A 72,089-nucleotide genomic window follows, 5' to 3' on the forward strand; every position below is an offset into this window, starting at 1 on the left:
TTTAAATAAAGCTTATCATCAGATGCATCCTTTACCAAGCAGAAACAAGAGGAACAAGGATTCTTTTCCGACACTTGAAAATTCATTCTCCTATGTTCAGACCATACTTCAAACAGTATTCCCATCTTGAATAACTCTGGATATTGTTACCAGAAGCAGGACCTCACTGAAACATTACAATGTAGATATAATTATATATATATACATATATACATATATATACTCCTTATCCTTTGTTTATTGATTACATAGTCCAGTAAATTTTTCTAGTAAAATGAAACAGAACCAATGAGATAAGAATTTACTTGCATACATACATGTATTATACACACGCACACATTAATTATTGATCCTGTTTGCAAATAAATAACTTGGAATAAATATGTATTTTTTCTACCTAGCTACAGAATCATGGATTTATTATTAAATTACTAAGTTGGGTATTTATAGTCAATGGTGCCTGTAAAGCAGTATTGCTCTTCAGTAAGAATTTCTCATTGCATGCAATGAAACAGACTGATTTGTGGTTATTTTGAGGTAGAGGGAATTAGATCTACCAGTAGGAATGCTCATTAAAAATACAAGTGTTCTCATTTTGTTATGTAAGTATTGATAAGATTTTTCCTTCCTCATCTCAGACTTTTCAATAGTGTCTCATTCCTATGAACTGCCCATGTTGCTTTGAGGCTGCTAAACATAGAAATTATTAGAAATACTTTAAAAAAAAATCTTTGCATTTCTATTTCTCTTTTTCATGAGTCATTAAATCCTTCATTGTTGAAATGCAGCCTATGTCATCTATGACATATTATGTTTCTTTTAATACATTCGGACTTCTTACTTTGTCTGGTAAAAATCCAGTGTGTATTCTGACTCCTAACGGACAATATTGAAAAAGGGAATGAAAATGGTTTTTAGTGTTCATCTAATGCCAAATGCTTGGCATTACAAATTGTTGTGTGTCTTCACAGAGCTGTCTTACTAAGGGGCCACATGCTAATGGTGGCACTAATTAAAATATTGCACAAAAATGTCTTTTGAAATGACAGACTATTTCACTATGGCCTTTGTCATTATTCTTCATGAATCTCTATAATATTTGCCATCTTACCAGCTTTTTGCAGTTTTATTTTTTTTTATGTTCTGTACATAATTTTCTCTCTTGGTTCCGGTAGCTCTCTTTCAATCTCAGAAAGGGGAACAATGTTGTAAGTGTTAGTTATCAGGATTTTTCCCCAAATGGTTTAACATGCAACTGCATATGGATATGTAATATTACAAATATTTCAGCAATGCTGTTGCAATTATATTAATATTCATTGGGCTTATCTCTAAGAAGAATGGTAGTATATCTATGTATTTATTTGAAAACCAACCTGTGAAAAACTCATATACTTTTTTATGAATCTCCAATTATGTTCAAAGCTGCTTTATATAGAAGGCTTTGTTTTATTACCTGTGGGAGCATATATTTCTTGGCTGCTCTCAGATGGAAAAGTATAAACTGCTAGTCATTAAAATGTATTCCTTTTTCTTATCTCTAAGGTTTTTTCATGATCGGCATCTGCCAAATTTCCACATGAAACATTTCTTCTGGCAGTAAATTTCCTTTTGTTTTTTGTTTGGTTTTTTGGGGTTTTTTTGTAAGGAAATAAACAGGGTTTACCTTACCGAGCTCTTTCAGCACAATTAAGAATCAACTTTTCTATAACAGCACAACACAAATTATTTTATAAAAATTTTTCCAAAACAAATAGAAGTTCCATATTTGCATGGGAAGCTGGATCACAACCGCATCTCCTGCCAGTTCCTAGAAGAGACTTTTCTGTAGCCTGAGGAGGACAGAATTGCAGCCATCTGCCCAAATCCAATGGAGTGATGCTGAAGCAGAAGTGATGCAGACAGACATTCCTCTTGTTTGAATTGCTTTCATTGCTGGATCTGGTCTATGTGGCATTGGATCTGTCAGGCATGTGCAGGATTACAGACATGTCTGTGGGATTTCCAGGCATTGGCAATTCATCAGGTCTTTACTTATATGGAATTACTATTGGCTTAGCCTATAAATGATAATTCTAAAAGAGAATGAAGAGCTAATTATGGAAGAGGGCCTGTTGAAAATTTGACTTCTTAACTGGATAAATAAATATTGAATGTAATTTAATTAACAGAATTAATTAAACAGAAATTTAATTTATTTTTAAATATGAAATACATGAAAGGGTGGATACAAGGTCTCAAACTGTAGATGGAATGTAAGAACAGTGTGGTGCACTAAGTTCACGGTATTTTGTAGTGAAGGTAACTGAGTGTTTATTTTACTTTAAAGACCTATAAAGAGTAAAATCACTGAGAAATGTTTATAATTTTAAGAAAGATAACTTACTGGTGATAGAAAACTTTCTAATAATGAAAGGAATTATCTGCTAGCCTTTAGCACTGAGTCTTATTGAATTTTCCATTTTTCACTTTTGGCTTTTCTGTGTTTTGCCTCTTTTAAACTGCAAGAATTTATGACATTGAATGGATGATGGTGATGGCGTTGTATTTTGTTCTGACAGATGTATCTGGGTACAAAATATCTGTCTCTGGTTGGGGTGGATTAACTGAATGGATAAGGAAATTCAAATAATGATGTAATAACAGCTACAAAGACTACATATGATTTAATTTCTCTGAATTGGTTATAACCCTCAGCCCAGTGAAACTGACTTCCAAAAATTCTTTGGTTCTGAAACTCATGTGAAAGCAGAAAAAAATTTTTGAAGTGAAATCTGAGAGTCAGGGAATCCTAGATATTTCTTACAGTTACATCCAAAATAAAGGCAACTCTGCATTTAGGTTGACTATTCCAGTGAAAATTCTATCTTACAATAAATATGCTCCCTGGCTTTTGGGTTGTTTCTGGATTACTTTCTGCAGGTACTCTGTTCATGCAAGAATTTTGAAAACAAAAAGAGGCCGGAGAGGATGTTAATGAGAAGAAAACCTTGAAACAAAAGTGAAAATCTATTCCTATTTACTACATATCAGTGTGTAAATAAAAAGCTAAGCTTCCTTATTTAAAAATTAGAATTAACCTTCTGTGATAGATCCTGAGTTGGTTGCTGCAGCTGGCAAATCAGAGACTTTGTCAATAAGTTTAGTCAGTTTTTTCTTCATCTTGGATTACTTTGTTTACTTAGAGTCATTCCAGTGATGCCTTTTTGCTTTTTAATGAAGTGTGCCAAAGTCTTTACATGAAAAAAAAAAGCCTGGTCTATAAACATGTTTAAAAAAGGACATCAACTAGACCTCAGCTCACACAGTCTGGTGTCTAGTGTCCACAAACTAATTTTTGAAGTTTTATATATACATTAATTCACTTATACACAGTACATCTTGTAGCTGTGCTTGTCAGAACACAAAGAGAAACTTGCTGTACACAAAATAATCTCACAGTCTGACAGCATTTCTACTCACCAAACTTACTGAAATATGTACAGGCCTTATGTGCTTGTTGGAGAGATTAGAAATTGCCCATGTCACTTAGTTAAAAACAAAGAAAAAAAGCAATACACTCTTGTTTTTTCCTTCAGTTAAAAAATTTGTGTTAAGTCATCTGGAGAGGAGCTATCATATTTCCTTTAACTGCTCCCACTGGTTACATCCAGAGAAAGAGACTTTACGCTGTGTTCAGACATGAGTTGGCAGAACTCCCAATGATTCTTCTTTAGGCTGGGACAGGAATGTCTATGCAAGCATATTAAATGAAAACCTTCCTCAAAAATACATTCTGCAATATAGTAATGCTATCAGAGAACAGCATCTCATATGGATGCAGCTCCATTGAGTGAACTCTAACTGTTTCCAGGGTTGCCTTTCTTCTACTTACTAATATTGTGACTAGTAAGGAGACCACAAGTAAACACAATAAGAAATAAGATTGGTAAAATGCAAATGCTCAATAACTTTTGTAATATATATTTTCTATTTCCCCCACTTTAATATCTCTCTAGATTCTTTTGGTACAAAGTATTGTTCTTCTAATATGTTTTTCTGTTATGTGTGAGTGTATTGACTTCTTTTCATAACAGACAGAAATGTGTAAGAAATAAAAAATTACAACAACTTGTGGATGTACAATCCACTTGACACAGACCCTGGGTTTTTTATGGTATTTGAAGGGCATCCCCTGTAACTGCTTTCATACCTGTTGCATCTTCTTTTGTCTTTGGGCATTGTGGAGATGAGTCTGTCTCCCTGTTCTTTACTACCCTCCACTAGATGTTTGTATGCATTAAAAGGATTCCCTGATCCTCCTCCTCTTAAGGATGGCTTCCCATCCATTTGCTGTACTCAAATTTCTCTTTTGTGCAAGTTGGGTACATTGTATATGTAAGTCAAGGATTTATTATTAATCTGGCTGAAATCTTAGCAGTTCTAATCAAAACATTACTATTAATCCAGTTGTGGTGTTGCTAGGACTTAAAATTTTAAGGAAGTACAGTTAAAATTAAAATACACAAACTTCTGCAGAGTATGCACCTCTTTCTTTTGTAGTTACTTTCCTTCCACCCATCTCCCAAGCCCTGAGATTGATGGCTTTGGGCTACCAGTGGAAAAGTCAGCAGCATACTGTCACAGACATCTTTTTATGAAGTCCTTTCCTTAGGATTTTTCCTCCTGAGAAGCTGAGAGGCCTCAGGAACAAAATGCAAACAATGATTATCTGCTGCTGTGGAATGCAACAGGCGGATCTGTGATTGGTCTCATAGAGCTGTTTCTAATTATTGGCCAATCACAGTCAGCTGGCTTGGACTCTCTGTCCAGGACAGAAGCTTTTGTTGTCATTCTTTTCTATTCTTAGCTTAGCTAGCCTTCTGATGAAACCTTTTCTTCTATTCTTTTAGTATAGTTTTAATGTAATATATATAATAAAATAATAAATCAAGCCTTCTGAAACATGGAGTCAGATCCTCATCTCTTCCCTCAACATAAGACCCTTGTGAACATGGTCACAGCATACCAAGTTCTTTGCCAGGAGTATGGTGTTGATAATTTCCTCATCCCCATGTGATAGCCCAGTGGAAGTTGTTTCCAGCATGTTGCTAGCATGCTCCATGCCTTTTTTGTCTTTCTTCCCTGGTTCACGGCTCCACGATGGATCCACATTTGCCATCCATGAAATGTGTTCCATACATTCTTCTCTTTGCTGTCCCAAACTCTGCTTTTGCTCATTTCCCAGAGCTGCATTTCTTTGCTAACCAGGGAATTAGCACTGGTGAGTTTATAGCTCTGATGCCTCTTGTAGCCTCCTATGGTGTTCCAAGGCTCCTGCTACAATTGTGTGTCTGTTCTGCTGCTGTCAGGAACAGCTATTCTACACAAAACAACTAATTGTTATTGCTAGCCATCTCCTCAAACCCCAGGTATAGCAGCAGGTGTTGTGCCACACACCTCTCAAGCTAAAGCCACCAGCATCATTGCTCCTCCAGCCAAATCCCACTCCAGACAGGCCAACACACTCCCAAAGTCAGACACGGCCTGAGGCCAGTGCTGTTAGTTCAACAAGACTACAGCCAGATACAATTGGTATTTACTAGGCTGCAAGGACCCAAATACTTCTGAAAAATCATTTCTGAAACACTCATAGCTGTAAAAGAGGAAAATATATAGTGGGTCGCTATTTTCCTTGCTTTCTGTGGTCTTGTCCTAAAGTTACATTAATAAAACCAGTTCTTTCCTAATAATGAGGTTTATAATAAAGTGGAAAAAACCTTTCACAACAGAAAGTGACATTACTTATTGCTTGAATTTCGACCTTGGCAGAAATCTGACGGACATGTTGTGAATATCCCAGTCATGACTTCATTTGTGTTGCCATCTCACTGTTTTTAAGCATGTTTTATGTATAAAACCAGGCCCTTATTTAAAGCTGCAAAATGCAAATGGGAGCAGTTCTTCTTCCATCTGTGCTGCATCATCCTTGAATTGTTAAGTGATAATTCCTTGAGTCTAGCTATGATATGTCTTCACTTTTTTAGTTGTTCCTCTGTGGTTTGCACATTTTGTCTATTTCTACAGCTGTGGTAGGCTAAGTTAATAAATAAATGAATATACTATTTTTCCACTTCTAAAAACTAAAATGCCTATGAAAAGTCCTTTGCAATTTATAGTGTTATGAGTAATTTTCCCTTGGGACTCTGTCTTGCATGTTCTAAGGAATTAATGATGCCTGGAAATTAAACAAAACTGTCTGGTTTAGATAATCAAGGAAGATAGCCATCCTATAGGAAGTATTTTTTCATCTCCTTTAGTTTTTTCCTCAGGGCCAATGAAGTTTCTTCATAACTTGAAGATGGAAGGTTTTATTAGATGGGGAGAGCAAATGAACACTGACGTCGAGCACCAGAATGTGTAATGGTGTGAAGTTTCCTTGGTACAATGAAGCTAACAAAAAGTGACTATACCCATTGAAATGGGCTAAAACACAAGAAAAATCAATTCTTTATTCTGCCTTTAAAATTGTGCCAGAGAACCAACATTTTGAGAACCTTTAAAAATCAACAGAGCATTAACTTCCAAGTGGATTCATGGACATTTCAACCTATTATTTATTCACTGATCTTTTTTGAATACATAATGTAGGTGACAAAAGCAATGGTAAGCACCATGCCTTCTTACACCTTTAGAAGACTCTGCATAAGGTGTAAAATTAGCTAGTGGAAAGGCATGAGTTAGGCACTTGGATTCTGGCTGTGCAATTAAATCAGAAATTAGTTTCATGTTTTTTCAGCCTCCTGTGCAGAGTAGCTAAATGACTATCCTAGATATCATTAATCAAGCTTCGATAATTCCCTCTAAAACACTCTGCCTTCTGGATCATATTTATTAAAATGCTTCTCTGAAGAAAATTGGAATATTTTAATGTAAGGTAGTATCACAAATGTTTTGTATAGTATTCACTCTGATTTGGGGATGTTGACCATAACACTGTCTATTTAACATAAATTTTGGACAAGTATGTTTTTTTAGTTTATTTTTTAACATAATTTACATTTAAATCACAGGATGATCAAGGTATGCAGCGTTATAAATGTTTAGAAGGCTTTGCCTTTGGGTCTGCTGCCATGAAACCCAGTTATTAACATAGCATTTATTTCAAGTGATGTTTTTCTTCTTTGTTGCCATTTCAAAGAGTCCCATTAATCACTGAGCATAAAAATGAAGAGAGGCTATATTGTGTATATGGATAGCAATCTTTCTTCTGTACCTGAAGCCTTGCTACTTGCCTTTAATAATCTGTCCTGGTTTTGCATTAATTAAAATTTTTTGTGAACAGAAATAAATCACCCATCACGTAACCTATATAAAATTTATTTTTCTTTAATAGCTTATATCTCTCTTTCATTTGTGTCTACATAAATTTGGAATTTCTTCTGTATAAAAACTAAATTTTTTTCCTAACTTTTTGTATAGGAGAAAGCTTTTCTCCATCTACTTCCTCATCTTGCTGAAAAATTTATAGCTGTTTTTATCTTATTGTATCAGAATGAAATTTGTTTTCTCTCCTTTTCTGCTATTTCCAAGGATAAATTTGTTTAATCCTGCAGAGTTATAGGGAATGTTTTGACTAGGAAGTATTTTATTAGTCTTAAAAAAAGACTAATAAATGAAGTCTATTTAAATGAATAGACTTTAAAATGAAGCAATTCTCTGGAAGACACAGTATGGTTCTCTGAGAGAGCTGTGTCTGCTGCAGAGCTGCTGTGTTGTTCGAGGTTTTCGCCTACAAGGCTGTTTCAACTTTACCTATACCAAAATTTTCATTTGTATGATTTCCCCATCTGATAGCAGAGAAATTTCCTGTGAATAACACTTTCTCCTCTGGGTGTCAGACACTGTGTGACCTTCATTGAAACTAATCTGCAGAGAAAGGGTTGTAAAAATGTAGAGAATAAATGGGGAAATAACAGATGTGCGAGAATTGGTTTCCTGAAAGTCAAAAAAACTCCCCATGGCTTCTAGTGGGAAATTGTAAGGCACATCTTAATTTTGTATTTATTGCCCTTTTATATGGAAATTCTTGATCAATTACTTTAAAGTGCTTGTGCTACAGTGACATTAATCTAGTATTTTCAGGTAGGAAACAATTATTTCCCATGTGGGAAGATACATGTTTTCCATTTCTGTTCTTAAGGCAGAAAGATCACAGGGAGAAGGAGTGAGAGAATCTCCTCACTTTTGCATCAAAGTTCAGAAATAAACCAATGAGAAACAGATTTTGTGTCTGTGCACAAGTTATACTATGCTTGATTTCTATGCCTAGTTGAAATAATCATTTGAGAAGACATTGGGCTTAGACATTAATTAATTTCAATGCTGATAAATATAATTTAATTTGGGATAAAACTGCATGAAATCTTACAGCTAAATGGTCTGGTAAAAATTACTGTATGTTCAATGTAGAATCAGATACTTTTGGTCTTCTTTTATCCTCCTAAATTTTTCAGAGAAATAAATACTATTCTGTATAAAGGAAACCTGAAGTGATGCCAGAGGACAGAGTAACATTGTACCCCATGTATGGGGCAGCTTCTGTACATCTGAACCAGGCAATTTAGCTGTTTTTTCTCTCTCATTGGGCTGATGTTACACAGATAGGCTGAATAGACTCTATTTAAAGCCAGAGCAGGTATCAAAGGAATGGTCTTATGGGGATATTTGTCTTTTTTGCTATTCAAGCAGTTCAAATAGTTCCACAATGTAGGTTCACATTACTCTGGATGCTTTAGGAAGCAGCATTTTATTTTCAGGTCAAGAAGAGGATCTAGGGAAAGCATTCCAATTTTGCATTCATCCTGATACATTTAATGTCTGTTGTTAGACTGCTGCCCTGTTAACCCCATGTGCTTGCAACAGAGTCCTCCATAGTATCCACTTTGATTTATGATAATCCCTTCTAATATTGCAAGGAGATATTTCATGAGTTGTCTCACAATTAAGTATTCAAGTGTGCATAATTTTTATTTGGAATGTTGTTGAGTTGATTAATAATTATATTATGGAAAAATATGTGCGGACTCAGAAAAAAAAAGAGAAATAAAACACTTCTATTGGTCCATCCATATGCCAAATTTTTTTCTAAAATAAACTTAAAACTAGGAAGACATGTTGATATTTTTCACTATCTGAATAAACTCATATTACATAGCAATGCCATTTTAATACCAGTAACTGAACATATGTTTTGGTAAAAATACCAGTTTCAAATATGAAAGATGACAGAATTATAGCTCTACCTCCATATTGAACTATAATTTTGATGAGTCGTAAATGGAAAATGGAAGATTTACTATTTGCTAATTGTAAGTGAATATTTACAAGACATGTTTCTAGCTAGCAGAAAAAAAGTGTTTTCTGTCCTGAATTCTCAAGGAGAAGAAGTTAAGCTCCACTGACATGTGATGGGCCTGAGCAGGGATGACATGGAATAGACACAGGCCCATCAGCCAACCTCCTGCTCACACCACAAAGTTTCTAAGTAAGAAATTATTTATGAAGAAGCAGACCATGAAGGAGAACAGGATGGTTAGTTGCAGAGGCATGCATTATTATAGTCACTGAATTGCTCTGCCCTCAGTCAAAAATGCCATTTGGTATTGGGTGAAACTACTGAGGCAGAGTGATGGTCCTTTTACTCATGTGTTGTGCTGGGCAAATCAGCTAAAAAACTTTGGGTTTGATGCAACCAACAGAAATTTATAAAAACACTGAACGACACTGACAGATTCAAATCTCATACCCAGTCTTGTGCCTACCTAAGAAGGTTTTATTACATCAGAAACTGACTTACAATGACAGGAACAGTGCACGCAATGATTGAATCAAAAGCAGTTTGGAGGAATTTTATATAGTCACTCTTACTGCATTGGACATTTAAAATCCTTGTGGTCTAAATGTAATACAAAACATATGTATAGATTTTTAATATACTTTTCTTGGAAGCAGAATTTTTCCACCAGGTAGTACAGAGAAGAAGAAGGAAAATATGTCCTGTTTCACTAGTCGGTAGATTGCTTGGTGACCCATGGCTTTCTTGAAATAATGCTGTTGTATTTGTTGTTGTGATTTAGAAAAGTACTAGGGCCTCAAAGAGAAGGATCCTCTAATGGAAACCCAGCAAAACATGCAATTAAAACATGAATTTTAAAAATTGTATTTTGTGTGAATGGGAACTTTCTGAGTGTTGTTTACAATGTTAAATATTCAAGGCAGGTGCTAGGGAATGGATTTCCATGTAAGGGTTTTTTTGTTTGTTTTTGTATCATATTTCAATCATTTTGAATGTGGCTTTTGTTTTTCAACGAAACTGAAAAAGACTTCATGAGTTTTATATTCATGAAGAACCCGAAGCTTATGGGCATTTTGAATTTCATCCAAGATGTTAATATACAATAACCTCTTAGGCAACATTAGATCCTTACAATTAAAGTGCATTTCCGCACTGTTACAAAGCTGAAACAACTATTGTCAAAGGTGTACCTACTTTTTCTGACTCGTACTATATGTCTATAGGATGTAAAAATTTTACTTATTTCATGAAGTTTTATATGCTTTTTGTACTATTAAATAAAGAAGATTTAATATTTCAGAGCAATTCATGATGTCTTTTTTCAATTCTATTACCTGAATTGCGGGTCACTTGCAGCTCAGCTGTGATGAAGGTAATTTTCTCTTCTAAACACTTTATGTTTCCTAAAATGTAATTCAGGTTACATTGAAATTTGCTGCATTTTGATAAAGGGTTTGTGAATGAATGCTATTTATTAACTGACTAAAGAGTTATATAGGTGTGTAATGGCTGGCTTCTCTGTCTTCCTCAGGAGCAAAGTACAAACACACCTTTCTTTGAGTTTTGCATACTGCATTTCAGTTCTAACACTTGTGGCTTGAACTGTAGCTTTATTCCAGTTCTGAATAGCTTTCACCACAGGGCACTGGCTGAGCTGGTACCTGCACCCCACCCACAACACACCAGGGCTCATCTGAAAAGAGATTTCACTGAAGTCACGCTGGAGTGGCCTGAATTAACCTCACTTGTTGTCAAGGTGGGTGACATAGGGTTAAAAAGTAACTTTAAAGGGCAGCTGCTGTGACCTTTTTAGCATTGTTTTGTGCAGATTTATTTTTTTAAAAAACAAAAACTTTAAAAACTTCAAAAGGTAATTGACTATTTTCTTCATGAACTAAATCTAAATAATATGAATATTGAATGATGCACTGAAGAGAGAAGAATTGTGGAGATAAAAGATGTCTAGAAGAGAAATAAATGGTGAGCATGGTTGGGGAGAACTGCATCAGGTCAGAAAAACTGGAGAAGTCTGGAGAATATTAGAGAAGTCCATGTAATTAGATCTGAGCAGAAGCATGCAGGGCACCCAGAAAAATATCAGCACTGATAGTCAAGTAGAATTGTCTTTATTTAACAATCCACAATGAAAGATCTTAGCTTCTGTCTTTGCAATGCACATTCTATATACCCTGTGTCCCTGTGTACTTTCACACAGAATCACACCGACCCTGGAACTGCTGAGAGAGGTATTGAATGTGCAGCATGAAACAGCAATAAATCAAAATCTGCAGCAGTGAAGGCTCAGCCATTCATGATCCAAGAGGAGACTGCAAGTCAACTCACTAAACATAATCAATCTAAAGGTAGGCTTTACTCAATCCAGAGCAGGATGCCTCTGGGTTTGCCTAGTCATAACACAATTTTTGCTTTCCTTATAAACTCTGCCATTCCAATGCCTTAGCTGATCTTCATTTGAGGTGACAAGCATCAGTGTTACTTCAGGTCACTGTGGTTTAGATTTTGTGGATCTTTGAAAATCTGAGTCTCAATTCAGTCAACAGTGTTTGACTTCTGTTCGTCCCTAATGAAATCAAAATTGAGTTGACTTGACATAGACTGACTCTAAATGAATAAGAAGCACAAATGTTTGTAGCAAGACATAATTATTGCCAAAAATGGATGGGAAATCTCACTTTTCATCCTATCTGTATGCATTTTTGTAGAGCCAAATGTTCATGAAACAGCAAATGTGGGCTTTTGAGGTAATTAATGGGTCAGTAGTTGTTCTACTGTTACTGACATAGTTCATCAAATTAGCAAGACCAACATTGCACAGTGACTGTAAATTTTTTTAATTAGTCTGTGGTTTTCAAAGACATGATGCATGGCATCAATTCCAAAGTGTGTTTATGAACATCAATAAGTATCTCATCTATTTTAAAAGTGAGACTGTCATAAAATAATAAATTAAATTATTGTCATTAAATGAGTTAACTTATAAAATACTGAAATGTTCTAATTCTCCAACAACTGATTTAAATATCTAACCCTTAAATGTACAATAAAAGCAAGAAGGGAAGTCTTATTGGTAACATGGGAGTTGAAAGAGGATAAATTCATGCTTCCTGAATGAAAGAAAAAGGGCTTTTTTGTTTTTGGCACTGAATTGGCTCTCTTTTTGCACAGATGGGCGATTAATTGAATTGATAGATGCAAAAGCATATAGGAAATTCAGTTACAATAAAGTATGACTTCTAAAAGACATAGTGAAACATTCTCAAATGTCAGATTTTGCTAACGTTTTAATAACAAGGAAAATGCAAGTGAAAAATTTTTAAAGTAGAATTACCATTTTGATAGGGTGCAAACAAATAAAATTGGTTTATTTTTGCCCGCACAAGATTCTGCTCTGGAAAAATCAGTGTAAATTTTCTCAAGAACTAGATTTAAACAAATGTGAGTGGAAAAGTTTAGATAACAAGCTCCAAGGGTACTGTTTTCTGTTTTGAGTAATAAGTCTTTGATGGATATAAGTTTTGTTGTATAGAGTAGGTTCATATAAAGGTGAGTTCTTCTGCATCAAACTCTTTCAAACTGGAGAATTCATAATGTTAGTAGTAGCTGTATGCAGAGCTATCATGTGCAAACGTAGCCTGAGTATATTAAGATAATTAACTGTTTCTGATGAGAAATTGTAAAAATCTTAATGCCTCTTATATTTTTCCATCTTTCAGTTTGTTAATTCTCTCAAGTGGCTTTGGTTTTGAAAGTTTTTCGTGTTTTATGAAGTTTACTCAGAAAGTTTCCTTGTCACTCTTTCCTTGTTCTGTGTGTTAAGTTATATTTTAATATCACATCGTTGGAGTCTGTGGATTGTTGAAGACCTAATGACTTAATTTATTTTCTTCTGGCCGGCATACAGACCCTGAGCTCTTGGAAAGGGGAGCTGACTTATGCCCTCGTTGCAATGACTTTCTCTAATCTTAGCAATATGGAAAGGAAGTAATGTGAATTGTCACATGAATAGCGTTGTTACAGAGCACATGCTAGAATTGGTGTTACAATGGTAAAAGTCACACACAGATTTTGGCCCCTCAGTAAAGAGAAATGTACACGACAGAGAATTTGAACAGGAAAAAATAGTCACAGGAGAGTTGTGGGAACATTCAAATACTCAGAGGCCCTGCTTCAGATAGAGGAGGGAGTAGAGAGCTGTCCAACAGATGAGCTACAAAGAAATAGCCAGTGGTCCCAGGGATGCACTTGTCAGCTTGATTGAATAGCATACCTGATTGTGTGGATTCAGAGCTTTTCCCTTACATAAACAGAGATTAAGGGAAATTTTTATCATCACCTATGTAAGTAAAGCTGAAAGGGTTTTTATCTAATTAGGACTAACATCTGGGGGTTTTAAATTATTTATATTTGGGATGGTGTTTGATTCCCTGAAGCCATGTCTTGGTAGGCAGGTAAACTAGATTATGTGCATATGTCTCCTCCAGACTTAATTATGCAGTGATACAGAAATTCATTTATTTGTCATAAATAATCTGAAAATTTGACTTTTTTCAAATTTCTAACTATCTTTTCCTAAATAGTTTCATTTATCTGTGCTGACCTTCATGTTCATAAAAGTTGTTTGGGAAAAAAGGCAAGGTGTTATCATTGTGTCTTCAATGCTTTTCAAGGTTTTTGATAATTAGAACAAACTGGATTAAAACAGTTTCACAGTACCAAAAATAATATGTTTCCAAATTAAACTTCACAAAAAATGAATATTGCTTAAAGATCTTTTCTTTACATTCTGAATTATATTTCATTGGTTTATATATTCATTATTTTAGACAAAATTAGTGACATTGCAGACCATTAAATACTTTAAGTACGTCTTTCACCATTCAACTTGAGCAAATTTTCGTTACTCTCACACAAAAGTCAGAATTTAATTAAAAAAAATAACCAGCCCAATTTCTAAGGTTCTGATTCTTTCTGGTGAAAAGGACTGGGTTCCTGTAGTGAGGAGCATGGTTGTTATGACAGATTTGAGACAGCTGTAGCTTGTTTTCTTGTTTGGGGAAGAGTTTTTTTTTATATTTGTATAAAAAAAAACATGACAACTCAAGTAAAAACATTTGCTATTACAAGTGGTGTAGAGTCCTGAAGCTTGATAGCTTTCCAGAGGGCAACCTAAGTAGGACTAGAATGTAAGGTTTTTTTGTGCCCAATTGTGTGACGACTCTCTTGATCCCCTTTGTAATAATGCTTGACTATATTGCCCTGTTTCCAGTAGACTACACCTGAATTAAAAAGTTTTAAAGAGTGACATTGTTGCAGGCAGAACTAATTTTATAATTGAAGTGGATTCTCCTGTAGAATTTCAAGGACAAGATGTGAAGATTTCAGTTATTCAGTTATAAACCCACTTTACATATACATGTATGTATACTGTACAGGTGTTTGATTTCCAGAATATTACTTCCATTTTCTTTTGTCAATCACTGCTTTGATTAAGAAAATAATCTACTCCTTCTTTCAAAAGTGACTCAATTATTTGTTTCTCAAAGATATTATTTGCAACTTTGGTGCCCAACAATGACTCAATTCTTAATGTATTTCAAAGGCTCAGTTTTCAAATTTCAGTTCTTTCAACAAAATTATCTGCTGTGTTTCATAAGATCATTCAACAGAGCCCATATTTTCTTAAAATACTGTATTACTCTTGGGATCAAGTATATTAATAATTTTGTTTTCAGATGTATTGACCTTTTTCTATTAACTCATTACAATGAATAACTTCAGAAAAGAAAATTTTTTATTAAAAAGGGAAGAGATACTGGTCAACTAAAGACTGAAAATTAAATTCTCTCAAATGGTGTATTTGAGCTTTAAAATCAAACCATAATAAAATATTCTAATGTATTATTCTTGTACAGCTAAATTTTTACTTGCTAAGGATTTCAGTTTCTCAGAGATCACAATCCACATTCTGAATTTCCACTAGATCTATTACAGGCTTTAAAAATGCTCAGACATAATCATAGAATCTTGTACATCAAGGACTCTCATCTTTTAAATATAGACAAGGAAGTGTGCACCTTATTCATGCTTTGAATTCTGAAACATGTTTCATTACTGTTTACTGTAGCTTCAGCATTGAAGAAAGGGAATAGTTTTGCCTTGAAGACACACGAAACAGACCTGGACTCTAATTGCAGCCTGTATTTATTTCTTTCTGGTGACTCTACCATAACAGACTTTTTGACTCAAACTGCTACAATAGTATAAAGGGGAAGAAAAAAAAATAATGCTGATTTATGAAATAGTTCTTTGTGACAGAATAGTTAAATTTTGGTAACACAAGCGTATCATGGTGTTTTGTAACATAACATAACATCAACATCTGTCGGTTTGTAGAGAAAAACTTCTCTCCTGGTGTTTCCAGTACACCAACTTAGCATAATGTGAGTGAGTAGGGTAGATCATAAATCATGAGAGTTAGTGCAGAACTAGATAATCCTATTAAACAGAATCTGTATAATAAGCAACACATTGCAGAAATTGACCGGTGTTATACATTGCAAATCTATCCTAAAAAGGAATTATCTTGCTTCCTAGAAATGTTGTTAAACAATACATGCAAAACATTTTTTGACTTTTTGACTTTGACACATTTAACGAAAGTATTGAAAACCACTGTAATATTAAACATTGTGATTTGGTGCCCATTATTGCTCAAAAATGAGCATGTCCAGAGAAGGCGACAAAGTTGGTGACAGGGCTGGCTGGCATGTCCTGGGGGGAGGAACTAAGGACCCTGAGTCCACCCAGCCTGGAGAGAAGGAGTCTGAGGGGTGACCTCACTGCTCTCTGCAGCTTCCTGAGGAGGAAAAGCGGCAAGGGAGGTGCTGAGCACTTCTCTCAGGTATCCACTGGTAGGACATGTGGGAATGGTTCAAGTCTGTGTCAGGGGAGGTTTATACCGGCCGATAAAAACCATTTCTTTACTGAGAGGGTGGTCAAATTCTGGAATGTTTCTAGAGAGGTGGTTTATGAGTCTGTCAGTGTTTTGGAGGTGTTTGGACAAAGATCTTAATAATTGTTATTAATTTTTGGTCAGCCCTGAAGTGCTCAGGCAGTCAGACTGGATGATTTTTGGAGGTCCCTTCCAAATGAAATATTATTTTTGATTGTATTCTATTCTGTAGCCACACTTTTGAAAAGCTGCACACTAATTGATGTCAATAGGATTTAAAGTGTTAGATAGCAGGCTGTGGACTCATAAATGTTGTCTAGCAAAACATTTGAGAGGTTACAGATGGAATGTTCATAAACCATGAAGTCAAATGTATCCACATAAAAAGTCAAGAGAAATAATTCCAATGTAAAAATAAAATGTAACCAGAAAATATCCAAATACTTTATCACTGTCATTTACTGAAGCATTGAAGTGTTATGTGAAATGAAAATATATTAAATTTCATCTCACATGATCTTGACAGATCGATCAAGTCCATTTAACATCAGAGCTTTCTGTCTGCCAGGTATTACATGGTAGGTAACCAAAAAAAAATCTTCATTAATTTGTATGTCATGTTGATAACCTCTCTTCTACAACAGTTGCAGAGGGTGTGGCGAGCCGTGCAAAGCTTGATATTTGTCTGTACTTGGTCTTTAGGTCACAGGTGTTACAGTTTTCTGATTTTAGTGCAGGCAGATACCACATAAAAACTGCTTTTTCATTTACTGACTTGCTAGTTTCCTCCCAGCTCACTCCCAGAGCTTTTATGTAATTACTTTGAAAGTGTCCAATGCAAATTCCTGTAGATCTGTCTCGTGGACTAGCTCTCAACAGGATAAGAAAGCAGAAGGCTGGAAGATTGCAAGTATGTTATCTCTCGTACCTTTTATCAGCAGTTTTCATCATTCAAAGGCACTTTCTTCTGGAAAAAAAAGTAAATGTTCACCCTGTTAAGCAACTGAAGATGTGTAAAGCCATTCCACATTTGGTAGAAACCAGCTTCTGAATTTGACTTAATTTTTGTGTATGTTACTGCTGTCTCCCACAGGTTCAAAAGTGACTGACCTTCAAAAAAGTCATGATCAGGAGTTATTAATGTAAAACAGCTGATTCACTTCTTTCAGATTTATTCCTCCATTTACTGGGACAATGAACACAAATACCTCCTGTTATATCAAGAAATGTTTGATCTGCACGAAAGAGTTCTTCCCCCTTTGTAAGACTTGGATTATAATTAAAAGCTAAAACCTGTTAACAATATTGTTTGCTTAGATCATAGATGGGTTTTTATACTAACAGTGTGAAATAGCTTTATTTTATAATTGCTGGCTGAGTTAAATATTTTCAACTTGTCATGTAACACACCATGTATGCTCATGCTGAAACCTTCAGAAAAATATGCTTGGTTGTGAAAAGAAAATTCAGTTTTCCACAATAATTGCTTGGAGTCTGTGAGCTTTCTTGATACGAGATAGATGCAAACTCATTTCTTTCTAGGTTTTTGCATAAAAAATGTCTCATTATCTCTTCTAATTTAATAGGCTTCCAAAAACATGGAGTGTTAAACTAATCTATCTCTCAATTCACTAAATGAAAAATAGAGTTTTATGTTTAGGATTGTCAGGGAGAATCAAGATTTCCCCAGCTAGGAGGCAGAATGATGTTTTCATAGACCTTTAGAAACAGATTTAGGAATAAAAGTTTGTTCTTTCTCTTTAAGCACTTACAGCAAAAGTGTCTCTACAACCTCTGAGTTGATCTCAGTATCTATTTCTATCTGTTAGGCACTTTTTTGTTTTATTGAACCATAGGAATGTTTCTAATTAGGAATTTAGCTAACTTTATGTTCCCATTTTCTTCAGTAGGGAACATCCAAATCTTTTGATGTCCTATATTTTATAGATGTCTTTTATCCCATACAGCTCTTCTCTGGGCTCTTCTCAGTTCTTCTACAATTTTTAGAAACATGGTGGCAAAAATAGTAATATATCTGAGCTGGCTGCCACATAACTAATGCCAAGCAGGCTGGTGGTTCTGCTGGTACTTGTTGTTTCTTTCCATTTTGGGCAGGTAATTTTGGTGAAATGTAGTAGAGATGTTAATCTTGAATTTGTTTCCTCTTCCTCCACTCCTGTGTTACTGCATTTTAACCAGATTACTTAGTGTTTTGTTTTCTTTTCATCAGGTTGTATTTTTGTTTGTGCTTATGTTTGGTTGGCTTTTATTTGGTGCTTTGGATTGTAGTGCTTTGTTTATTCTTTGAGTTTCAATTTTGGCTTGGCAGACAATCAGAAGAGTCATCACTAATATTAAAAAAAGAAACTATAAAATTTTAATCTGGTTTTCAAAAGGTGGACACCCCTTTTTTCTCAGTTTAGTAAAAATATTTGGAAGTTATTAGTAGCTCACTGACAAATGATAACTACCCTAATTAAAACAGAATATAACTTTCAAATATTTTTTGCCTACTCTGTGACAACTTGCCAGCTTGACATCTTAACAACTACTCTGTGAGCAATTTCTTCCCCACTTCTCTCAGTTTGAATATTTTGGTTGTTTATAACTCTTTTTTCAGTCTCTGAAACTGGAAAATTCAGTAACCTGGTAAAATTTTGAAAAATAGTTCCTAGTGAGGTAGAGCTTACCCTATCTAATTTCTCCTGCACTCTACTGTGAATTTTGTTGAGCTTGGTTACACTTACCCCTTGTATTCTTTCCTTAGTTTTTTTCCTAAACTTCTCTGATTTTGCAATCCTTTCAAATGCAATAACCTGTTGAGAGGAAGGTTTACACACTAAATTAAAGATGTTGTTTTTTTCCTGTGTCATTTATGAACTGCTTTTTAGATTAGTAAAATTCTGTTTGACTACATTTTATCAGCCCACAAAATTAGTGATCATTTCAAGCTATGGCTTTTAAAATCTTTCCCAGTAATGTTCCTCCCCCTTTTTTTCACATCTGCCCTTTTTCTATCCTCAACTAGGTTCCAAGGAGATTTTCAAAAAAGTTATAAGTGAAAGCTTTGATTCTTTAATAAATCACCATAGATACACTACAAAAGCAGAAACTTTCATTTAAAGCTGGTATTGTTTTTTATCTCTCAGCTATACATATCTACCTAGAAACTTTTGGGACTCTTACTGTATCCTCAGTTTTATAACAGTGATGCCTTTGTCTGGTTAATGATAACACAAATACATCTGGCTTTAATTTTGTGATGCAAAAAATTATCAAATTTAGATACCTATGCTTAGAACACCCTCTCTTTTGTGTTTGGCCACTGAAGGAAATGACCAGCCTTCCAGGGCACAACAAAACTATAAAAGGATTAAAATTATGCTCAAAAATTCTAATGCTGTGAACCCAGGTAAGATATTTCATTAGTTTCTAACGTTTGAGCATAATATTAATTCTCTTCTCTTCTTTTTTCTTTTTTGTTGTTATTACCTAATTTCTTTTATTGTGGGGTTTTTTCTTTGATTTTTTTTTAATTCATTATCTGGGTCTAACTCTGCAGATTAAAAAAATTGATTTTTTTTCATGGACAGAATTTATAATCAATTTATGAAGACTGGTAAAAAACTTTTAGAAAAATATACATTTTCTTCATAAATACAGCCATCAAAGTTTTTATTAAGGTTTGTCATTGACAAGGTAACACTGGTGTATTTCATATCAACTATCTTTACTTTTCAGATTACTATAATTTCAAATGGGGTTTAAAAGATCTTCACAAGGAAGGCAACCTAACCAACTTTATTACTTTTTGGCTAGAATACCCTAGCTGTGAGAGCTATAGTTATATATAAGAAGAGAAAATGGTAATATGTGGTTTTTAGAAGACAGATTTCATGCTTTTATCTTATCAAGCACTTTGGATTAGATCCCATTTGGGACTTTGGAGACACAAGTGAAAGATTGCCAAATTTAGCTTCAGAAGGTATTTGACTCCAGGGTAAAACCCAGGATTCTGTGAATAGCCGAGGATTTTTTAATGTGTAACTCTAAAAAGGATTAGACACTTCAGAATAAAAGCCAAACTATATTAAAAAAAAAAAAAAAAGAAAAACAAACCAAAAAAAAAGAAAGAAAAAGAGAAGAAAAAATGTTTACACGTAGAGTGACTTGAAAGTTTATTTCAATTGGTTAACATGGACATGCTTGAATTTATTCTCTAGATCTTTGGTTGTAATCACTCCTAAATTTCAGAAACAATTTCATGGTGCTGTTTAGGTAAAATGGGCCAGTAGCAGGAAGGCCCAGACTCTTTCTGATGTCTTCTCAAACTTACACCAAATGTACAAGCAGCCATAGGAATCCACGTGGGAGAAACAGTTTGTTTTATTTCGTGTAACATGGAACAAATTCATTGGCAGTATCATAAAATCATTTAAACAAGGAATTCTTTGTTATTTATTCTTGGTTATCCTGTAGATTAGTCTTTCCCTGATTTTTTAGATCTTATGCATCCTTTTCATGAAAAAAATCGGTCTTCCAGGTGAGCACTCTGACATATTGGATGATTCTTCTTACTCTTCCCATCATGAGGGCCAGGTGAATGAATGCATTATGAGAAAAGTGTGATGCTTTGAGGAGAAAATTGAGACCCATGCTGTGAATTGTTGGTGTGTCAACTGTGGTAAGTTGGATGATGAGAAAATCAATAGCTGTTATTGCTGACATTAAAAATAAACTGAAGGAGGTGTTATTTCTGAACAGAAAGAGATTAAATATTGTCATAGCCACAGAGAAAAACCCTGTTCATAAAGAAAGGTGAGTGATTTAGTTGCAAACATGTAGGTTGAAAGAAATGCCTGATTCTCATGATCTGTAAACTGAATAGGCTACCAGATATCAGAATTTTCTGACTGTAAAATATATATCCAAAATACCCATTTGAGACTCATAAAAGTACAGTATAAACCACAAGAAACATGGAGCAGAGTTATTAAAAAAAATCACTCACTTGAAAGGGGCAAGCATTAAATGAGGCTCCTGAATACTGCTTTGTGTGAAACGTTGCTGCATTATGTGACGCATTTTTGGATCCAAAGAAATACCACCTACCTGCCAAAGTGAAGTAGCATCATGAAAAAACAACACAGAAATGTACCTCCTGCATTACAAGCAAAATAATCTGAAGAACTAGGGCTGCTCCAGGGCAAATCTCTCTGTCTGGTGTCAGTGGGATAGAGTGGAAAGAATGCATTCATGTTTTATGCAACATCTGTAAGAAAGGAAAAGGTTTTCCTACCAGAAGAATGCCATCAAACAAGCACTGAATTCTTTGTTTTATATTTGGAAAAGTTCTGTAGAATCAACATCAGAATTCTAGGGGGCCAGAACAGGCAGGCATTAAGATCTTGTGAGATTAAAACCAAAGAAAATTCACTTTACAATTTATATAAAATGAGTCACTTTTGCTGAAAGAAATTTCACTTTTATTTGATTTTGTGTATTATGTAAAGGGCTTTAAGTAGCTCCACAAGTTCAACAGCCTCTGCAGATTACTGTTATTAAATTAGATTCCGTTATTTATAATGGTAATTGTATGTTGCAATTGTATGTACCTACAGTATAAGCATTTTCCAGTCCTGGAAAACAATGTACTTCTTGTCTATAAAGCTACTTAAGTAAAAAAATAAAGAGGCAGAACAGTGTGAAACAAACAGGGGAGGAAAAAAGAGCAAGTGTAAGAAATATGGTGATAATTGCTCCCCTCAGACCCTTGCAGTGCTTTGTCATGCAGTATTCTATCTGAAAAGAAAAATTAAAAACAGAAAAGGTGTGGGGGAAGAGGGAATACATGAAAAAGAGAAGTCAAAGCCTCTTCTCTTTTCACAACTTAGCCAGATTCACTGATACTGCATCAAGCTAAAGAATCATTGTTGGCAGAAATTGTATTCTTGTGGCTGATAAATAGTTTCAAGAACATTATTCCAATAATTTATTTTAAAATAATTTTATTCCCATTCAGTTAAAATAGGAATGAGATCAGGATATTTAATTTTCTTTTAAGAAAGAAATATGTTTGTTTTGCATATCATGATAAAGGGCTGAATGTATTGTCATGATATTTGATGGATAAGAAATCTGGGGAAGAATTTCTGGATTATATTGGTGGCTGATATAAGACAAAAGTGGAACAATAAGTTGAAATTATTTGTGTGTGTGTGTGTGTGTATTGCAATACAGAGAAGATTTTATATTTAATGCGTGTCTTTTAAATGTAATATGTGTAAAAGCCTTGGTAAAGGGGTTCAGCTCATCAGTGGACACTGCATGGCTTCCTGCTAGGTGTTACAGAGGGGAATAAACTAGTTTGCTTCTGTTAGACTGAGCTGTCACATCAGCTCTCTTTGCTGCCTTATCATCAAGAAAGAGCTGTAAAATTTTCTGGTTCTCGAGGTGAAATTTCTGTCCCATCAGCCCAAAGAGGGAAATCTGATCCACTGAGATTTAAATGTTTAGTAATATAATTAAAATTAATTTGATTACCTCATAGAAAAATGATAAACAAATGCAACACTTTCAATTTTCATCTTTTTTCTCAGGTGTCTCTCTTTGGAAGCACATGAAGTTTTAGAAGTGCTGGCTACATTATATTTCTCTTCTGACATTTCTTGGCTATAAAGGCATTAATGTTTAAATCCCAACAGAGTTCACAGCTGTATATGTATATATATCTTTTTTAGACGGTGAATTTTCCTTAGATCAGCTTTTTCTGTAATGTTTATGTTGCTTTTGTAAGGTTTTTTTTGCTAGTTTTGTTTTTAGTTTGTTTGCTTGTTTTTACACAGTCTTTTATGCATGAATGGTAGAGCAGAAAGGCCTTTAAATAAACAATTGCAGAATAATTTGTAGCCCAAAGTCTGGGCGAAAAGCAGAAAACAAAATCTTGAGTCTGACCTCCTAATTTGAAAAAGGACTTTCTTTGTTCAGTATCCTTTGTTTCTCCATTGTAATCAAGTTTCTTTGCAAAAAATAATTGTACAGTTGTTGATCCAAAACATAATAAATCCAAATTTGCAGCATGACACTTAACAAGAAATGCAATCTGTGAAAAATATGAGGTTTTTTTGTTTTTTTTTTCTCCAGATGAAGTTTTCAGTTTAAAATGGATGCACGAAATTCCATCAAATTTAATTTTCAAAGTAGATTAAGCAGTAGTTGCAAATCTCATAGTATTTCTCCCCTCCAGCACTGCTGGATCAACACGTACCCTTACTCCCTTAGCCATGGAATGCAACTGGAGGCATGTAAAACACAGCAAAAGCAACCACAGGACTGCTCAAGAACTAGGGTTATTCAGTTCCTCTTGAGTACAACTACATATTGATGTAATAAGAAATTTAAAACTACTTTTGGATTTGTTTTTAATGCAGTTTTAGTTGCCTGTGAATACAGTTTCTTAGTGTCTGTGGATAATGCTTTTGTTTTCATTGATGTTGCAACTTTAGTAAACTCAAAACTATTTCCTTGGGAGAATGTGAAGGACCAGATGAGATTTTTTTTTTTCTATAGAGAAACCATAATGAAGAACTTTACTTTGTGTACCTATTATTTGTTGGCCTCTCCATTATTGTTGCATTTAGCAATTAGTATTTTTTGTGGCTAAATAGAAATGCAAGTTTTTACTACAATTCTCTTCTGACTGCTTCAGACCTAAAGGGCTTCAGTGCACACATTTAGCTGATCTGCAAAATGACTTTGGGAAAAAATACCAGTTTCTTCAAGTGAAATGCTAGGAAATTGGGCAAATAGTTCCCTTTAAACTGTGTATAGTGATCAGATATCCACTACAGAATCAAATATTTGATTTATTTTTACTTTAGTCCCTACTTAGACTTGCATCTGCCTGTTTGCAAAGCTCCCTTGCTTTACCATGTGTGCGCAGGAAGCACGTATCTGCACATATGAAAGAAGGCCAGATAAAAATACACATCTTAACCTAAAAGGCAGGAAGTGAAACGCACTGGAATGGAAAGGATACTGCAGGTGTTTGAGTTGCTGAATCTAGTTTTGTGACGTTTCACAATCTCACGAGCGCGTGCCACGTTTCGGCAGGGGATGGATCAGAGCTGCCAGTGGAGCAGCGAGTATGGCAGGGCAGCTCAGCACGCCCTGCTGCAGGGCTGATCATCAGCCTTGCAGGGAAATCCAGGGCATCGAGGGAGAGCTGCTCTGCAGTCCTGTGAGAAACAGCAGGGAACGAACTCAAAGGGCTGAGAGCTGGCGCCGTCTGCGCTGCCCCCTTTGAAATATGCGTGAGCATGAAGGGCAGAACAGCCAAGGTAAAACTAAACCGCGGCCGTACAGAGCTGCTCTAAGGCTGAAAAGAACTGTAGGAGAGGGGAAGAATTTATACTGATCTTTGGAAAAACACATGTAGAACAGGTCTCCTTAGAGAGCAATACCATTTTATATTAGCAGCTGGCAAGGAGTGAGCAGTGTGAGTAACCTAATGTGCTCCTCTGCAGTGTTGGAAGGGAAAGGAAAGAAAAGAAACTACAGACCACATTATTTGACCATTGCCAGAAGCTCTCAGAGGAGAGATCAAGGGCTGGTTAATCCAGCCAAAGGAAACACAGAGTTAAAGTGTTTTATTTCTCCACTGGGGATTCACAACCTAGAACCCTGTCATAATAATCAGCACTTGTTGCAAAATAAAGCATTTTTCTTGCTGAAAAATTCTGTGTTTTAGCTGGAGGAGGATCTTTTCCCTTAGAAATTAAAAACATAAGAAACATGGATTGAACTCAGAGTACGAAATGAAGAAGTATCCAAAAAAATTAATTTGAAATTGAAGCATATTACAAATTCAGGGAGCTACCACAGTCCCTCACTGCTAAGACTGTGACTGGAATAAAAAATCAGAGTCAAATTAGAGAAAAAAAAATTAGCTAGAATAATTCGAATGCAGCTTGAGAGCTGCAAGTATTCTGCTTTCTAGAAAAATTAATTATAGCTGAGCAAAAAGTGATTTGAAGATGTTTAGTGAAACTGTATATCATGTTATCATGTAAACATGGAAAACCTATAATCAGCATCCTGGGCATTCAAACAACCACATTATGTTAGTTCAGCTGCAGCTTTGTGAAGGTCAAGAATAAGCACCAGAAAAATAATTTATTACTTCACAACACTATCAGAGCTTATAATTTTAATAGCATTTCTGAGACTGCAAAGATATCAATGTTACTTTACTACATTATGCATTTGATAATTTGATTTTACATTTTTCTAAACTGAGTGCTACCCAGGTGTTAATGTTGATAATTCTGAAAGTTTGTTGTTTGATGTTTGTGTTTTGATGTTGTGGGGCTTTTCCTAGTGTTGTAGTTAGTGGTATGTGGAGTGTGAGAATATCAGTGAAATTTTTCTCAAACATGTGGAAGGCCATAATTCACTAAATAGAAGTATTTATGGTTCCACTAGATGAACGAGAAAGATAAACTTAAAAAATTAATGTGCTGAGAAAAAAAAAAAGCCACATTTCACTTCTCTTCCACCTGTATCCTCCTCATCATTCCCTCAGGCAGTTGAAAATATGTTTACAGATCATTCTAGGTTATCTGTGAATTAGTTCACAAGACTCTTACCTTATTTTTTAAATATGTACTTTAAATTTAGCAGAAAACTATTTTGAAATTAAGAATTTGTAATTATGACAGCATAATTTATGCTACCCTAGAGAAAAGGATCTGGTCCATGCTTGTCATTCATTTTAAAAAAGGATTCTTAGATGGTCACTTAAACAAGAATTTCAGGTCAGTACTTTTGTGCTAGGCAGAAATAATGCAATCAGGCATCCAGAAATTGAACCTGGGGGCTTGATGTGCAAAGCTGAGGAACACTTAGCAATAAACTTTTGTTAAATGCACTCTGAGCCTATATCTGTGAGCTTTATACCCTGCTGAATTAGTTACTCTTAATTTATTTATTTTAAACTGAAAAATGCCTTAATCAATTTAATTTGAAGTATACTTGAGGGTTTCCCTGAAGACGTTTTTTAACTTCTAATTTCTATTTTAATTACTTTCCATTTATTGTTTGTTGGCAAAGTACCTCTGCCTGAAGAATAAAAAGGACTAGCAACCAAACAGCAGATCCTTCCTTCCCCTAGTTTATATTAATTTATATATATTCAATTTTGAGTGCATGTAATGAATGTATATAGTTACAATATATGAACCAGTGAGTAGCTGATCTTGAAAGCAAAATGAGTTATACAGGAGCTTAAAAGTCCTGAACTTCCATTGCAGCAATATTAATATATATTTTCAAGCATATCTGGTCTTGAGCAGGAAGAAAACAAACAAATGGCAAAAAGAAAAAAACCTCAGGACACTTATCTCTAAAGAACAGATCATGCTAAGACATGGCTTTTCTACATAAAACTGTTTCTTCAAGGGAAAACAAAATAAACACAAGCCTTGCAGAAACTGCATGGGGCCACCCATCAAAGCAAAAGGAGTGGGAGCCCATGAAGCCTTCTAAACTTTCTTGCCTGTGTTCCAAGGAAAACAAACAGTGGTGGAAAGGGAGTGGAATTAATTAGTTTCAAGATAAGTGAATCCTCCTTCTAAAAGTATTTTTAAACTTATAATTCTTTTTCATTATCCCAGAAAACAAGAAAGATTGAGAAGAGAATTGAAAGAAAAAGCGAAACATTTAACATAGAAGCATTGAAAAGAGCAGAAAGAGCACTGACAACTTGTTGAAGTCGATCTGAAGACAAGAGCTATTTGTCAGAGTGAAGATGAGACAAAAACAGACCAGAAGTCTAAATGCAGCCCTGGGAATGACAATAATTTAAGAGAAATGAGGCAATAGAGAGAAATTCAGAAGGAGGTTGTTGCACATCCGTAGAAAGACTAAATATCTGATGCCAGCAATGTTCAAGAGGTGATACCTCAGATGCATAAGGACGGAAGTTCAGGCAAAGGGTTGGATTCTGCACAGGATGTTTCAGTTGCAATTCTAGAAATATGGAAGGTTCAAAAAAAGAGGAGGAAGATATCAAGAATGAAAAGCAAGTTGCAAGACAGAAATCATACTAAACCAGTAGGCAAGAAAAATCAATTATGATAGAGAGAGAAGCATTCAAATATTATTTTTTCATTCCAGTGGTGAAGCAACCAGAAAGTTGTTTAAATTAATACGATAATCTTCTGTATCAGAACAATTTAAGCTCTTTTCTTTTATCATTCTTGCCACCTTCTTGGTTGTTTTTTATGGAAAACCTCGTAGATGACATTTTTTTGCCAGAAGGTGATAATCAAGGACAGAATAAGCATACTGTAGATAAAAAAGCAGCCAAATTAAAGCTTATCAAAGTTATATATAACTTCACACAATTAATTTTCAGTGTAAAACATCTGTAATGTACTGTGAGCTAAATTATGAATATTCAATTCCATCTTGCTTCAACTTTATTAATAGTATCAATATTTACTATGCCATATGCAAAGATGATTAGAATAAAAGCTTTGCATTAATATACATGAGTTGTCTTCATTTGCATAGATCATAAATGCTTTCTAAAACTTAATATTGGGAACATGTAGGTCAAATTCTGTTTCAGTTATTCAATTCAATTTCTTATCTGCTGGACTTGCTTGAGTTTCAGGTTATGACAGAGAACATCCCTTGTCGCGATCCACTTTGTGGGAATCACTTTGCTCACAAATGAAGTGCCACCATCCCTAGAGTGAGCATCTGCTTGTTTTAACAGCACACTGCAGCATTACACAGGCAAAGAATCAAATTGTAAAATAACTGTAGAACCAACTACTGGATGACCAGGGTGTTTCCAACACACAAAGTTTACACATCACGTGATATACATCTCCCAGTTGCCTTCTTGGTAACTGCTTGGCATCAAAATTGTACCCAGTGGTGTTTAAAACAGTATGGTTCTCCTGGTGTAAGTAGAACTAAAGCATCATGACACCAACACACAGACCAAATTTTAGGTAACCACTGTGACTCGAATTTCAGAATTTTTAAAATCAGAATTCTAATGGGAGAAAAACCTGTTTATAAATAATGTTCCAGGAATCAATAGCAAATAGGAGAAACACAAGTGAAAGAAAATGTTCACTATGTTCAAATTGCCCCTGTTTTAAAAGTCACAATTCAATTCAAAAAGGTATTTAATTTTGACTCCAAATTAGAAAAAAACCCCAAATATAAAAAGCTGCAAAATATTAAAGGCTGTGTTGACTGGTGATTACTGCCTGTAGGTATTACAGACACTGAAAATAATGCAAGCCCCATCACAGTCTACATTCACCTCCATGACAGCTTTCTTTATGAGCTGTGATATCCTCTAAACATTGGTGGGCAAGCTTGGCTCTGACCAATAAAGGAAGAACATAATTATCTTCTGCAATTTAAGTTTCTATTTTCAAAGCTGAATAGCTTCTCACACACTACACAGGGTTTCTGGATTTTCTTACACCCAGAATCACATTTTACCAATATTTTCCCCCTTCATTTTGTGGCTACCTATCTCTATTTTTGGGCTTAACATAAAATATTAAGAAAATTATATGGTCTTAATTTTAAAAAGCAGCAAAACTAAAATTTCTCCACATCTGAAAACCTTCTCTCTTCTTTTATGAGTTTCAGCTGTTTAGTTACTCTGAACTACATAGAAAAAGACTTGATTATGGGCCCTGAGGGAAAGATAAAACCTTTCTGCAATCTTTTATATAAATGGTGTAATATTGTTTTGATTATAAGATTATTTATTTTCTAATACCTAATGAAAGGTAAAGCTGCAACAAGATAGCTGATTTTCAACACTAAATGTTCAGCATCAGATTGGGGGTTTTTGGTTCGTCACTTTGTGTTAGTGTTTGGACTTGGTTTTTAGCAAGAAAAGGTTTTAAATACAATATGAGGAAGACTGTCACAATAACATTCAGGGGAAAAAAGAGATTTAAATGTGACTGTGAGATTCTTCACATGATAATGGGAAAAAAGTGAACAAATGAATGTATGCATTTACAGAAGAGCCCAGCAGCAAGAACTCTCCGGTAATAAATTTGGACCTGCTCCAGCCACACGTTCAGAATCTTTCACTTGATAGAATTTTGGAGGTGGTTCCACACTTCATACAGATGTCATGCTACTGCTTGCAACAATTAAACACCTGAGAGTTGGGGTACTGGTTAACCACTGAATTTGAGTGTTGTAGGAAACTAATACAGAGCAGCTGTGCACACAGAGAACCTGCAGCTACTTCGTGCCCTTTGCAAGGATGTATGACATGTACAAGTCAGATGATGTCTCCTACACAGAAATAATATTAATAATGACAAAAAGGGTTGAGATTTACAAAATTTCCAGTTATATAAGACTTATGAATGCTACCAGAATGCAATCAGGGACCTGATCAGGGAGCATGGGGGTGTGTTCGAGATGTCTGCAGGCACACCAAGTATCTTGCAGCATGAGTGTTTCAATATAGAATTTCTGCTTAAATCAAATACCCAGTGATATGACCCAAACCAAGATCCAAAAAGCACCTTCAAAGAATACACGTTAAAAGAAAAGCAGTATGTTGTTCTTGGCATTGAGTTATTTCCAAAATGTTCTGATTTCTTGAAGAAATCCTGGATCCTAGAAGATTTAAGCACTGAAATGGGGAAGTTTCAGCTCACCTTGGCAGACTTCTTTTGCTAAAACAAATGTAATCCACACAGTCCTTCTGATACCCAAGGAAATTGAGCAGTGAAGAAAGAATTGTTAGCACAGCACAATTAGACCACCATGATGGGACACTCAGTGTCTGTACAGACTGCATGGGGGACAAGCAGACAAAAATCTAACCTTACAGACTTGTGTTTAATCTCATATCTGGGCATATAATTATATAATTGTATTTCTGTTCACTACTCTCATTTTTAAGAAAGGAACACGTACCAAAGATCTGGTTTGTTAATGAGGAGTTTACAATAGGGAGCTTAGAGAGTGTACAAAGGCAGGCATTACCTAGGACACAGTCTCCAGGATGAGCTCAGGGTCAGAGTAACACTCAAACTGATGCACAAACCTCAACTTCTTTTTCTCTTCAGCCTGCTAGATTTGCTTCTTTCTGGATAAGGCCAAAATAGCTGAAAACAGGCAAAATGGGAGCATTTGCCTTTAGCTGAGAGAGGAAATTTCTTGGGAAAAGGTGTTGGATTTCAAGTACCTTTTTACACTAGGTGGGTTAGCAGGCAGTCAGACACTACCTTTGGGAGACACTGGCTGCCTAAACCACAGTATGGGCACTGCCTAACGTCTGAGGAAACACAACACGTGTAGTGGTAAAAAAAATGGATAAACATCTGCATTTTAATGAAAAACGTTATCAAACAATGCAGCAAGAAAGGGCACTAATAGTAGGGGAAAAAATCCTCCAAAGTAATAAACCAGTAGGAATTGCCTGAGAGCACTGTTAAAAACATGCACACCTTAGTGTGGTGGCAGTTGTCATCACCATAACCATACTCCTTTTAAAACAGCCCAGAAAAGCATGGAAATGCTGTTTGGGGAAAACCAAACAAGATTCCTAACTTCATTTTTAACAATTCAGTTTTAAAATTTAATGTGAGAGTGCAAAAAAATGAGAGATAATCAAGGGGCACAGGATGTAACCCAGAGAAAACTGTGAGAAACTGATCAAGCTGGTGAGCCCCTTCCTTCCCCCAGGCTCTGAGGTATTGCACTGCAAACAGGAACAATCAAATAACTCACAAGCACTTATAAGAATTGAGCTGTCAAGGTGTTCTTGAAACAGCGCAGTCAAAATTATAAACCTACTTTTTCCCTGCAATGGGCATGAATGAAGACTGAACATCTTTACTCTGAAACTCAGAAAAGGACTTTCACCTCTTTTTAGCTTAAACTATTTATCACTTCCAAAAGGAAGATTATGACTGACAGTGTAGAAGTCCCATCCGTCTGCCCTCATCTCCTTGCCCATTACTTTTCCTCAAATCCTGTACTCTAAATAATTACCTTGCTCCTTATTAATCTGTTCATTATCTACATTCTGGAGTTCTGGAAAAACAAATTAATTTTGTCCTGAATAGATGCTGAGTTAAAGGACATTTTCTGAAGTCATTAAAGAGGGATCAGGGATTGTGTGGATATTATTAGTTAAGTACCAAAATCATGTTTAACCCACTTATTTGCTTGTGTTCCAAAAGAGAACAAAACAAAAACCAGCAAAAAAAGTATTTTTACCCAAAGGTAAAAGACAAAAGATACCCAAGACACTTTTCACATAACTGCTTTTTTAACCAGCTTCACTCATAATTAGCCATGCCTTAGAAAATTCTTTCTACTTATTGCCAGCAGTTGCGTGAGAACATCAGACTGCTGTGGCACACATAAAGGTCTCCAACAGCCAGTAGCCCTCCCACTTCTCCTCCTGCATCTATGCTATCGAAATTTTGAGAATCCCCAAAATAACCTTGATGTTCTTAGGGCTAAAATCACTGTCACAAAAGTTTCACATCTTAGAAGCATTTATGTGTATAATTGTAACGCTTCTTTGTCTCACAGCTCTGATGTTGAAAGAGAGAAGTGTGTATTTATCACACCAACAGAAACAATTCAAGTTCTTGCTCTAGTACCCCAATATGTGACTAATCTACTACCAAAGATAAAGTGAGACAAAATAGTCAGGGGGGCAATGAGCTTCAGTGCTATAGATGTTACTGACTCATGGAAGTTTTAAACACTAAACAGTGGATAGTAAACTCAAAAATCCTATATTTCTATATGAGAACTTTGTATGTGATGCCTCAAAATTAATTAAGGATATGTGTTAATAGAAATGTGAGGTATTTTTTAAACTTACCAGCCCCCTATCCCTTCACCTGGTTGGCTTCTGTCTCAGTAACCCTGTCTCAGCTTGAATTCTCTCTGCAGTAATATTTTTACCCTCTCTTTCTGTTCTGGGCAGAAGTTCACCATCTTTCTTTCTCTTTCAGTACAGTGCCCCTCCTTGCTCTCCAGATCTACTTCAGCACTCTCTGAGGTAATTTAGGTTCTATTCTGCGCCTATCAGAGGCATCTCAGCTTTGTGTGTTCTAGCTGTAGTTGTCTCACCCTCAACAGGATCAATAATTTATTACACTGCCTGTTCTCTAACAGTTGCTCTACCTATACAAACCACCTGTTAATTTTAATCTGAAAACCTTATTTATCAACACCTCTTGGTAGCTGTTCTCTGCCTGTGATGTTCAATTCCTAAAATGCCCTGTCTGTGGTGGCAGAGTTTGGCTCCCTCTCAGCATCACTTCTTCTTCCCAGGGAGTAAAAAGGGACTTTAACCACTTATCGGTCCAGGTGGCCAGCAAATCAAGCAGACCAACAACCATGGCAAAGTCACATTCTGTGAGTCAGCTGTGTTAGGTAGGTGTGGTGTTCCAGTGTTTTCCACTGTCAGCTGTGCACTGCTTTCACAGCACACTGTGGAGTGCAAGTGTGTTCACAGCTACGGCTGGGACTCACCATGTACAGCACAAAGTCACACCCAGCCAAAGGATCAGCTCTGGCCAAGGTCAGCATCAGGCACCTGATGGAGAGGAGGACAAGCTTATAGTGCTGTAGCTCCTGCCATACTGCATCCAGCAATCTGCAGTTCATTAACTTCCCGATTTTATTTCTTTTAGTTTGGTTAAACACATTCGAAACTTGGTATCATATGAGTCTCCGTGGAATCCTGTGAATGTGGCAATTATCACAGAATATCAATGTCAGCAAATAATTAACTCAGTTACTGCTAAGCACAGCAAGTTGTACTTTTTCCTCCTCTCTCTCAGATGTGAACACAGCCCATTTATGAGTTACCTGAGGCTACAACTGCCACATTTTGTCTTGGCTGATATGTTCAATAGCTTGGGATGTACTGTGCTAAACACTTAAAATGTTTTGAAATGAGTGGTTAGGAAAAAAACTTAAAAAACCCCACATAACACAGTTATGTAACTGAGGGGGTGGTAAAATTAAATAAACAAAAAGAAAAAAATTGAAAATGTACATTTTGCTTAGATTGAGTGCTTCCATGCTAACTATCAACATAACAAAAATGTTTCAAGAATCATGCAATAAAGAAATAAAGAGGAAAATTTGTATACAAAATTTTAAATGTCAGTGATATTGGCTTCAAAATCTGAAAAAGTATTAGCTGAATAAAAGCTGAAAAAGATCTACTTAATAATAATCTTTCAGAAGAAAAGGGAAAGTAGAGGTGATTTTAAAAGATCCATATTCAATAAATACCACCCGTTTGTCTTTTTCTTCATGCATACAATTATCTGTGTTGTGATAGATTGTACTAAACCAGTGACATTACGTTGCTTACCTCTCAGCTTCAGGGCTTCAGAATGCTCCCACAGTGTTCATTTTTGTTCTGCTTAAATTCATAGTTTGTTTCTTTGGAAAACAAAGCATAAAAGCACATGATAAAGTGAAGTTTTGCATTAAGAAATTGGGAAAATCTGCCTCTCAGTACTTCAGAAAACTGATCTCTGGCTACAATTGGTCACACCATGAGTTTCTATCCTTGACATATTTTCTTGTTCTGTAACAAAGTAAATTCATATAAAGGTCTGGTATCTGCCCCACAGTCCTTGAACTGGTGTTGGATGTGTCACCTTGTGCCTTAACTTGGTACTCTAGTTTTTGTCCTGAAGAGACAATGACTATTGATACCTACAATCTCTCTTTCACAGATCACTTCCATCTCTTCTGCTAGCTCTTCAGAAAACCTCTCTGCTTACCTGTCACCATAGCTTTGCATGGAAGCTATTCCAAAGCTATTCCACAGCTTTGAACAGTCATTTTGTTCTTCTCTAAACTGTTTCTTATTCTACCACATAATTTTAAAATTAAGAGGATTATGTCTACATACAGAATTTAGTAATTTAAAAACAGGCATAAATCACAGACATACACATTAACACAATAAGAGTGGGTGTGGCTGCGTGTGTGTGTTGGCTTCTTTTCCTCTCATAATTATTCTTACTTCTTACCCTTCCTTCTTCCTTTTTTTGTGTTTTACCACCTGCTTGGTGGTCTTTTATTACTGAACTGTGAGCATGTCCCACATGACATACCATTAAACATGATAAGAAAATGTCAACTGGAAAATACTGAATATTGTTAAAATATGATATGGCTTTTTACAATCTAGGTTCTAGGATAAAAATCTTGGACAGAAAATATTTTTGTACATACTAGCACACAGATCCATACACAAGAACTCACACATAAGCACACAGAGACTATTGCAGAGCTCACACTGCTCCCATTCTGTACCAACCCACCATTACTGTCAGTTTGATTCTTCACATATTAATCCTCTGGCAAAAATAAGATTTTAAAGAAGTGTACACATCTGTTTATCTGCCTTGACTGGTAAATGGTGGGTGGTAAAATATCACCAGGTATAATTCCATGGACTGTAATAGTTTGATGCTGTGCACACAATACAGCATTACAAATATTTAAGTGCATTATTTTTAGAAGGTTCTGAACATTTTTAATATTCTGAAAAACTCAGAGAGAAGTAAAGGCAAATAGCAAGACAGGCGAGAGAGTGAGGGAACATCCAATTAAGGATGTCAAAAGGATTTAAATGCTCTGCTTTCAACTGCTAGAACTACTTATGTGTTTGGAAGTCCTGGCTGAAAACTTGTCTACACTCCTTTAAAAACCATCATTAAATGTCACTGCTTTCTTTGACTTCACTCAGAATATATCATGTTTTCACTTCTGCTTAATGGAAATACATTGAAAGCTACTTTTAAAACACATTTTCCAGAAATTGTCTTAACATAAGAAAACACAAATTGACATCTAAAAACCACTCTATCTTTCCTCTCACTTGGATAATAGTAGCTATTTTCTAGCTTTTTAAGATTTACAGTTTAAAATTAGGAAATTATTTTTAAAACACAGCTGACACTGTCCCATAGTGAATAATGTCACACAGAATAATTTTAAATAGAATTGTAAAAGACTTTGATTGATTGACTGCTATATGATTCAATAATTTCTGGTGTGTACAGTGTGTTAAAATGTTTCTTTAAATTCTTTGGATTTACAAAACAAGAGAAAATGAAACAGTTGTATCAGTTCAACAATTGACAGTCTATACAGTGAATTAAATAGACAGAAGATGTATCTTCTCTTCTGGCATTTGCCCTTGGGTGATCTCCTGATGCTTGCAATGCCTTGAGCCTTTCTCATACATGTAAAGTGTGGATAATTATTCTTTTGTGACATGCCCTAAGATCTGCATACCAATAATAAATTTAAAGAGATTTATCTTACATCAGGTAATTCTCATGTTCAAAATAAATATCTTTGGTCTTTTATCCATAAAGGAATTTGGGATCCAGGGTTCAATGGCCATGAAATGAGATATCTTCACAGAATATAAAATACCCCTACTCAATTAACAATGACCAAACAAACAAATGTTTAGACAAGCAGAATTTCATAACCAGTCTGGAATTTTCCTAGGAGAGAGACTGATATATCTGTGTCTGAATTCTTTATTTCTAGTACCAAAAAAGTTAGATCTTTATGTTGGATATTTTAGCAAAAGACAGCAATTCTGGGTGCAGATCTATGGCAATGATCCAGAGCTAAATGAGTAAGAATTTATCTGCAGCTACTAGATCACCCTGTGAGATATATTTAATTTGAGTATTGACCTGGTTTTATCTCATTTTATTGGTTTAGACAGGAAATATTACAAAGCCAAAGCTTTCGGATAAAAATTGTATATCAAGATAAGGCTCTTCAAACTGTAGAGGTGCTAAGTCCATAAAGACTGAGACAGGTTTGTGAGTGTCAAGATAGGCTTATAAAGTTTGTAAATTTAGGTTTGGTTAATAATTGCTTAGGAAAGATCATCTTCTGAATGATTCTAGAAGCTTTGAGTGAGGCAACGAGACTGATTTTTATAAGATACTGCCAACTTTTTTTTCCCCTTTCATTTAATATCAGCAAAATAAAGCAAAGACAATTAAGAATACTCTTCTTTTCTGCATTCATCTGTGTGTACAGTAATCACTGACCTAAAAATACTACACCAACATAAGCTGTAGGAAAAGCTTCAAGCAACCCCAGCATCACTATGCAAATTTGAGTAAAACATCTGTTAAGAAAGATTCAGTTACAGAATTGACATGATTGATATGATACTAATATTAATTTCATAATAAAAATTTGTTTATCGACTTTTTTTTTAAAATCAAAGTCTGAAAGGTTCTATATGTTCATTGTCACCAGGCAATTGAAGCCAGTATTTTTAGTTCATTTTATTTGTTTGCTATCCAAGCGTGGCATATGCTAACAATGCAGAATGGAGCACATTTCATTGCTCTTTGGAGCAGCACACTGATTACAAGTTTGTAGGTATTTGAAACATCAGCTTTTTTGATTGTAGAGTGTTTTCCTCAGAGTAATAAGGGGGACACTAAGAGCAATAAGGGGAAAATAATTTTTTAAACTATAGTGATCTCTCATCTGTCCTGGGCTCTACAAATTCAAGGTTTGGTTTGCCTTGTTTTTCTAAATAAAGAATGGGGAACTTTGGGTTGGTTTGATGTAATTCTGGGACCATCAGCTCTTCTGCTTACATACTAGTCTTGTACTTCAACTGCTCCATCAAAAGCTTTAGAGATTGCTCTGTTACATAATTTTTGATGGTTCTGCAGAGTAGAGCCATAGCACAGTAAAGACTAGAGATACTAATTCAATAGAGCTAAAACACAACAGGATGCCAGGCATAAAAACTTGTCAGGCATAAAAAATATCCACTTACTTACATGTGTCTTGTGTTACATTTGATAGCATTATCCATGCTAGGATAGTTTTTACTTTACAGCTCTCCTCTGACACTATTTCACCAGCACAGTATGCTCACTTTCCTTCACCTTAATACTTTATGTTTTCAGTGTAGCCTGTCCTTGTCTTCTACTCTGGCCAAAACTGTAAGGTAGCATAAAATAGTTCTTGTTCCACCCATTTGCTTTTAATTAGAAGCTCCTGTGGAGATACTTTTTGTTCCCAAGTGAGTGGTATAGAGACTGAGAACTGTGCTGATTTTCTTGTACAGGCACAATCTGCTGCTTCATAAAAGCTTTATGGAAGAATAAAAGGCATGTGTAAATCCCATCAAGGAGGAGTTTGTTCACTTACAAACATCTACCAAAATATCTACAAACAGCTACCCACAATATCTCCAAACATCTACCACAATCTCTATAATCATTACTCTTATAATGAGTATTTGAATTCAGGTTTCAAACTTAGAATATTTCTTTTTCAGAAAAAAAGAAGACAAAAACTTCTGTTTATGGAGAAACTTTAAAACTATATAATTTAGGCTGAGTTTTTTGTGCATACTTAAACCAGACTTCTTAATCCTGCCCTCAAACTTGGCTACCTACAATATCTGCGGCTCCACTTGAAATTAGAACTGTCTGGTTTCAAAGACTTTGATCATATAGAAGTGCATAAAAGGATACAACAGACATTTTTTTCATGACACAGATTAACCATGAAGTCCATTAACTGGGAAACAGCAAGCAGTATGCTTTCAATCTACATTCAAAATCTGGAAGAGTATTTAAATTATGAGGACTTGAAAAGTGACTATTATAGACAAACAAACTAAAAGCTAAAGGAAAGCTAGCTAACATTTGAGCACAAGCACATGGCTTACAAGATGAGGAGGCTGAAATAGTCATGTAAATGCTCCTTCTGCAAGAGTCTTTGATCATGACAGTTCTGCCACAGCCAGAATTGAAATAAGAGATTCTGTAAGCTGGGTGACAAAGCTGCATTTTGCTCTTCCTTCTTTCTCAAAAATGTTTACAAAAATGATGAAGGACTAACAGGAGGTCTGGAGTAGCTGTGCTACTATAAGAGGGCAGGACTGTTCCCAGGAACTCTGCATGGAAAGGCCAGGACAGATTCCACTCTGTCCCTGTGTCTCCACCAAAACTAATCCTACAAGAGGCAAAGAAGGAGAGAAGAGTGGAAAGTACAGGAGATCCTGGTCTCCCTCCTCACTTACCATGAGCTCCTTCCTCACTCTCAAGAGTCTTTTCTGAAGCCCTGCTGTGTGTGTTGCAAGTTCAGGTTCAAGCTCCTGGATTGGCAAGCACCAAGTTCTAGCTCCCTATGAGGTTCTGTGCGTGCAAACTCAAATTATAACACATATGGTATGAAAATATAAATTGCAAAATCCTTCAGGGTATTTTTAAATTGAAAACAGACTATCAACAGTCCTTTCATTCCATACCTATTCTTCCCATCACAGGTATTTTTAATTTCTTTCCTTTCAAGATCAAACGAGCTCCTTGACCTTCCTCTAACAACGCACTTGAGGCTTTCAGCCCTGCTGCTGCTGTTGCTACACAGCCTAAAGGAGCTTCACGAGCCTTGGTTGCGCTGAACTGCAGCTTTCAGCAGCCTCCCTTCAGGTGTCACAATGCCCTTGCCAACTGGAAGACCTCTCTGAACATACTCATTGTTGTGTTCACAAAAGGCAAGAGAGGAGTCCTGAGAAGGGAAGGTGCTGGGAGGTGGTGCTGGCAGTGGTGAGTTGTCATGTTTCTCTCTGTGGGCACTACCATTTAGTTTTCCACATTATATAAAATCCCATTTAGACAGACAGCCTTTTCCTTCCTCCTTCCACTTCATCACTGACATGCATCATGTCCTTAAAAAAATACTTTTTTGAGGTCCTCCAGCCAAAATCTTAACCTTAGTTTTTCATTAAAAGTAGAACCTGATTAGTTGCCTACCTAAGCAAATTATTCCAGGACAAATCACAGGCAGAAAATTAATGATTAGTCTCTGTTTCTCTTTCTCTAGCAGTTTTTTTTTTTAATCTCTGTAACTTTTAATATTTTTTTCAGAAAACTATTAGATTGCCCTATTTTTTAAATTTAATTAAGAATAATTTCCCTATGAAATACACTCTATTTCTCTTACATAAATGTAACTTCCTTTCACTGTGTCCTACTGGCACCACAGGGTCATACCCTATGAGAACAACTCAAATTTTTAAAGTAGAATCTTAGGGGACAAAAAAAGACAGCAATTACAAAATTATAGGCTAGCTTTAAGTGGAAAAATAATTGTGGTTTTTTTAAACACTCTATAAAGTGTTTATGAAGTATTGCTTAATTTTTTAGTGAATAAAATTATTGTTCTAATTAAAACTGCTATTATTTTTTAATTAAAGTCTGTCTATGAATTAACTCTGATAGAATTTCCATTTCCCAAAACGGAAGGTACAATAACAGAGATCTCCTCTCACAAAAAAACTTTTTCACAATAAGCAGACAAAAGTCTGCAACAACTATTATTCTGATTTTTGAATAGGTCTCAAAGAAAAAAGATGTCAACAATAGAAGTATATGGATAAATTAAGTTTTCCTACCAGAATAACATTATCTGGCAAGAATGGATTAAACTGATTAGGTATTCCAGCCTATGTAAATTAGATTAGTGAAAATATATCTATAGAATTTCATTTATGTAAAAAATGGTTAAAAGCAAATCAATTTTTTTTAAATGAACGGTATACATAGATATGTTAAAGTCTTCTATTAGATCTAGGCTTGAAGCCTTCTTCATGACCATACCTAAGAGCATTTAAGACCAGCTGTGACTGAGGGCAAATGCTGAGGGTCTTGTCATTTCAAAATGAGGAACAGAGTCACAATGTCATTCTTCAGTCCTTTCAGCTGTAGATGTTTTCTACTTCAATAACCTAAGCAAAGTACCCTCAGTTTTCAAAGCAGAGTGTGCTCAGTTTTCTGCAGTCTCCTAAAAAAATCTTAAACCACTGGAGGTTTTAATCATCTTACATATTTGAACTGTTTAATATAAAATTAAGCTGTGATGATGAAGTAGCTTCCTGGTGGAGTCTGCCTCTTCCAGCTGTGACAGGATTATAATGATGTCTTAAATTTCCTTCCATATACTCCATGCATCCTCAAAAGAAATGTTCCTTAGTCTCCTGCTTTCAGGGAAAAGAAAATGGAGCCCTTAGGGTTATTTTCACATCAACCTCTTTTATTACGTTCCTTCATATGCAAAAGCAAAGAAGCAATTTCACAACAGGAACTCAAATACTGGTGAGCTGTCTTCTAGTCTTTTTCAGGATGACTCCCTCTTTTTTAGGTCTGTGGCTAAAATTCAGTTGTAATAACTTCCTTTTAAAATGAGGAATCAAGCAGATAACATAACCCACTGTTCAAGCACATGAATAAATCAGATGATGTCAGATCTCATGTTACAACACTTGCTCCTATCTCCATCACTCTCACCCCAAGAGGATCATATGCTAACTGTAAAAGATTTGCAATAGCAAATGCTGTAACCTTTAGTCAGTTTTCATGTTGGTTTTAATATTACATTCCAGTAATAACTACAGCTCCTGTGATCTGTTCTGTATAAAAGCACTTGCCTAAGAACTATTCTGTACTACAGCGTGTAACTACCAGACTTGGCACTTGTAAGACAGCATGTGTCCTTCCCCAGCAGCCCTCCCGTTGGCTGGCCCACAGCAACAGTGGGTTTGATGGCCCACATAAAAAACCCAAAAACTAAGTCTGTTTTCTTCTTCCTTGCCTTTTCTGAATCATAAACACTACAGCAGTACATCAGTAATATTTTATTTCCATTATCACATGTAGCTACAGAAAAGGGACAATGCTTTATCTACACCATATTTTTGGCCTTTTGTATTTTGAAATTTTGGATCATTTCCAATTTAATATAGATATCTGCTTGCAGCAACTATTTAGGAGTTTAGCCAAGGTACCTTCCCTAGTGAGTGGAGGCTGTGCACTGACACTCATTTGTTATGTCTACATATTCACAGTGGTCCCTAGTTTGGATCTCTCTGGAGTCATATGTCAAACCTGTGACTGGGACCCTTACCAGACTCTTATCTGGATTCCCTTTATTTGTGGAAAAACACAGAGTTAAGCTTTGCACATAAAACCTGTACCTAAACCTATAAACTGTGCTCTGGAACTGCCTGTTTCACTTCACCAGTGAAAAAGGTTGATTTACACACACACACACACACACACACACACACACACACACACACACACAATACCTATATATAAAATGTAGACAGAAAAAGAATTGAAGCTGAACCCCACAGCATGATCCCTTTGCAGGCCTTCTAAATATCAATAGGAGAACAATAATGGTAAATTATTGCTATTATTATAGAAGTGTAAGAGTACACTTAAATGTGATTTTTTTTTTCACAATTTTGCCATCCTGTTTTAGCTAAAACACACCAAGTAAATGAGATTGGTAAAATGCTCTGGCTTATGGGTATTATGAATCTAAACAAAAATTTCCCCATTATTATCAACACTGGCATAACTAATTAAGGACTCACCTATAGAAGTTTTCTCACTATATGATTCATATTTCATCCACTCAACTACTTAATATCTACTAAACTACTGCTCTTGCTTTATCTAATTAAAAAATCCCCACTAATTTTAAATCTCTACTAGTATGTTTAAACATCTGAGCTTTTCTAATCAGATTTTGTTCTCTTGATATGACATATTTGTTGTCTCTGAAATTTGTCTTGTAATTTAGTGTTTGAAGTAGTGTTGTGGGACTGCACAGACTGGCATTATTCTGGGGAAAAAAACATACTGAAAAAACAAACACACATAAATATACTAAAATAATCTTTTAAATTAAGGAAAAATATAAATTTTTTCCTCTTGATGGTTAAAACGGAAGATTTGGCATTGGATATAAAAATACATTTCTATTCTGAGGAAACAGAGTGACTTTTTCAGGTAATAAATTAGTTACTTATCTTTTCTGCTAGTTTCTCCTTTCAGTTTATCAGAAAGTAGCTATAAAATACAGGATAAATTTGATCATTTAATCCTTGACTATGTGGAACAGTTGAAACTGGATCACATTCAAAGTAACAACAGAATATAATAATTACAGTATTTGATTAGTAAGATCAGCATGTTTGAAAAGATAAAAATGTGTTACAGAAGATGAATACCTTTACTACCTGGGTTTCCAGAAACTTGAAAAGTGCAGCACCACTCCCATGGGAAACCTCAGCATTATATTGGGAGCTCCCTCCTGGTTGAGTTTTCAATGAAGGTCAAACCTACAGTTATAAGGGGATGAAAAATGTTTCATAGAGGTAGAGATTACAAGCAATGTGTCCTGAAGGGTGACGTGATTTGAGTGAATAATCATTGGGAACTTGAGACACATTGATAAATTTTAAGACTCATTTTTAATCCTTCCTCCATCATTTTTCTAAATGCTGGAGCTTCATCAGTTTCTGAATTTCCTTTTGCTAAATTTGTAAAGTGTGGTATAAAAATAATTTATCAAATGTAACAATTTATCAATTCATCACTCTCTGACTTTCAGGCCAAAAGAAGTTTAGCTAGTCTAAGGAATACTTTTTCCTTTTTTTTGTTTTAATTTGATTGTGTGTGTGTGTGAGGTTTTTGGGTTGGGATTTTTTGGGGAGAGAGAGGGGAGGGGGGTTTGGGCTTTTTTTAGCGTAAGGACTTAATTTAAGAATAAAATGGAAAGATTTCAAAATTTTAGGAGGATCCCATAGAGAAAGAAAATTCAAGAAGCTTAGATGAGGAAAGTACTATGTTAGTTTCTGTATGCTCGTGTGATTTTCAAGAAGAGTATTTATATGAAAACAAATAAAAAGTACACCTTGAAAAACAGACAAAGTTTAAAAAATTAAAGTAATTAAAAGAAATATACAATGAAGAGAAACCTCAGACAGTTCATAAAATAAATATTTCTGTTTGGAATTGAAATAACATGTTTCCCTGAAGTTGAAAATGCTCATAAACATTATGTAGACTAAAAGTACATTAAAGTATTCTAGTCTTTGTCCTGTATAAACACATGGCTTTGAGAGCCAGTAGAGATCACATGTGTGAAATTATGTTAACTCTGTAAAGAGAAAGACAGGTTTTTAAATAAAAATTACTCCCCCTTGTTAATTCAGCTCTAAGTGTATTATACAACCACCAACTGCTATGTATTCTCCAAAATTTATTTTTGTGTATCGAATAAAAATTGGCCTCTGCTTTCAGTGTGAGATTTTTTCTTTCTTTCTTTTGTTTTTTTTTTTTTTTTTTTTTGCTGGTAAGGGAGAAAGGGAGAAGGGAAATTATTCTTGGATTCTTCTCAGTTCTGTCTGGAGAATTACTTTCTTTTTTTTTTTATTAAATGCTCTCATTGACATAACACATTATGAAACATTGTGCTGTGAAGTGTAACATCAGCTTGTATCAGTCACACTGCATTGCTTTACATGCCCAGCCTAATGTGTCACTGCACAGCAACAGCAGAACCACCCTACACGACTGAAAACAACAATAGCTTGCAGATAAAAAATATTGTAAAATAATTTCTGTACCCAGATATACTGCTGTTATAAACATGTTTCCAGTTCTGAGGGGTAGCACCACTCGCGTGCAATTTCCCTAGGGCAGCAGGAGGTTATCTGAAATACAAATCCATAAGAGAATAGACCATCTCAAAAGAAAACATCTCTTGTGGGTATTTTAGAACTAGCTACACATTGAAAAGCAGACCTTTACTGTTCATACAATCCTCTGTTAGTCAAATGTTTTGGGGTAAAAGGTTTGGCTTTTACAGATAACTTTCCATTTTGCTTTGTAGAAGGAGGATGCCTTTTCTGTATATCTGTAGATATAAGGAGACTATTTTTGGATGAACTAACACTCTCCTCTGCTCCTCCTGTCCTCAAAAGCTGAAACAGATTTTATTTTTAGTTACAATTTTACATCCTGACCCTAGAGGAAAGGATTTCATTTAACCCTTATGTAGTTACATGTTATTCAAGAGTAATCAAGAGGAGCAATCATTCTCTAGGCTGAATCATTCTCTACTGAAATCAAGTTTCAGTATTTTGCCTATGTCAAGTTCATAGGCAATACTCTACTTCTGAATATCATTACAAGAGATAACAAAATAAGCCTTTAAAACAAAAGTGAGTGATTGTCTTTTCTTTTAGGTCTGTGATGCTCTGATTTGAAGTTGGTTTACTGATTGAAATATTTGGTGATAAACCATGACCTAAGCAATGAAATGCTGCCTAGAGGTTTAAGTTAAAAACATCAGACATTTAGGTGAGGGATAATTTTTCAAAATGTCACTTATGTCCTTCACAAAGAAAAAGAATTATCGATTTTCAAGGCTTGTACTTCATGATGTGAGATCTAAGCATTATTTTATAGAACATTTTTCAATAGTCTAATTAAAAAATTGAGTCATATAGGGCTCTGTTTTATTTCTTTTTTCTAAGTTATTGTTTACATGTTGACATTCAATAGTGGTCTTCTTATGTACATTTATTAATTTTAAATGATAATGACGATAAAAACATCTGTAGGCCCACTAAGTGTTTCTGTGAATGAATACCTTTTGTATCCTGAATGAAACCAGAATGATCATAAGAGAAAGCAACAGGAGTTAAAAGTTGAACAAGAGCTGAAGGACTGTAAGACCCTTTATCCAGTGCACATGACACAGTACAAATTTATGGATTCATTCCTGCTCATAACACATTTGAACAGAAGTAAAATCGATGGGGTCTGAAGAATTTTTCCAGTAACTCAGAAATTTCAAAGCACATTTGAACTTCAACAATTGACACTGAGAAAATATTTTCCATTATTTCAGAGGGGGCTAAAACACACCACTCAAATAGTAAAAATGACAACGCAGTCAGCCCTATATGTACTACAGATCTGCCATAATATTCTGCCTACTGACAAATTATGGGGCCGGATAGGTCATGGTATAAACATGCTTTGAAATAAAAAGAGACAATAAGCAAGTGTAACATAAGCACATGGCGCCAAGAACCCAAACATTAATTGCATTTTTCATTCACACTGCTCAAGAAGCCACACTTGCAAGCCCCTGTGAAGGGAATACCATCTGAATTCACAAAAGGGGAAACTTGGTTTAGTTTTCATGGAGCCCTTGGTAGGAAGCAAAAAATTGCTTTTATTTCAGGGGAAAACATAGTTTACTTTGATTCAGAGTATTTCAAAAGTATCAGATGACAGTTTGAATTTATTACTGATTTTGCCTGATATTATTTCTTCATGGAGAATAAAATGAAAAATGGCAATATAAGGATTTAAAAATTGTGGGTTTCTAAAATGTTGCTTTCTCCACCTCTTTACACAAAAACTTTTACTAACTTTTATTGAAAAATACCTTTCTGCTTTTATTTGAATTAAAATAGGTTTTAAATTTTATGTGGAAAAATATCCTGCCAAGTTCATCCTCATGAAACCTTTATATTTTGAAACAGCAAACTGTAATAATGCATGATGTACGAATATATAAAAAAGCATCATTATGCACTGGCAAACATATCCATCTATAAAAAATGAATGGAAAAAATTAGGTGGTGAAAAATACCAAAGAAAGAGTACTTAAGAATTTGTAAAGATAAAATTTATAAATAAGATAATTTGCAAAGAAATGTACCTGATTCTTTTATAGCTATATGATTTGATTTTACTGGAAGGTAAAACAAAACTTTGTATAAGTGAACATTTTAAATGGGCACCACTTTTAAGGATTTTGAGGAGATAAAAATAGCATTTTGCAAAACTAATTCCATAGAAACTTGTAACTTACTGAGTAGCAGCTTTGCTTATCTTATCAGCAGTCTTAGGATGCAGTAATTTAGCATCATTTACATGTATAAACATGCATGATCTTGAGCATTTGTGTTCTAGATGCTGATTCTGAGAGAATGGATGATGCTATTGCTGAATATTCAGTCATTTTTCCTTCCACTTTTCATGCAGATAAAATTACATTTGCAGCAGCTGGAAATTTTAGCAGGACAATTCTGTGATTTAAATAAGAACTGAGGTTGTGGCTGGCCTGGAAATACAGACTGTAATTTCTTCAGGTACTTCAGCTGTCTCTTTTCAAGTCACCATGACTCCTGTGTAATTAGGTACTTCTCTCTGCACTAATTAGCAAACGAGCTCACTGCTGTCGTCAGCCCACAGAGCTGATGGCTCGGCTTCCATGAGTGTGGAGGAAATGCCGGGCTCTGTTCTCTCACCGGGGCAGCCCTGCCATTGCTGCCACACGCTCCAGCATTTGATCACAACCAAACCAGTGTGCTTCTGTGGGCATGACAGCATCTTCTCATGCTTTGGGATAAAGATTCTTCCTAGCTTTCATCAAACAATAAAAATAGTTTTTAAAATCTACAGATTTATTTTTCTCCATTTTGTTTGCAGTTGATTAGGTGTGGATAATAGCCAGCCCTGGTGGGTAGGACACCTAGGGTTTTACTTTGTCAGTTATTCCAGAACTTGAGATCAGGTCCTCCATAGAGGAAAAATGCCACAAATTAACTATTTTATTTGAGATTTTATTTGACCTCTTTGCTAATTAGTGCATATGAAAATGTCAGTTTACCCAGGGGCAGCAGTAACCCAACTAACAGTTGCTGAATTACCAGAAAATGTTTCTATATTTTTATTCCAGTAATTTGCAGTAAGTTGTGGTTTAGTATATTTTTTACAGTGTTTTTATTCTTCCCTCATTATTTCAGAATTAATTGCTTGCTATATTAGTTCCATCAATACTTCACAAATAAAGATATTCTGCACAGTGTGACTACTGTCATTGTAAGGGACAATGAAGATGGTCGCTGAGAACAGAATGATTTTTTCTTTCTTTTTCCTGCTGCACCCTGAAAATATGTTCCGTAGAAGTTTGGCAGTAATTCCCCACACAGAAAGAAAAACAAAAATTAAAAAATTACATAATGGAGAGATAATTTAGATATACGTAAAATTTAAACACCTAGAAAAAATATGTTGTCCTTTAAGGACTTTCTCATTTGTATTACAATGACTTTGCTCAAAAAAGTGAGGCTCCTACAGCATACTGCAGAATAAATAAAAGAAGGGTGCTGCAAAACAGCCACAGACAGGACTCTCCAGTCTTTCCTATTGACATTGGTAGCATCTGTACTTGTAGCTGTTATTTAAACAGAAATGTGACGTTCATGCAGTAAGGTGAAGAATGGAAAATACTGTGATAACACCAACTATTATTGCAGCAGATTTCTAACAGGTGATGATGGAACTCTGCAATGGCAGACAAGTGACTCCAGTCCTGCTGTGGTACTTTTGGTCAAGGCCCATGAGTGATGCCAGTAACAGGCAACCCTCATCTCAGGGCACAGAAATGTAGTTAATGGTGGCATGCAAAAGTAATTTTTAGTAATTTGCTGTGAAAGATGGAGAAAAATCATTCTGAAAATAAAACAATAATTCAACATCATTAGCATTTCATGATGTAACACACACCTCAAGGATATATGTCTTTTTCAGATATTCTCACATGCATTAATTCAATTTTTTCAATTGCATGACAATTCTTTGTTGCTATTTCCTTTCTCAAATCATTAATATTGATGTTGTTCAATTATCTGAATCATATTTAATTTTAACCTCACACATGAACATTAAATATTTCCTTAGGAACATCAAAGTTGGTTTTTGTGTCTGGGTTTTGGATTCTATTTGTTTTTCAAATCACATGCACAAAACTAATCTCTCTGACTATACCTCTACATTCCAAAATCAGGTACTTATTGCTTCATCTCCTTTCTGTTGCTTGAACAATGGCAAACATCTTTACCACAATTATAACACTAAATTCTGTAATTTGTAAGAACAAGAATTTCAATGTCATTAGGAAATAGTAAAGAAGAGCCAGAAAAATGAGGAGATGCACTATTCAGGATTTACATCAGGAAACAGATTAACAACATTTGCTCAATTATTATTCTGAATTTTTTCTTGATTAAATAGTCTAATTAAAAACCTACCTACATCAAAGGAAAGATAACATTTTTTAACTGATTTGTTTTTCTCCTCCTTTTGACACCCATTGACTCACATGGCACACTGCTATTGTTTTGCAGGAGGCTTGTCAGAAGTTCTATGAAGTCCTTATTTTGAGGTTCCCAACTAAATGTATTCTCTGGAAATTTTGAATTTAACATAAATCTTAAGAGAAAAGTATTGTCTCAGAATATTGCAGAAATAAGGCTTACTGGTGACATTTCAGAAAGTTATCTTTCTTTTATGTTCCAGGGCATGTACAAATACAGAATACCATTGCTTTTGACCTGAACATCTTTCAGTCAACAAAATTTGGTTAAAGAGCATGACTTGCCCAAAATAATGCATGAAGTCAAGCACTGAGCCGAGTACACTGAGTATTCAAGTGACTCCTCTAATACTATGAGTGGCTTAACTACCTTTCCTGGCAAGAAAATGAAATAAACTTTTTTCAGATATCAGAAATCAGTTTATTGCATCCTCTGGGGTTTTTTGTGTGTTTGTTTTTTTGTTTGTTTGTGGTTCTTTAGTTCTTTTTGGGTTTTTTTTTTTGGTGAGTGCAGGATTGGGTTTTTTTTGGTTGCTTGGTTGGTTTACTGTATGCCCTTTCCACTGGTCTAACCAGATAATCAAAGAGAGAAATATACCTCAGTCACAGGTGTGATGTGCTTACAAGTTTGTTTCCTTTTGTTTTTTCTCTTCAAGGTGTTTTCTTAGCAATTCCCAATTACATTACATGTGTGACTGAGCAATAGCTTGAATTATAGGAGCTTTCTAAAATAAACATAAAAAGTCTGGCAAGGCACAGACTGAAGACATTAAAAATCCCCAAAATATTCCTTTCCTTTGAACTTTGGTGTGCAATTGGCATGGAAAATAAAACCATGACAGCACATATCAAAGTGCATTTCTTTGACCGATGTGTATTAATTTCACAGAGCCTGTTAGGTTGGGGATTTTTCAGTTTTTCCATTAATAGGTGCAGCTCTATATATGAGTTCTAGCAGCAAAAAATTCAATTTATAGCACATTTTTAATGTAAGCAATATTCATTACAGAACACAGAAGAGAGAGAATGCACAAGCAGCATACAGGCAGACCAAGGCCATTGGCAGAGCACACATTTGAATAACTGGTGTTTGCAAGGTTTAGTGCTTTGTCCAGGAATAATGTCCCAATGCCAGCTCCAACAGTGGTAAAACAAGTGACAAAGAATAACAGAGAGAAAGTGTTTAAGATTGCTACATGATTAGATTTCTAATACAGATGACAGCTAAGTATCTGTTATGAAATATAGAGATGCATTGTCAGGGATAAATGAAATAGCTAACAATTCTGCCACAGTACACCATCCAAATATAAAGTTTTTATCCCATGACTATTGCTCTCAAGAAAAGGAAACAGAGTATTAATTCTCCATGTGGTGTAACTTCACACCATTCTGACATAAATGTTTATTTATTTATTTTACACCTAGCTACAAAATGAAGCATTTTCTCAATGAAGGATAATTTTACATCAGACTGCCAACACATCTGAAAACAGTAAGGGAGTTTTAGATGCCTATTTTGAGTCTCTTTGTAACAAGAATTCACCTAGTAGCTCTTGCATCAAGCATAAATGTTGTTAAAATAAAGCAAATACTAAAAACTTGATTATGATTGAACCAGTCATAGCTAGGTTCCCTCACAGGGATGCAGCCAGGGGCCATGGCAGAGTCCTGTCCTCTCCCTCCTCCAGCACACAGCCAGAATGCCAGCATCCTACAGGACAGACAAGATTGGCCCAGCCCACGTCCTGCTCTGGGCTGTCTGAGAGGTTCTGCAGCCGCAGTAAAATCAGGCGCTCTTTTAGCCCTGGCAGCCAAGGCCTGGGCCACACAAGAGCTCCTGGCACCAGACCTGTCTCCCAGAACACAGTGTGGAGAACTGGCTGGTGACTCAGGATGCAGTGGGGCTGGTGACACAGCTGGGCTAGGAGAGGTGTCTGCTCTCTGTCAGGGACACACAGGCTGGACAGCCCTGGTGTGAGGCTGGGACATCTCCTGACAGGGAGGCAGCGGCTGCCCCACGGCGGCGGGGGTGGCTGCTCTGTTCTTTGCTGCTCCTGTCCTGGACAGACATGTAGCCAAACAGGGATGTGAGCAGATGATGGCACACACTTGTCCCCTCCTTCCTCTATCACTCACCTGGAAGTGTTGGAACTTTATTCAAGGACGTTGACTTAGTTATAAGCAAACACACGGAGCTCTCACCTGTACCCCGTCACGGTCCTACAGGCAGCTGGAAGCTCTCTGTATCTTTGACAAAGGGAGATCCACACATCCCTCATCTCTGTGTGAAATCTCTAAAGAAAGTTTGATATTCTTTTATTTTTAGCTGTCAGAAATTCTGGAAGGAATATTATATAAGGAGCAGCTGAGGACTTTGGGTTTTCTAGATTGGAGAAAAGGAGGCTGAGGATTGACATCATTGCTCTCCACAGCTTCCTGTGGGTTTTATTCATATTTCTCCTTTTCATGAAAATTATTATTATTACTAATATTAATATATTTTACTTTTTTCAATTATTAATCTGTTCTTATCACATTTCAGAGGTTTTACTTTTGTCTTCTCCTGGTGCCACCATACACAGGGAGGGAGGGAGGGAGGGAGGGAGGGAGGGAGGAGTAGCTTTGCAGTATTTTTGTTGCCAACTAGGGGTAAACCACGACAGGAAGGATGTGGAGAGGGAAGTGCTGATCTCTTCTCCGTGTATCCAGGGATTGGATGCATGGGGATGGTTCAGAACTGTGCCAGGAGAGGTTTAGACTGGACATTAGGAAGCATTTCCAAGAGGGTGGTCAAACACTGGAACAAGCTCCTTCCCCAAGCCTGTCAGGGTTTAGGAGGCATTTGGACCACGCCCTTAGTAATTTAAACTTTGGTCAGCCCTGAAGTGCTAAAGCAGATGGACAATGATTATTGCAGGTCCCTTCCACATGAAATATTCCGTTCAATTAGTTCTGTCTTAAAACTGAGCTCTACACATTATGTTCAATTTTAGATCAGACAGGGTAAAAACCTCTCATGATAAATCCAGAAAATATATGCAAAAAATACTAGACCAGACTATCTATGGGGGCAGATTCCTAAAAACATGAGATCAACACTGTAGCTTGTAAGTTATTCTTCAGCATTTTATCTTGATTCTGTAGCTGTAAAATATCCTAATTGTATTTATTTTAGCATGCATTCCTCAAGATATAAAAACAATAACATAAAATTTATGAAGATGAAAATATTAAAAAAATGGCAGCTCCCTTCTGACCAGGTACATATTACTAGTTCCAAATTATTGCAATATTCAAGATAAATACTTTTCCTTTAATATCATATTGAAAAAATATAGGCAACAAGAAGAATAAAAACAGGTGCATGAATTTTTAAATTTTTAAGTCAGCTCAAAGCTGAACTTGAAAAGCTAAGCACTGATTTCATTAACTTCAATTGGAATTTCATTTCTCATTTATCACTGGATTTTAACTGATGCCAAAGTTGTTCCTACAAAAAAAAGAGGAGCAATATGTAATTTTCTAAGTGCATAAGACACACCCATGAGAAATAAACAATGCAGTTTTCCAATTGCTTCTGAAGGCATTGCAATTTATCTGTTTTATACCATCTATAGGCCTTGAACTTCAGAGGAAGAGGAAACTGTATTCCATCAAATAAACCCAGACTTTTCTGACAACAGTTTTAAATATATATTAGTGGTAAAGTTAGCATAACTTACAGAATTGTTTCAGATTAAGAGCTATGCTTAAAGAAAATGGAACTTTCCAATATTTTTCTAAACACAGCTTTTCACACACAAACAATGAGGCTGCCACTTACTAATCAAATAGTGGGCCCTCAAGTCAAAATCCTGCAAACTTCAGGTCCTATACTCATATAAATAAACATTAAAAAACATTAAATAAAGTTACTAGAAATGAGTCAAACCAGAACATGGTTTTAAAATTTTTGTAATTCCAAACATAAGAATGTCTTCAATTACAGTTTTATTCATTTGTAGTATCATAAAAAAATTAATTTGCTGTTTTACAAGCATACATATATGTTAGTATAAATACAGGAATTATATAAACAGTCTAGAATAAATTTGAATTTCCCAAAAGTTTTTGCTGTATCAATTAAAAAAAAAGGAAGAAAGTCAGTTTAGATATATTTGTTAATGTTGCAGCTTCTATGTATATTCCTTTTCCCTTCAAAAGAAAAAATTCTGTCTTGTGTGCTGAAAGTTGTTTATCTATCAATGAACAGCAATAGCAAAAAAAAATGCAGGCAGAAATTGGTAAGTTTTATATAGTTTCATCACACTAGTTATTTTGGATATGTGCCCTGAGAGCTTGGGATGATTCCCTTGCAACTTGTTCATAGACGTGCCCTGAAAAATATGTGTAACCTTTCCTGTGTGTCATACTGACTCCTGAAAGGCACTGATAGATTTGAGAATATTCATTTTTTTCTCTTTAACTTTTTAATCTATAGCTCTGGTGTCTGCAGTTAATGCCAAGAGCAGAGCTTGAGGAGGTTGTGGGTTCTCTCAGAAATGAGATGGACAACAGTCACCAGAGATTGTTAAATACAATAATATTTGTTAGCTAGCAGTTTCTGTGTTCTGAATCATTGCAATGACATAAATTGTAATAGAAATAGAATATGAAAATAAAGAAATTTGCCTAATATTAGGAAAAAAAACTTGAGAGGGAAACAAATATTGTTTCTGCTATCATAAATATATGGAAAAATATTCAGGTCTGCTATACATAAGAATCGAATTTCGGGAAGGAAAAATACAGATAAATTTGCAAATGCAATCACTTTTTCAATTGGGATGAAATTTTATTTCTCTTTCACTTTCCATTAGGTACAGCCAAGGTTAATATGATAACTAGCAACACCAGGCTTAATTGTAACTGTGATGATTACCTTACATTTTATCCTCCAGCATATGTTATTTTCTTGCTTCATACCACAATTGTGGCTTATCATGCATTGTGTCATCTGGAAAGTTGTTGCAGGCACTTACTCTAATGAAATGATTTAATTTTTAAGCAGTGCTTCCATTATGTCAACCTTCTGTAATATGAGATAACTATCTTTATGCAGGTCCAATTTCTACAGGGAGAATGCAAAAGGCTTATTTCTGGGTGACGATTATATGATAACTTCAACTTCAAATGTTTCTACAGATGAACATCTGTAGATAAAAAATTTTCTCAGGCCCAGATGAGAAATCAAAACCATGGAGGTAAAGGTCTGAGTAAATTCCCAATAACAGGAGGTAAAGGTCTAAGTAAATTCACAATAACAGAACTCTGATTTCTTACCCAAGAGTATAGGTTGCTTTCTGGCAGACTTCCAGAAAAAAAATGAAACCTGTGTATTCAGGTAAACTGTGAAATCACAAGTTCCAGGAAGTTTTAGTCATGGTATTAGCAAGCTCAAATTCTCGTATATGTTCTAGCAATGCACAGGAATATTTAACATAGCTACAGGTAAGGCAATTTCTCTCATCCTCAGCCTGACTTAGTGCCTACTGGCAGTGCCTAACATACGGGAAAATTGTGCACCTAAATAATGTATTGTCTTATGTAATTTCCCTATGATTGACAGAGGTTAATTCAAAGTGCCCTACACTATTAGAAAATGTTTTTATGATGGCTTATTCTGTAATATTCATTATCTGATTACCTATTTTACAGAGTATGACAATTTAAAGCTCCAACAGGGATCATTTAAGATAATCTAAGCCTGAATAACTATAACACAAACCAGGGTGCCAGGCTCTGCTTAGTGGTGCTGAGCACTAGGACAAGAGTCAATGGGCAGAAATTGATGCACAGCAAGTTCCACCTGAACTTGAGGAAGAGCTTCTCTATCATGTAAGTGACCAAGCACCAGAACAGATGATCCAGGGAGGTTGTGAATTCTCCCTCACTGGAGATGTTCAAGATGTTCAAGAACCATCTGGACACACTCCTGTGCCATGTGCTCTGGCATGACCCTGCCATAGCAGGGAGGCTGCACCAGATGACCACTGTGGTTCCTTCCAACTTTATCCATTCAGTGATTCTGTGATTACATGACCAGAGCGGCTGGGAGTTATGGCAGCTCACTACAACTCTTGAGGCTGTCTTCTCTACTGGTGACCCGACCATCAGGAGAGTCATGAGAAGGGTGAACAGGACGCCACTTTATATAGAGGCATATATTAATAAGTTTCTTACTAACAATTTACACTTGTATTGCTAATGAGTTCTAGTTTGTGTTAATCAGATAATTTGGACAGTGAATATTAGCACTTGGACAAACCAAAATAATTTTTTGCTGTGTTTTAATTATCTTTCAAGGTTTTTAATTAGGCTAACAATGTTATTGGACTTTCTGTATGAGATGTCATCCCAAAATAATCTGTTAAGTACAAAGAAAAAAATTTTGTACTTAAAAATTTATCAGTAAACATTTTCTTTTGAAACCAATCCTCACATCAGTTAACGTAACAGAGTAAGCTTTTGTTTTGTTTTCCAGGGGGGTGGCTATGATACATAAAAGGGAAATGTTGTTTCATGCACAGTTGCTTTCATTGAGAATCAAAATTTAACTTATGACTATTAATTAGTCAAAATATGTATTTCAAATCAGTTAGTTGCCCCTCATGGTTATGATGGTCTTAGAACTTATTATAAATTGTGATTTTATGTACCTGAGAAGAAAAGACATTTTGTCTGCGTCATACGTGGACGGCAAGGCAGAAACAGTGATTCAATTTAGAATTGCCAATTTTCTGGTCCATTGCCCTAATCACAAGATCATTTTTCTATGTTCAACTTTGGATAATAAAGAAGATATAGTATGGATTTTTCAAGCTTCATTTCCAATGACTTGTCTGTAACTAGGGTGCAATTTGACTTTGTGTCTTGGGCAGCATTCTTTATTTTAATTTATTTTGAAGTAATGGATCTCTTGTATGCAGTGAGTATTTTTTTTTAACTGGTATAGATTATTCAGAATCTCATCAGCAATGAATAAACACATTCAGTTGTTCACATTGTACTTTCTTTTTCTTTGGCTTGGTAAGTATTCATGATCAAAATATTTCCTATCTGCTTTTTCAAGTTCAAAATTGGCTTTGAATGGTGAACAACAGCATTAGGTCAAAAACAAACCTGCAGAACATTTTTGACAATGTATTGATTAGATTAAATACTTGTAGAAAGTGGATCACCAATTTTGCTCGGAGTACTTTCAAGTATTCATATGTGCAAATATGGATGTAATGTCCTCCTAGATCTTTAAATTTAAAAATGAGCTGAGTGTGGTAGCCAAATCAACGTGTATTAATAAAAATACACACTGCTAAAACCATGCTGTGGAGGGCCTGTAGTTGAGCAATATGGAAAGCTGCAATTATGAACAGAATTGCCCCTTTCCCAAGCGCCACAGATATTTCATGCACTCAGCAGTGATCCCTCTCAGGTATCAGGAGAAGAAATGTAATTATTGTCAGCAAGTGTCACAGCTGAAATCTTTCCAAGTAATTATATCAGCTTTTGAAAGTCCCTTTCAAATCACAAATTAGAAGAAATTCACATTCTATGAATATAATATGAAAAATAAACCCAACTCTACATTAGAACTGCATTCACAGTCTAACCTTTCTTATCAGCTCAGAGGTCTGACATGAAGTATCAGTAAAGATCTTCAGACTACTTGAGACATAATTGAAGTAATATTTTAAAACAGAAATGAAATCCACATCAATACACAAGTCTGTAGGCACCATTGGTCTTCAAACTGTGAAAGTTTGAAGATTAGCTTTCCAAAAAACAATTCTCTTTAGAAAATACTAATTACTGTAAAATTACATAACTGCAAAATAGTTTCTATATTAAAAAATTGAATTTCTGTATCAATAATACATGTTTTAAATTACAGATAAAACTATATATTTATTAATAGATTGATATCAACCTTTTGAACTTCTTACAGTTGTCATGACTTAGACTATAATGAACAATCTTTTTGTCTAGTTTAATGATGATTATATATTCAGTCGTGAGAAATATTATGTAATGTCCAAAACAGTATATTTTTTTTGCATGTTCTCTTTTTTGAAAATACTCTACCACTGATCTCAAGAGAGTTGCTTTCTCTAATGTCAAGGCTGTGTGTACAAAAGAAATCATAAGTATCTATAGTATAAGTAAGAAAAATTACAATATAAAAATTACAAAATAAAAATTAAAAAATAATAGAAAAATTGTTATGCTTCTGACAGATAATTTTTAGCCCAGCCATTTGCATTAATCCCAATTCATTAATCCCAATTGTTTTGTGGAAAATGTACAAAAATTTATCACCATAATTTTTTTTTCTGCAAAACCATAAGTCATCTTTTCCCCAATTAAATGTTATCTAGTGATAGCTAGAGAGGAATACAGAATATCTAAATAAATCTTTGGACATGTAAAAGGAGATAAATATGACCTTGGTTTTCACTGACAGAGGCCAATTTAAATAACTGCAAAAACTAAAGGATCAATCTAATGAATTTTGAGCAATGAATGCTTTAAAGTTACACACAAGTTACTGCCTTGGCTACTAGATGCCATTTATGCTTATGAGGTAATCCATCTTGTTCCAAGATTATTTTGTCTGGTTTCTCATAAAATAACTTGCATCAATATTTACCTTTAAGCTTCAATTGTTTTGTTTGTGGCTTGAGGTACCATATTAAAGATCTTCATATTGACTAATCATCAGTTATTTATACAAAGTTTCAATTGAACTTTTTTATGATAAATTACAATTCAGAGTTAGCTTAGAAACATGTTGATTCAGTAGTGGTGTGATCAACATCAATTATACAAAGATAATTAAAATTAGTATTTCATCATAAAATGGGTGAGTTTTTCTAGTTTTTACCCTCATTTAACTAAATGCTTAGAACATCCGACCCTCATCTTTTCCTTTCTTTTGGTGTTTTGAATGCAGTTAAGAATTTCTTACGTCTACTGTCCAAAAATTCTACAGAAGAATTTCTGAATTCATTTGATCAAGTCAAATGTTGATAAAGAACAAAGAAGGCGCCCATGGAGAGGCAGCACTGTGTTAGATGAGGAAACACCTTCAAACTTGGTGAGTGCATTTTTTTATTTTGGGTCAATACTAAATAATGTTCTCTTATCCATTTTGCTTTGTAAAAGTAATTAATCTCTGCCTAGTGTTTTTATTCATTTTATTACTAATCAAGTAAATGGGCCTCTCTCTCTTTTGGTCTTTTTCTGATGTTCATTTCAATTAATTTTTCCAAGTTAGCAGAGGAATCTGGAACACAGCAGAAGCCACAAGGTGAATTTACAAAATTATATGTATCTTTTCACTCTCTTGTTCAGCACATTACATTGAGAAAACACACTCATTAAATTATCAATTATGGCAACAACTCTCTCTTAAGTGATGGCAATAAATTTAGTACCTCCCGAAGTGCCTACAAAATTCAAATGATTTCAAGAAAAAAACCAGATTCCAGTTTGTCAGATTCCAGTACCAGTTTTATTGGTCTAGGGCCAAAGAGGATAAAATTGAAATTTTTATAACTTTAACATAATGTACAGACAGGTTTATGTGGGGAATGCTGTATTTCCAGTGGTAACAGCAAATACTGCCAATCTGCATTCCAATCCCAGCTCCTTCATAGGCCCAAGCAGCAGTCAGCTACTTGATCTAAATGCAACTCATATCCACATGAAAATTCAACCCTGAACTGTTTAAATTTGGCAAGTCATGCCGTATCCTTGCTATGCTGCTAGAAGAGACCTCTAATAAGTCATATATATTATATGCAACAATCTTATAGATTCTGAGGATTGCCTTATATTGGCAAGAAAGGAAAACATGAATTATTTCTAATGTCTACACTCTGACAGACCACTTTGAAAGAGAATATTAAAAATAAAACCTGGAAATACATATCATGTGGAATTATATTTTTCTCTAAGAAAATAGAAGTTTTCTAACAATGAATCTTCTAAAAACACTGGGAATGGAATCTCCAAAATAAAAAATAACAGTTTTTACTTATGCCACCAAATTCATAGATAAAAGCTACTGAAACACCAGAATAATCTTGGTGTCCTGCCAAGAATTATTAAGATTGGTGAGAAGAATAAAAGCTATTTCTCCATGGTAGGTTTTAATTTCTTCTCCTCTGTCTTTACTGTTCTCATTTCAATATAGTTTTCATGAATCCTTAATTTTTTATGTCAACAGTGCACTTAAAATTTTAATACTTCATAAATTAAATAAGTCCATAAAGAAAAATTGAAAATCTAATCACTGTAGTAGGAGTTGGTTGTTCAAAGGCCAATCATTGTGAAACTTTCTATGTTCCTGACATATGCCATACATTCATTAATCAATCACAAACCAACACATAGTAGACCTTTCTATAAAGCAGAAATAATGCCTCATTTTCTCAGGGGCTGGAAGTGGTACTGCTTCTAATGAGGATGAGCAGGGATGAATGAATAGCATCAGAGAGTCATAGCTACTGCTGTCATCGACACTCAAGAAACACAAGTCATGATTCAGCTGTCAAGTCCTACAATTCCTAAACTTTCTTCCACAATTTGGGGTAGTTTACAGGTAGCATAACTAACCAAAAATCCCTAGCTCCAAGACCTTCTTTAATGACATATTGGAATAGTCATGCAATTTGCCTGAGTGACATAGCTATATGCTGCAAACACGCTGAGTGTGAAAGATCTCTGAAATGTCAGTTTGCACACACAGGTGTTAGATCTCCTTTATATTCTTCTTCTATCTAACACAGATATAGCACATCTGGCAGTTAATATTTTGTTTGAGTAAGTCTTGCTGAGCCTGATCACAACCAAGTGTGTGCAATTTTCTCTCCCTGCACGAAGCATGAAGTAACATTGTGCATCAAAACTTATCACGTCTTTTCAGCTCATGAGAGTTTATCCTTTTTCAGCTGCTGCTGTGTTTGAAATACAGGTGGTTTAACAGCACAGTAGACAGGTGTTTGAAAGCTATTGCCAGCACTGGAAGGAAGCATCTTTTCCTTTTCAAACTACAAACTGAAATGCTTAGCTTTTCCTTGTATGTAACCACAGAAACCACTCCAAACAGGCAAACACCTTATAGAGACATACATAATCCCACTTCTGTGCATCATGGGAGCAATGCCATCCTTGTCTTGTTGCAGCTGGCCTTCCAATCGATCCAGAAAGTAAAACAAAAAATTGCCTGAGATTGGAACAAGCACTTTGTGTCATGAAAAATCTTTCAGCACTGACCACAGCAGAAACTACAACTCCAAGACAACACACAATCCTCTTCTGTGTCATGTTTATAGAGCTTCCAGGAAACATTATCATGCTTATATCTTATTTAAGATGTTAAAAGTGTTTCTATTATTTACTGACATCTCTTTTAAACCTCCATTTCCCCACTGCTATTTCACCTTTCCTTCCTATGAGCTTTCACTGGATTGCTACTGCCCACAAGTACATATAAATGTCTATGCACAGAACATACGAAACAAATACTTAAAGAAAGCAAAACATTTGATTTCTATAGTTTTTTGTAAATTCAATCTGACTACAACTTTTCTGACCTTATTTAATATTTTTATTTTATCTGTTCACTTAACAGCAAACCAGTGAGGGTTATTTTATGAAGAAAAGGAATCAGAGTTAAAACAAAATACTTTTATCATTATAAAAGTTCTGGCCACATATATAGATAAAGTGGGAATCAATTATATGCCTGACACTTCATATGCTATGGCATTTCCTACAATGTTGTCAGAGCATTGAAGAAAAGAGGGATACTCCTCTTTGTCACAAAGCAGGCTGACAAAAAGTGAAAATCATTACAAGTTTTGGTGAAAAATCAGAATAAACTCCAATTACTTGGCTTCAAATTCTTTTTCAAACTTTGAATTCACTTCATCTTTTCCTAAAGCTTAAAATCAGAAATTTTCCTTTATTTCCTTTTACTGTTCTGGATTTTTTTTTCCATTTGCAATTATCTTTGCTTCCTGTTCTCCTGATAGTGATATTTTTCTAGGCCTCCCGCAGATTTTAAGCCTCCATTTTTTTTTGGTTTTTTTTTCCCTGAGATTGAGGAATGCATTAATGCAGATTTAGTTAGTCAATGTGTTTTGGAACACAATGAGAAATTAATTATGCCAAATGAAAAAATTTAAAGTACATTGTCCCAGAAGATAAAAAATGCAGATATATTTCTAAAATAAATTGCTGAGTAGTCTGCAATGGGGTTTTTCATAAGCTTTTCTTCCTTCCAAAAAGATAAGGAAAAAATAACCCAGGTTTTGTCAGTATTTCAAAGTCTCTATTTACTAGCTATTTTTCATGATTCCAAAAGTCTTCACACTACACAAATTTTACACACAGTCATTGTGATTTAACCCCTGTAGGCAGCTCAGCCCATTCTCATGCAGCACAGCTGCTTTCTCATTCCCCTGCAGTGGCATGGGGGAGAGAATTGGAAGAGTGAGAAAAAATGAGGGTTATGTTAAGTAGCTTAGAGGAAAAGCAAAAGCTTTTGCTTTACACTCAAGGAAAGCAAGGAATTCATTCACTTATTCCCATCAACAGGGAATCAGGCCTATATCACATATCCTTTGGAAAGAAAAATATTATCATGGTATATATTGTGATTGAACCAAAGTGATTCTTCAAAAAGAATAAGGAAAAAACAAATGGAATTGTGGCTGCTTCTATAAGAAAGGAGCAAAGAAAAAGGTATAGTTTCATGTTTTAATCTGTACAATTTCACTTGGAATATAAGACACTAGTCATTTTGCTTGCAATAAAGAGCAGAAGGGAATGCTGCTGATGTCAAAGTTGCTTAGATACATAGCCCTACTTAAATCAGTATGAATTAAGCTTCTGAAAATGTTTATAATCTGGGCCTATGGTGCTTGTACATCAAAAAAAATCAGCAGAGATTTAGTATGCATGGTTTTTTTCCCTGAAGGTTGAGCAAGAGTTGGGGTCAGCCAGCAATAGAAATTACTCAAGAGGAATGGATAAATAAGTTTCACAGATTTGAGCTTCTGTTGCAGACTGAGGCACTTAGACAGAAGGACAACCCTTCTGTACTGATCAGTGATCCTCACCTATTCCAATGGCAAAAGGCTTCCTATGGGATTTATTGTTTTATAACATTGCCATCTGTGCTGGTGTCATGCTGTGGATGGGTCTGAAAGCATAGATAGGAATTATGGTGACACTAATTTTTATATGCAATAGCGCCTGGCTAATAGAATTTGGCCATACTCTCCCTCTTCCACAGCTTCAACTGCTCTCAAAATCAAGGAATACAAATCACACTAACACAAATTGACTTTATGGTACTGTTCTGGCAATGAGTTCTCTCAAAGGTAAGAAAGGCAAGATCTGGCAATTAAAAAAACAAAGGCTTTTCTTAATTGTCAGCTGTTTGCAGTTGGAGGTTGGTTTTTTGCTTGTTTGTTTGTTTCTTTCACTTGTTATTTTGTCATTTATTGAGTAATCTGTTCAGGATTGGGAGGGACAACAACAACAATAAAATATGGTGATTTTGACATCTTGTGCCAATAGAAAATGCAGTTCCAGATCCATTTTGCACAATTCACCACAGTTTAACTCTTTCTTTGATTAGTCTGTGCTCTCTGCCACTGAGGACAAGGTTTCAAGAGCTCATCATTAACCAATTATTCCAAATTCCAGAAACACCACAGGAAAAGAAGCTAAATAGCACTTATTTTGTAATTGTATATATTTGCATGAAATTTATTCCACCTGTGATGGCATTTTAAGAGACACAGTGCTTCATTTTGATTCCCATGAGGAATCAGTGTGCTTTGTGACAATTCCAATTTGATACACAAAGAAAGGTAAGAAAAAGAGAAATAAAAGGAACACTGAAAAGATCATAGTAGACTTCTTGTAGCAGAAAATAAAACTATGAGATGTTAAGAGAGTCAGAACTTGAAAGAAAATTCCTAGGGGGGCAGGGGAAGCCAAAAGGATAATGTATAAAGGAATAGTTTTTAAAACAGATCTTTATAAAAGAAAAATTGTGAGTTATGCATAAATCCTAGAGACACCAAGGACAGAAAGAAAAAGTATAGTGAAAGCACCACTGCAGAAAGTCATAGTCTGAGTAGCACTCTAGACTCACCAGACAGTTTACAGCAGCAGGAATGTCTAACAATTTTCTGAACTGTAAATATTTAGTGCTTTTTTATTTTTTTTTTTTTTTTTACATTCACTCCATTCTCAGAGTGCACCCTTCTATCCAACAATCTGAAGCAGGAGGAGAGCTTGGAAAAGCACAGGTGTTCTAGATTTCTTAACTACTACAAGTGACTTTGAAATTACAGAGCCACAGCTGTGCTGAGGGCAGAGAGATGAAGCTTTCTTTGCTTCTGCAAAGCTATCTGCCATTCCCTGGTCTGGGGAGCCATTCCAGGTGGTGCACAACCTGGTTAATCCAGCCTCCGTCCAGCTGGATACGCAAACGAGATGTTTATGCTGGGAGGGATTTTCAAGATCCTTTACAGACAGTAATTCAGATGGCGTGTTCTGCCTCACTGCTGCTGGATCAGGGACTGAGGCCACCACAGCACAGCCTCTGTCTTCCAACCAGTGCTGCTCAGTTGTGCTCATTGGTGCTTTAACGTGGATTCAGCTATGGTCTGCAAGATGAACCTACATTTTATAACTAACTATTAAAAGTAAATTAAATTTCTCTTATATTCAGCCAAGTTAGAAAAGCTGCAGCAAGAATGTATGACTGCTTTGAAAGTATCTCAAGTGCTCAACAGTCAAAAAAAAAAGTCCCCAAGAAAATCTGCGATGGATGTTCAAGCCATCAGATTGCTGGTTGAACCATCAATGTGGGACAGAAGGAGCAAAAAGGGAAATCTTCCACGAAACTGTAGCTAAAATGTGGCATGTGACTCCTCATCATAGAACTGAGCTTCTGTGATCAATATTGTTTTCAGTGAAAGATGTAGCCTGCCAATATGGTGCGATCTGGAGTAGCTCTGTAACAGAATATCCTATGCCAGGCAGTCTAATACTGGTATAATAAAGCAAGAATAAATTATGGAGTGCTCTGATTTTTTGTTATTTTATTATAGTGGAACAAAAATTGAGCTATTCCTAGATTAATAAATGCAGAATGCTAAACAACATGTAAAATGAACAAAATACATTAAAACAGGAAAGTTAATCAAAAGAAAAGCAAAAAAAAAAAAAAAATTCAAAGGCAGAGGGAGACAAAGAAATTTTATTCTCCAAGCAATTAGTCTCAGCTTTGATGTTGATGAATAATAGATCAGTATTTTTTCTGTTCTTATATATTATTATTTTTCTATTATTGTATACCATGACAATGCATGAAAGAACAATCATTTTGGGGTTTGGTATGTAGAAACACAGAATAAGAGAAAAAAAAATAGGTTTGTGTAATAGTAGGGCCTTAAAAATGATCAGATCAATGATGATAAAAATTCAGTAACAGATGAATTGTTCTGAAAAAGGTCACCAAAATGCTTTAAGACTTCTGGATTTAAGTCTTTGTAAGTTTTAGACTAATTTTGACTGGCAGAACTCTTTATGCCTGGTGTCAACTACTTTTTGAGAAATAAGGAACTGGGTTGGGACACAATTCTATATCCTTTGACCCTCTAAACAACATAAGCTTTCAGGAGGCTTGAAACTACTGGCTTACATCCTGGACTACTGAAAAAAATCTTTATACATAAAATGGAACCAACCTGGGCTTGATTTCAGATTTCCAAAGTTAGCTTCCAAGTTAATAGATTGAGTACAATATTTACTACTGTTGTTCTCTTTCAAGCAATTTATAAGACCACTGGAGACAGAATCTAGTGCCAGTGTCAGATTAATCTTCTTTCTGATACCTAAAGGTAATATTGATTGGTAAGACTAACTGTAAATCTATACCCAAATAAAATCTTCAGGATACATATCACATACAAGAAACTTTACGACCTTTCAAGGCCACATCTTCAGATGAAAGTTTACTCACAAGGACAATAAATTTTACTGTTACTTTTTACTCCAGCTGTATTAAGTATTACCAATTCCTTCCCACCATCCTTTTTTATTTTGTGACTTCACACATAAAACCTCCAAAGATATCTATTAACATAGGTAATAGCAACTGCAAAAAACCACTATAATTTTTCTTTTTTATTTATTTTTTTTCTTTTTTTGCAAATGTGATTGTTAACTTCTAAACACAAATTTCCAAATAATTAATGGCAAACAGTCTGAAACCCCAATATGCACTCCTTCCCTTTATGGAAGCAAAACACATTCTTGAGCAAACTGTTTTACATCTAGCAATATTTCAGCATTGCTAAATGCCAGAAAAATCTTATGAAAAAGTCTTAAAGAATTATGCAAGAAAAGCTATATCCAAATAATTATTTCAGTCACACTGGACTTAAGTTTTTAGAGTAAATTTCTGAAAATTTTTGTGTTTACTAAAGTAGTGCCACTCGGAATTGAATCACAAGAAAAATTATGCTTTTTGTGAACTCTAAAACATGGTGAATATAACCCTCAAACACTGCCAGCTGTCCTAAACAGACAATGATTTAACACACTTAGGTAGGCAGAAATTAAGTATCTAAATTAGCCAGTAACAGTATAGATTTTTTTCAATTTGAGAGACTAAAAATAACAACAAAATCAAGTTTGTTACACTGTAGCAAGTTCCCATATAAATACACAATTCCTGTATAATACACAAATAAGAGCAAAGACATTATCAAACAACTAATAGAAATCTGAATAGAAATATTTTTTTTAAAATACCTCACATAGATGGGGACAACTGCCACAATTTTGACATTGAATAAAATCACTTTTCAAACATCTTCAATATCTGTTTCTTTTTGTATCTTTTCCTGCCTTTTTGGTTTTTTTGTTTGTTTGTTTTTGTTCTCTTTCTTTATATTCACATGCTAACATTCAGGTTCAAACAATACATTACATTTTCCCCATATCCTTAAGAATTTTAAAGCAATCATTGTAATCAACACAGTAGGATACTAGCTGTAGTTTTCAGAATCTGAAGTCACAAAGTGAAACATATTCATGGGAAGGATCTGCCAAGGCAATAACATTTCAAGAAGGCATTTATTAGTTTCCTTAATGTTATTTTTCACCAACTTTTTTTTTTTTTGGTTTTCCTTCTTGAATTGCTGCTGCCACCTTTCCCATATTTCATAGCTATTTAGATACAGAGACATTCATTTCTTCTTTTATTATTTGGTCACTTTAGACTATGCTATAACCTGTGTTACAGGGCCATAAATCTCATGGGTGTGGCAGACACGCTGGAACACCTCAGCAAGTTCAGAGACATGCTCAGAACAACTCAGAGTGCTGCCACAGGCAGAGCACCAGGGATAGAGGGAGGTGGTCCTTCCCCACTGCTCAGTCCTAATAGATGCATTAGACATTTTATGTCCAGTTCTGTGCTCCCCGGGGCAAAAAAAAAAAAACCATACTAGAAGAGCAGGAAGTGTATAAATGTCTGTTGAGGAGTGGTAAAGGAGAAAGAGAATGATTCTTCCTACAGATTCCTAGACACAGGACAAGAGGCAATGGGCAGAAACTGGAATTCCAGAAACTCTGTTTAAACATTTGAAAAAAACCTCAAACTTATGTGAGGGTGGGTGATAAAACACTGGCAATGGTTGCTCATGGAGTCCCCCTCTTTGGAGATATTCAAAAGCCATTGTTTTAGCAGAACCCAAACCAATTGCTCCACACACCCTTGCTTTGGGCATGGAGAGCGAACAAATTTCCAGTTTCTTACTTCAACTGTTTTGATATTCTATGGAATTTATTTCAGACACATAACCACAGAAAAAAATTTGAATAATGTTATGGTAAACAGTCTGATACCTTGGCAAGTTTCAGGTTCATCTATTTCCATGTTAGACTGCATCATCTGGACTCAATTTGAATGGGTATTAAGCTAGAGTACATGTCAGTGCTTTTTAAACCATGTATGCATGCAGCCCATTCCCAGCCATCATGTCAATACCTTGTTATAGAATTAAAGAATATGCATTTATTATGCTTTTTAACAACACAGAATGACTATTGTTCAGGAAAGGGCATGGCACCTAAATGGCAGCTGCCTCCTTCTTAGTCAGCTTTCATGAAAAATTGTTTCTAATCCACTGTTGAGTAAAAAGGCTTTTAAATTTAAATTGAGTTGCTTTTAAGGGCAACAGTTGCTGACTTTTTCATCCTTGCTCCAGGCTATTAAGTGAATGAAGCTCTTATATTTACAAACAAAACCAAAATAGCTTGAGAAATCTTTCCATTCAGGGACAGAAGTGTCTTTAGATTCAGGTACAACTGCATCTCCATACTAGCAAACATATTCAAAATACTGTTCTGCATCTTCTGACATTTCCCACCTCTTCCCTGCTACATTTTCCTTTCTATCAGACTCGGGCAACATTTATTTTTAATAACACCTTTCTATAGGCCTCAACACAATAACTGTACACTGCTATCTAATTTTATGCATGATAGAGATAAATCATGGAATCATTTAATTTGGGAAGCACCTTTAAGATCATGAAGTTTAGCTGTAAAGCTACCACAGCCAAATCCATCACTAAATGCTGTCCCCAAACCATGCCTCATCTAAACATCTTTACAATATCTCCAGGGATGGTTGTTTGATGTGTTTCAATTACTTTTCAGAGGAATAAAAAATTATTTTTTAAATTTATCTTGGCGAGCTAAATAAATAAGAAAAATTGTCTAAAGATTTGTCAGCCATAAAGAGGCATATTCATTTATTCTAGCCTTTGTGCAGCTGGAACAGTTAAATAGATTACATATATCACCATGACAAAGATCAGATATAGTAACCTGAAAAAAAACCATCAGGTTACATTAATCAATCAGAGGAGGGATGTTTACATATGTTTCCAAACTCTTTTGAAAAATTCAGTTCATAGAACTGGTAGTTCTGAGTTAAATTTTCAATAACATATGAAAACAAAACAAATGAAAGCCCCAACCACCCACAGACAAAATGAGAATACTCATTCATGAAGATTTCAAATGTCTTGGTAATCAATATTGAAAAACAAGGGCACTGTGCAATACCAAGATGTGTGCACTTGCACCTTTTTGTGAATATTCTCCATAAACAAAGCAGGCATCTACTTTTGAAATTCTTGCAGAAAGTAAAACACTTTTTCTCAAATGGGTAAACATTTCTTCTGAAATCTATTCAGTGAAATACAATATTTCTAGCCTATGTCAACATTGAAACAAGAGGTTCTAGTATGATTTATTACTAAACTGTTGCGTAAAAACAAGAGTTTAATTTTAATTCTTTCTTTGCCATGGCACAGCAGATTGATGTTTGTTCTATGGGCTGTTAGATTTTGTGGACAGGATTGTAACTCATGATAAGCAAATTATACTGCCTAGAGAACATAGAAAGCTGTGGTTTTTTCACTAGAATAAACAGCATTTGAAGGATCTTCTGTGACAAGTAAGGAGATTTTTGAGGTAAGACTGTATAACAGTACATTTTCTCATGCATAATCTTAACAATCTACAAAAAATATTGTCAGGTTCAGAAGCTTAACCTTGTCCACTAAAACTTTTCCACATTTTCTATTGCATATCTTAATCTTAGAACCAAGCCAGCCTAAGGACCCATTCTGGAATGCTGTAAGAAGCTGATATTCAATTTCAGGTAGGCTGGCAGCAATGAGTTGACAAAGTCTAAGCCTTGACAGCTAAACATAGAAAAGTAACACTTATGAAATATTTAAGGTCATCACAAAATTGCAAGTCTATACTGTCACATCTCCAGAGCGTACAACATTCAGACTGAAAAATAGCATTGCTATCTTCAATTCTATTATTATTGTTCTGGGGCCAAACACATTTTTCTTATTTCTTCAATGTGTGAAATCAGTCATCCATCTTTGCCAGTTCCTACAGCTAGCAATGTTTGCCCTAATTCAGTACACATAAGAGCCTACTAGAAAACAGGAGGGAAATATCACTTTATCACCCTTATCCATCCCCTCACCAACTCGTTTGCATCCTCTACTCAGCACTAGCCCATCAAAATGCAAGCCCCTCAAGCACTATTTTCTTTAACCAGTGCAGTGTTTTTCCCAACTGCACACCCAGCCTCATTCCCAGTATATTTTTTCTAAAGTTTATGACTGGCCTGGCAGGCACTTGGAGCCCACCACTCTGCTCCAGCCCTGTGAGTCATTGCTCTGGGACTTGCTGCTGGTTGTTAACACCAGGATGTCCATCAGGAGAACATGAGTGCTCCTGCCAGGGCACTCATTGGAACACCCTGCCACGCAGGAAAACAGAGTCGTTTCATGTGCCCATCTGTACCACGCTGCGCAAAACTGCAGCGATGTTGGCAGAGGAATTTCATGATACACATCGTTCAAAAACACTGATAAGGAGTTTGAATATCATTAGCAGTTTCAAGGAAAGTAATCAGTGAGTTGAAGAGAAGTAAACATATTTAATGGCCCTATGCTGTTTCCCACTGCAATCAATGTCAAGGCTTCCAGAACAGAGGTCTATTAAAATAATTGAAAAATATCTTTCTGTCTGAGGCAACCCTGATTTTCTTTGGGAACAGCTGGGTTTTTGAGAGCTTTTGTATTTTTCTGGCTCTGTTTATTTTTTCTTTTTCATTAAAGATATTTCTTTGAAGAAATAAGAAAGGGAAACTGTTTTAAAAATAATTAATTTTTTAAAAAATCTTACACCAAAAGAATAATGAAAATAATTACATAAGTCTGGTAAGATTTTAATATTGACCATAATAGAAAATTAAAAAATCTTGTGTACACAAGGTGTCACACTAACAGTTTCTATGATTACATTGTCTTACTCTCCTGGCCCATCTTTTTCATTATCATGATGTTATGACTCTTCAGACACTATAAACCTGTTTTCCTCCTTTGAAAAACAGAACCAAAACTAAAAGCAAGACAGAATAAAACCACACAACACACCTCCACCCCCAAATCCATCTCACTCTCAATCCCCAAAAAAATTGATACAAAAAAGCTGCCATAAATTAGATTTGAAGTCCAGTTAGCTCGGGATTTTGCCTCTGCCTCCAAAAAGTGGATGCCTAGGATAAAGAATAGGATGATACTTTGAGTACTCTCTCATCCTTCATCTGTTTCTAAATTCGGATTTATTTGTCACTGTCTAGCATGCTCAGGGAGTGCATTCTCCAGCAGTATTCCCAGTCTCCACTTGAAGTTAACGCAAAGTTCCCATCCACAATAAACTGACAAGGAATTTCATAACTGAGAACTGTTGCAGGAGAAATGGCTGCATTACTTCTTTACAACATGCTTCCTGTTAGCTTAACTTGATTTCTCAAGGTCTTTTTTACACAGAAGAGAATATTAGTTTTTCCCTAACTTTTCTCTCTAGCCCACTTTTATGCTCCTTTTCACTTTTAGTTTATTTCCCACTCATCTATTTCTGAAAGTTGATCTTTACACAAAGGTTGTTCCAAGGTCTTTTTTTCTTCTCTGAACTGCAGTCCATTCCACCACTTCCATTTTGAGATGAGGGGTGGAAACTACAGAATTGGCTTAATTCTTCTCTTCCTTTCTTTTCTCGTAAAACCAGTTGCTTTTTATCTTGTTCCCCCATAACTACTGAGTTTATGCTTGTTTTTAAATAAAATTATATCAGCATCCAGAGAGCTTTAGCTTAAGCGGTAATGGTCTGCTATGCACTCATGGACAGACAGGTTTCCTAATATTTTTTGTTTGTTTTTAAATCAGTGCTGTTTAAGTATCTATTCCCTGCATTTCCTAAGCTTGTACATATTCTCTGCATTTCCTAAGCTTTTTTGTCTCTTCTTTTTCTTCTCTCAGCTTTACTGCTCATGTATTTCCTTGCCTTTTCTTAGACTGAGCTGAAAAATACATCAGCCAAGTACCATCTGGCAATAAAATGAATGCAATTAAAATATTTACTCTGTTCTTACCACAGTACTACAGAGATACCAATTCAAGTTTTTACCTCTTATAATCCTCCACAAGATAGGTATCAACTGATTTGCAATTCAGCTGGCAAAAGTACTAACAGCATTTTGAATGAACTGCCCAGGGTTTTGGCAAGTGGCATAGCAAGAAACTGAGTATACATCATCCACTTGTAAAAGCAGGCTAAGAGCTCATGATGGCAGCCAGAAGCAGAAATAAAAGCATGAACTCCCATGGCTAAGGAGAGCTATTTCTGTTTTGATGCATAAGAAGATGTTATTCATTTGACAATTTTGTACGATCCCATGGGCTGCAAAATCCTGCAAGTGCCTCCACAACTGTGGGAGAGACATGAGTGCACATCAGCAAACATGCCAAACAAGGAATACATTTAAAGTGAGACTGTACACCATTCAATGTGCTGAAGAGAGCTTCACATGTGAGCAAGTCTGAATGAGTGGCCAAAATCCCCATCCCCTCCACAGAACTGAGCCAAGAAGTCCAGTAGAGCAATTCAAATTCTGTTTCTTAGACACCTTCTATCTTTGGATGATGTTTTTGTACATTTTATGCAAAACACATCCCAGTTCTGTCAGTGCTACACTAGCTTCTAGATGACCTCAAGCCCTCCAAACTTCTGGCATAAATACATGTTTTCATGCAAATACAGACTATAGCTGTCAGGATTACAGTCATGTAAGAAAAAGAAAAGCAAAAGTGTTCACGACTGGTTTCTATTCCTGCCTAGGAGCCAAAATAATGAGAAACTGTGGCTAAAACCACTAAAGTGTCAAAAAGTACATGAAAACCATGGCACTCAACTTGTGGGGAAAAAAAAATCCTGAAAAGTAATTGAAGGTATCATCTGGAAAAGAAATAATTCCCTTCATTGAACTTGGTATGGTGCTATGTTCTGTAGTTTTGAACAAAACAGAGTTGATAACATAGGGGTATTTCAGGAAAAGTTCCATTTATGACAACATTTATTATAAAAAAGCAAGCCAAGTGGTACTGATTTTATTCATGTCACTTTTATGTGAACAGCTGTACTAGTTTTGGAAGTCATAAACTTAGTTTTCATCAAAGTAACTTATATGGGTCTATGTTTTGGATTTGTGACCAAAATAGAGTTGCTACTTCGAGGATATTTCAGCTGTCATTGAGCAGGGCTGAAAGAGAATTGAGGAATTTTCTGCTTCTTCTGCCACTCCACTGGGAAGGGGGCTGAGGATGCACAAAAAATTGGGAGAACAGATGTCCAGAACAGCTGACCCTGACAGACCAAAGGGATATCCCATACCATATAACATTTTTGTTCAGGAATAAAAGCTGGGGCAAGGAGGAAGAGGGATGTTCAGAGCTAAGGTATATGTATTCTCAATCAACAATTACATTTAATGGAGCCTGGTTTTCTGGGCTGTTCATAACTGAACACCTGCATGTCCATGGGAAGTAGTTAATTAATTAGATCTGCACTTTTGTTTTCCATATTGGACTGTCTTTATCCCTACCCATGAGTTTTCTAGTTTTTACTCTTCTGATTCTCTTCCTTATCGCAATGCTGGGGAGA

The sequence above is a fragment of the Ammospiza nelsoni genome, chromosome 4 (assembly GCF_027579445.1).
Source record: "Ammospiza nelsoni isolate bAmmNel1 chromosome 4, bAmmNel1.pri, whole genome shotgun sequence".
NCBI lineage: Eukaryota > Metazoa > Chordata > Aves > Passeriformes > Passerellidae > Ammospiza > Ammospiza nelsoni.